This window comes from Antennarius striatus, chromosome 1 (genome assembly GCF_040054535.1).
Source record: "Antennarius striatus isolate MH-2024 chromosome 1, ASM4005453v1, whole genome shotgun sequence".
Lineage (NCBI taxonomy): Eukaryota > Metazoa > Chordata > Actinopteri > Lophiiformes > Antennariidae > Antennarius > Antennarius striatus.
Genome location: NC_090776.1, coordinates 25,159,912 through 25,232,000, shown reverse-complemented (window position 1 = coordinate 25,232,000; position 72,089 = coordinate 25,159,912). Strand labels below are relative to the sequence as shown.

The 72,089-nt window shown below is 39.8% G+C and overlaps 2 protein-coding genes across 2 annotated transcripts; both read left to right on the top strand.

Annotated features, from left to right (window-relative positions):
* The first annotated feature begins 11,955 nt into the window (after positions 1–11,955).
* cyp1a (cytochrome P450, family 1, subfamily A) lies at positions 11,956–15,608 on the top strand. The gene is made up of 7 exons (XM_068313386.1): positions 11,956–12,065; positions 12,364–13,238; positions 13,349–13,475; positions 13,559–13,648; positions 13,878–14,001; positions 14,176–14,262; positions 14,540–15,608. Exons 2-7 carry the CDS (start codon positions 12,399–12,401, stop codon positions 14,835–14,837), a joined length of 1,566 nt encoding a protein of 521 aa, XP_068169487.1. The 5' UTR covers positions 11,956–12,065; positions 12,364–12,398; the 3' UTR covers positions 14,838–15,608.
* A 20,450-nt stretch (positions 15,609–36,058) lies between these two features.
* On the top strand, positions 36,059–71,630 carry LOC137596790 (tyrosine-protein kinase CSK). The gene is made up of 13 exons (XM_068317538.1): positions 36,059–36,296; positions 57,651–57,737; positions 60,900–61,013; positions 61,535–61,647; positions 64,823–65,042; positions 67,506–67,599; positions 68,047–68,112; positions 68,221–68,320; positions 68,496–68,586; positions 68,928–69,001; positions 69,161–69,356; positions 69,743–69,829; positions 70,162–71,630. Exons 2-13 carry the CDS (start codon positions 57,723–57,725, stop codon positions 70,342–70,344), a joined length of 1,353 nt encoding a protein of 450 aa, XP_068173639.1. The 5' UTR covers positions 36,059–36,296; positions 57,651–57,722; the 3' UTR covers positions 70,345–71,630.
* Positions 71,631–72,089: the final 459 nt, after the last annotated feature.

The window sequence follows — 72,089 nt, the reverse complement described above, 5'->3', positions numbered from 1 at the left end:
GTGGAATCAAAAGTTAAGCAGGAATAAGGGGTTAAATATCAGTATCCGTTCAGTGATGCTGAAGATAGACAGCACATTATCTCCCATATTTACCATCAGGAACCAAAGGATTAGGCCAGTATGTTTACTTGTATGACAGTGTAACAGTTTATTGACGATTACATTCAACCTGATTTTTTTAAAGAGTATTTTACTAAACATCCATATCATTGAATATCTGAGATTTTCAATGAGATCGCAGATTTTTAGTAGTAATCAAATGAGACCGTACTCGCATGCTATTGGCTGACAGGATCCGTGTGCGCACTGTGTTCCGACTCATGGTTCTTCCTGCAAGTTTACTTTTTCTTAGTGAAGTGGAATTTTTTCTTTGTGAAACCATTGCAGTGGCTCCCAAACGTGCTGCAACTTCTAAGGTGGTTTAATATCAGTATGGGGAGGGTTCAAAAATGTTTAAATTATACATAAATAATAAAATAAGTATTTGCTCGCTAAATTGTGGATTTTTGTTTTTCGCAGGTGGTCCTGGAACACATTCACCGCGAGTAATGAGGGATTACTGTACTGCATTGAGAGATTATTACGCACCTGATTTAACCTTTATCCAAAACATGGCTGTTCCAGATTTCTGAAAGCAGAATAAATGGGATATCAGTGACTCAGTGAGTTAACACCACTGGGGCCCAGTTTGTGTTCTCAGGCTTTGAATGATGGTGAGCGAACAGACCGTCTCATCAATCTCAATGTACTGTAACAAAATATTCAGCCTTTGTCTGTCTGACAGATGATTTCCTTTTCCTTTTCTTTGTTTGTCATTATTATTTTTTACAATGGAACAGCCTCACAGAGAAGGACAGCCAGGCAGACATAATCCTCTTGAGACATTTCTTGCTTCTGTTAAAAACTGAGTTTTATTCCAAGTCCTCAATGTTGAGAGAGGATTTATGTCCTGTCACCTAAATAAACAATCGCTGTTATCGTTAGTGTCAGAACATGCTGACATGACTCATTTCAGATTAATGAAATTTCTCTGTCATTTTGTGAAACTGTTGTATTTTGAGAGGTTTTAATTTTCTTTATAGTATTATTTCATGTTAATTTTGTTTCTTAATGTTTTAATGGTATATTTTATATATATAATCAAAGCAACCTACAGTAAAAATAGAAAACCACTAGCCTGTCTGGGAAAAGATATTTTGAGTGGATATATATTTATGAACATTAAGTGTGAGCTACATGAGCAAGCTACAGGTTAAAATGGCACAAACATACTTTCGGCCTGCTGATGAATAACTGCCCACTTATTTCTTTGACCTCCTACTATTTTACACAACTTAGCGTGCTGTTAAAAAAAAAAAAAGGTCCCATGACTGTTTTGTTAGAAATGGGTGACCAATACCTCCCTCAGCTCTTTCTGTACACAACCTCCCGACCCTTGGCTCTGTCCAAGCAAACATAGTCTGCACGCAATGCACAATGATTAACCCGTAGATCGTCTATTCAGAGAGGAATCACTCCGTTGTTTCCCCTCTCTCACTCTCTCTCTCTCTCTCTCTCTCTCTCTCTCTCTCTCTCTCTCTCTCTCTCTCTCTCTCTCTCTCTCTCTCTCTCTCTCTCTCTGTCTCTCTCTCTCTCTCTCTCTGTCTGTCTCTCTGTCTCTCTGTATATATACAGTATATATAATTTTTTTTATTTTTAATATCACGTTTATTCTAGACAGTCAAATTACAAAATAATCACGTTGACACACATTCCAAAAGTGATTCACGTAAATAGCATTTTCAATAGTGCTGTGCGTTTGCTGAACAAAGAAACATCTAACCTTTTACCATTTATCAAAAAAAAGACAAAAAAACCCCAATTATCCGTTCTCCACAATCGTTTCCTCTACAATCATGTCATTGCTGATATATATTGCACATTGCTGCTCTGAGCTAATGAGATTATTTATATTTTACTTATACAGTGCGCCCTCGTTCTTTGAAGTTAATGCGTTCCAGGAACCACACACAATTAAAGAATTCCGTGATAGAGTGACTATTTATCTTATTATTAACGGTAATTTAAACATTTATGACCCTCCCCATACTGATATTAAACCACCTGCTATCTGTATTACCGTTTCCCACACTCTCATCGACAGTTTAAAGCACTTTTGTGTCTCACGTAAGTCTGAGACTCACAGAACCAAACGCACTTCTGGATGCCGTCAGCCAATAGAATTGCGCGTACGGTATCATGTGACTGCCTACCAAAACTCTGCCATGAGGTGATGTCACGGGCATTGATGCACAAATGCGCTGTACCTGACAAACTTTTCTCAAACAGTAAATAATTTAAATGTTTCTACATTTGCAGGTTAGTATTTTACTTAATCATATCAATGGGAATGTTTTTAATTGTATAGGCGCAAAGACTGCATATATATGAAAAGGATCCTTCAGGCACATAGAAATATATTTTATTTTTATGAAAAATGTACTGTCATAAAGAACGAAATTCTACCAATTCACATCAAGTAATTGACAAGAATTCCCTAGAGCGCCTCGTTTTGTGTTTCCCAGAAAAAGTGTCAGAGTGAGTCCTCTTTACTGAGATCGGTCTCTGTGGATTTACCCGTACATGATAGGCTAGTTGACGGCCCGTTGGTTTGCACAGAGAATAAAGGTTGCGGTGGGGGCAACGTATGCGCGTGGATGCGCGTGCACGCGTGCGTGTGTGGGGCAGAAGAGGTTAATTTCCGTCATGCATGACTTGTTTTGCGTGCCAAGCTCATCCATATCTTATTTCCCCATAGAAAAGGGCCGGCTACCAAAACAAATTCTAAAACGGTTGCACTTATCTTTGAGAGAATAAAATTTAATAAATTTACTAATAATGACGCAATCAAACCAATCACCAATCATTGATGACAGCAGCGAACACAGTGATTCACTGCACGCGAATATTGCAGAAACATTAGACCACTGGGGTATAAAACAATACATTCTCAGAATTATTCAATTATTTTATAGCTGTTAATTTATCATACGTAATAAATTATTTGAGATTATATATTTGAGATATGTGATCTCAAATAATATGATAACATAACATCGCATGTTGCAACCCCACTGTGGACAGAAGGGTCATTTACCTTAAAATAGCAGATTACATTTTTTTTCTTTTTTCTAATGAAAAACTGCTATTTTTATTTAAATCATATCTTTCAAGTTGTATTGATCAACAGTTGGCCACTAGAAGGCAGACATTAGAGTTAAATTGAACACTGTCCTCACAACTCTGTTTTGGAAAGACGAAAATTATTTTAATATTATCAAAAGTTATTTATTCATTCATTCATTCATTCATTCATTCATTCATTCATTCATTTATTTATTTATTTAGCTCATCGTCTAACTATCAGTCTCAGGATTGGTTTAGTGGGAGAACTGTGGATGAAAACAGCTGTATTATCTTAGAGCATCATACATGCATGTGGAACCATAACCATGGCAACTAAAAGAAAAGAGCGTCTGTCTTTCTGTCGATCTGTCTGTCTGTCTGTCTGTCTGTCTGTCTGTCTGTCTGTTGTGCTGTATAGCTCTGTGCGGGTCGTGACTTCTCAGACACGCACACATCTTAAGGCTTTCCTCTTTATGAGCTGCCTATTTACCCTCGGTTATGACACCTTCGTGATCCGCAGGAGTGGGAGAGGTGACAGAAAGATGGATGACCGAGATATTTCCGCACGCAACTATTGTTATTGCAGTAGAGCACACACAGGATTCTGGCTTGCATAAGGATGGAGGAGGGCTGTGGAGTTTGTGGGGGGGGGGGGCATTAGCTCAGTTACTAATCTGGTATTCACGCCTGGTCAGGAAGGGAAGGTGATCCGGTAACCCCGACTCACACAGACACGCACACGCACATGGTCACAGGACACACTCAGCTGAATTCGGCGACCCTTCTTGTCATTTGGTTTTTGTTTCTGTTTGGAATGATTTAAAATCCATTTGGATTATTGATTGTTTCATCTATTCCAGAAGTCATTTCTGCAGAAATCGGTAGAATACTAAAATCTTACTGCAGTAAGATAAGGAATACCACAGTGTCAACCCAGGTACCTATGTGAAGGTGTTCACTATGGTGAATGGCGTATTTTAATGTTTTATTGTGTTCAGTATTTTAATTTTGACAGTGGTAAAGTAATATGCTTCATGCAGTGTTTTTTTACCTCCATACAACAATAAAATTTCACCATCAACAATAATAACAACTTATAGCAATAAATTACTAGAAACTCAATGACAAAATGAATATGTTTATTCGTTACAGTGCTTTTGACATTTTTATTAAAATATGATGTTTTGCTTCAGGATTTAAGATTACCTTGACCTGACAGTAAACCAAGCAGATTTTTTATTTAAAAAAATTTAAACAATTTTTAAACAAGAAGGGAAAAAACCTGCAAGTTCATAAAAGCTGTCAATAACCTATGTAGTATATAATCAAGCTTAGTGTGTAGATGGCTCTCTCTCAGCAGACAGAGCTGTGTAGTGACAGTAAAATCTCATCCAATAGTGTGAGAGAAGTTATTTACTGTTTTGCCGTCAAATGAAGTACTTTTACTAAGGTTATAGGTTAAAAAAATAAATAAGCATATCCCAAACTATTAGAATATTTCATATAAATTACTATTTATGCAGGACAGATACCTCAGATCTGTTGGTTAGCTTCAATACACACTGCTGTAATCACGGGGAAGACTGCTGACTTGACTGTTGTCCAGAAAACTCTCATGGACCCAATGAGCGAAGCCACAGAGGCTCATTGCTGATGGTTCTCAAGGCTTGCAGTTCAGAGTGCTGGATCAACCAAATTCAATTCAATTTAAGGAAATTGTCAGGCAAGGCTGTTTCAAGTACCTCGTTCTATGTGTCCAGGAAATGGGCTACAAGTATTGCATTCTCAGACTCAAGCCACTCCTAAAACAGGGGCAGCATCAGAAGCATCTAATGAGAGGCTAACAGGATTAAGAACTGGACCACTACTTGGTGGTCCAAACACTTGTTTTCAGATGTAAAATTTGCATTTGATTTGAAAATCAAAGGTCTCAGAGTCTGAATAAATAGTGAAGGCTCAGAATCTAAGCTGTTCATCGTCCAGTGTGACATGTCCACCGTCAGTGTTGGTTGAGGTCCATGTCATCAGCTGGTGTAGGTCTACTGTGTTTTATCAAGTCCAAAATCAACACAGTCGTCTACCAGCAGATTTTAGAGCACTTTGTGTTTCCCTCTGGTGATGAGCTTTATGTTAATGCTAGTTTTCTTTTCCAGCAGGACTTGGTGTCTGCCCACAGGGCCAAAACACCTGGCAACTGGTTTGCAGTAACTGGAATTACTGCACTCGATTGGCTGGCCGACTCACCTTACCTGAACTCGGTAGAAAATCTGTGGGTTATTGAAAATTTAAATTTGTTTGTAATAAATCCAAAATTAATTAACATTTCAGATGCATTTGACAAAAAAATCCATCAAACTATGTTATGTAAAGTAAAGGTAAGGATATATCAGTTCACTGCAATATTAAATTCAGAAATTAGATTATAGTTACTAATTCTACTAACAATCCATAGCTATATTTTTTTGGAGTGCGTCTACTTATGCTATTATCAGAACTTACATAGTAATTGAAACTGTTTCCAAGTAACTTAACCTTTTAATTAATGGCAACATAAAGATTTGAATCAGAAATATTTGAAATAAAGAGATTGTCTTATTACACACAAACATTTACATGTTATTATTTCTTTACGAAGAACTGTTGATGTCACTCATTATTAAGAACACTATGCCAAAAAAGAGGGCATGAGAAATTACACTTGACAGAACAAAGTAGGGGAATTTTTGTTTTCCTACTTCCTCAAAGTTTGTAGCTCATCACCACAGATGCACTGGATCTGATAAATGGCTCATTGTCTTGTACAGGAGGGCAGATGTTTGCCAGAGCTCACAGACAGGTTGTAGGGGTTTTAATGATATATAACATCTCGGTTTAGAGGTTGAATGATATCATCTAATTTGGCAGGAGACAGACCTGACCTGCCAACATTACTGTAGAGGCTGCTACACCTTCAGTGCCATTCATAACAACCTTTGAAGATATCCTTGTGGTGAAACCAAATGTTTCACTTTGAGAATGGTGAAAGGACTTTTTTGAGACAAAGCCTGCACCCGGAAACAATTTTCCTACTGTTCAGTCTTTAGAGACAATGATGTGAAGGTAGGCACTCCTAGCTAGTTTTTCTGTCATGATTCTGCAATAATGTCTAAACAATACTTGCTTAATAGTTCATGTTGTATCAAGGACATGATTTTACCTCTCTGTTATCAAAAACTTGCCTGCTGCCAACATGAGCTTCAAATATATAGTTGAATAATCCTGAGTGAGATTATGAATATCACATGGAATATTATTGTTTTTCATTATACTGTGCCTATCTGTAAAGACAATGGAAAATGTGTTCCCGGCACGGTAGCACAGTGGGTAGCGCTGTCGTTGAGCAGCAAGGCGGTTGAGTTCGCATGTTCTCCCAGTGTCTACGGCGGTTGTCTCCAAGTTCTCCGGCTTCCTCCCACCTCCAAAAACATGCACTTCAGTAAAATTGTCCAGTTTCAAATTGCCTGTAGGTGTGAGTGTGCACTTGAGTCGTTGTGTGTCTACATGTGGCTCTGCGGTGCACTGGCGTCGTGCCTGGAGTGTACCCTGCCTCCACCCCAAGTCAGCTAGGATAGGCTTCAGCACCCTGTGACCCCCAACAACAGAAGAAGCGACATCGAAAATGGATGAATGGGTGAAACATATGTGCAACCTGAAAGCAGAATTAACTCTTCCGTATTCCAAGGTCAGATCCTACAAATATTTCATAAAATTTTTGACAGCTTTATGAGACCAACAAATATACAGTATGTGATCATATAATCTCCTTCAAGCCTTGTAAGAAGAAGTAAGTTAAAAAATAAACTTGACTTTTTTGTCAGAGTGAATGTGTTGAAGGATCTTTATAAATTCAAGATGTGTGTACGTACAGGTATATCTTTATCCAAAAAAACTTTTGGTTGTTGAATGTTACATGTTTTTATGTGGGTGCTGGCTGTATAAAATGTTGAACTATAAGCAATATGTTGTATTGGTCTGGCACTCAAGACCTATTTTCATCTACATGTTTTTACAGAGGTTTTATAGCCTCCTAACGACCGGTGGAGGTGCTTTCATTCATTCAGGTCATGTTAAATCATGAATACCTACACAGAGTACAAACAACCTCCTGACAGCGCCGGTATGCAAAGAGAAACTCTCGCACAGTGAAGTAGAGATACACACCTGTTCTGAAGGTAGATGCGTGACAGCCTTTGCGTGAGTAGTAACTAACAACCTTTCCAGTCATTACACCTGCTTTTATGTCCTGTTTAAGAGTTACTGCTGTGGGCAAGACATTTTTCCTCTTCTAGGTCCCCTAGTTCTTTGAGGTGGACACAGGCCTAGTAACCCAGTCTCAAACCCAGTGTCCACATCAGCATTCCAGCTCATCCTGTGCATCCTAACATGAACCATCAGTCTAAAGACTGTGGTCTCTGAACACAGCTTCAGGAGCATATAGTGAAGAATAAGAGGAAGAAAGAAAAAGAAATGTACTTTATTAATCCCCTTGGTTAAACTCTTTGTACAGTCATGGTTTCTATAAAGGCACTTGAAACAAACACACACACACACACACACACACACACACACACACACACACACACACACACACACACACACCCAAAGAACACGTAGGCATGCAATATATATTCAGTGAGTAGTGGAGTGATTGGCAGCTCCGTCCTGGTGCACCCCAATGATCAACTTGTAAAGGGATGGTGCCTTGGTCAAGGGCACCTCAGCAGTGCTCATTGTGTAGCTGTTTTTAGTCAATACGGGCATGGAACTGGCCACTCTCCATTCCCCAATCCAAGAGCAAGTGGACTGAGCGACTACCACCCTTTGTGGCTCTGCTTCTCAATTCCCATAGCACAGTGACGTGCGGTGAGGTTCATGGCTGGTGAAGCAGACTTCATCATAATCAGATGAAGATGTTTACACACATATGAACCTACAGTGTAGCTTATTCACCATTTAATAAGCAACAGTGAGTGGGTTATTTTTACAGTGTCATAGCATAACTATTTACACATACAAACTGTAACACACAAATGAGCACATTTGATTAAAAAAACTTGTTATGTTGTTAGCTACACGGGTTTATGTTATGTTTACTTATAAATGAAGTCCATGCGCAGCTTCCTCTGAACAAAACGAGAACTGCGTGCCTCACTTCGTGCCTTTTCCCAGTCGTGTCACGACCGTTCAACTCAAGAAAGGTGTTACACACATATAGTTGTTGACAAAAAAAACACTGTACGTCATATACATTAGCTAAATTATGGAAATGTAGTTCATACACCAAACGTGCTTGAATGTTTTAATAGCAGCGTATAGAGAGATAGCATTACGGTCTCACTGTATAGCATACCAGCACAGCTAGCCAAGCCATTGTGCAATCCATGGTGAGGCTCGGCTGGCTGGTGCCTCACCGCCGGTCTCTTGTCAGTATTTCAGCAGTAAATATGAAAATTCAGCAATTTTGAGTAAAAATAATGTAAAATTGGTGATGTTAAACAGAAAATAACTATATAATACACATCACTTGATAAATTTAACCCATTTTCCAGTTTTTTCTTTCATGATGGCAGATGAGGCCGTGCCTCACCTGCCTCCTCTGACCGCACGTCACTGCCATAGCAGCATGTAATCATTTTAAGACAGAACATACCTCTGAATCTTCTGGTGGGCTGAAATGCAATTCCTACCCCCTTTAACTCCCTTACTTTAAATAAAGAAGAGTTGTCCCCTTTTAACTTTTTTTAACTTTAACTTGTTCTTTTCAGGAGTAATGGTGTATCAAGCTTGACTTTAATAGAAGCTTGTCTGATGAGAGGACCAATCTCCTTTCGGCTTTTCCCTTCAGGGGTTGCCATAGTGAATCAGTTGCCTACATCTAACCATGGATTCTGCATCCTCTTCTCTCACACCAACTACACCAAGTACCATCTGTACCATCAAGTACCATCTGTCCTTCTGCATTCCTCTTCTGCATACCAAACCTGCCCATCACCTCCTTATCACCTGTTTCATGCACCAACATGTCCATTGAAGTCTGCACCAATGACAACTCTCTCACTTCTAGGTATGTTCTGCATCCCTTCATCAAAGTCCAACCAGGTCCCATGTCAAGGTAGACATAGAGACACATATTTTTCATAGAGATGATTTCATCAAGTAATGTAATCACGCGCACTTAAAAAGCAATGACGTGAAGAGCATAGACTGATAGAATTTAAATTTATGGTGGTTTATTGTATTGAAGTAAAATTAGTCTCACAACAAATGTGCCCATCATGCAGATCAACAAGGTGTCACCATATCGTTTGTCAGGAGACAATGTGCTAAACTGTTGCACCTTGAAATGATAAATGGTTTATATCTCTTAACTTGGTTATTTATTTCCTTTTGTTCCATTTCATTACTTTCTGTAGACTGTTATGTGCTGATTGGTCATCTCTCTTATTATAAGATCACCAAGTGCTCCTATAAAATTGCGTTGATCACCAACTGCAATATAATATATGATATAATATATGATGTAATATAATATCGTAAAATATAATGTAATATGATATAATACAAGATAAGATAAGACAAGATAAGACTCGACTTTTTATCATCCAGCAAGAGACAAAACGTGACTACCTCATGTGACTGGCTTCATAAGTTAAAGTTCTCAGAACTTATTTTGACGTTTGTTGGGTTCTCGCCTCTGTGAATGTCCCACCGTGGTGCATGACTCCAGTAAATGAAGCCTGAGTGGCAGATTGCATGACTCCAAAGCCTCAAGATCATTGTATTTACAGGAGCCATAGCACACAAAAATGTGTATTTTCGTGCACAAGCAGGGGGGGGGGGGGGCGAATCTCCTGCGCTTTGTTCCCCAAGTTTAAGACCCTTGTCTCTTTTCCAGAAGCTGCTGCCTTCGCGTGACTTGACCGAGCAGATTTAGGATTGTCCAGAAGGAGACCCTCCCCTCTGACTGGTTGCTCCGCTTCTCACGCAACCCGTAGCGCCAAAGGCGCAGTTCCGAGGCGCACGGCAAGAATCCCTGGAGAACTGACAGAGAGAGGCTCGAACCTGCACGGATTGGGCAAAATGAGTTAAATGAAGAAAAAAAAAACACACACACACACACACACACACAATCGTGTCTTACCTGACTTTTTTATGGGTTCATTTGCCCGACGGACTTCACCGCTTTTGTGCGTATTGTTCGCGGTAACGGATGTGTTTCCCGCTTGAGTGTATCGAACCTTTTTCATGTCACCCATGATTTCTATGTATAGCGCTGCTGCACACAACACATACACAGTGATAACCTGCAATGAATATAAATTGCCAGCGTAATTGAACTGGTCTTCGTGTTATTCTTAGTCGATCCTCATCAAGAACCATCATATATAAGAAACGGCATATAACATATTAATATATGTTATATACATATATATAAAATTATTTCTTTATCGTGAGTTTTGTGTTGTCTTTCCTTTTAGTATATTTAAATCTAATTTTAACTTGATGATTGTGTCTCCTCCTGCCACTACAAACAGTTACACAATGAGTATTCATTATTAAACAATGGCCAATTATAACCCAATGACGCAGTTTCATGGGGTTTATTTTTTTTTCGAAGACAGGATTCGATCTACACATTGTAACTGATTTTGAAATTTTTTTTTTAAAAATTTCTTTTTTATTAATGGACATTCCGACATACAGGTGTTCAGCTTCTTTCCCATGTAGTTTAAAACAATTTTGCGTTGTTTCATAACTTTATCTCTGTCAAGTACTGTATTTTTGTTTTGCGTTTGTGATCAATGATAGAGTATGTACCAATTGATCGGTCATCAATGGATACAGGGAGGTGTAGCTGGAAGAACTATTTCAAAATATGCTTTGAAGTCCTATTCGCGCACTGTGAGTGTGAAGATTATTTGGGATGTGTCAGATGATGCACTCCGAGTTTGAAGGGTTTATAAGAGGACAAAGGCAGATGAACTTATCTATCCTTACAGTCCAGCAGTGCTGCAAGATTGCCCTCCCAGCATCCTCTTCAGAGGGGAGGTGAGGACTGGCTCGCTCAGCTCTCACGCAACTAGTCAATGTTTAACTGCAGCGGATAACTCACAGGTACACGCACGGACTTCTGTCACGATCTGAACCCACGGGGATAGTTGCGTGATAGAACTCACAAATTCGTGCTCTCTCACACAAATCTGTGATTGTACCTAGAGTAGAGTATAACTTTATTTATCCCTTAAGGAGGTTCCGTCAGGGAAATTAATTTCTCCGTCGCACTCAGCAGTAAGTACACAAAGCACATGGGGGGGGGGGGGGAGCGATACGTTTGTGGAATAACAGAAATAAACTAAGAAAAACACTTGTGTTGTGCGTGACAGTCAATATTTTTAGAAAAGGAAAGTCCCCTGATGTTTCCCTTCAAAGTTTTCGTCTTGTCACGCAAGTGTAATCACTCTTTCGCGAGTTTGCCAAACCATCTGATTTATTTCACATTGCACAAGGATGTCTCCCACAATATCGCTTCAAAACAATTTGGAATCAAATCACTAACTAAGAAATAAATTAGAGCGAATGTGAGATCGAGAGCCAGCGAGAGAGAGAGAGGGAGAGAGTGTGTGTGTGTGTGTGTGTGTGTGTGTGAGAGAGAGAGAGAGAGAGGGAGAGAGAGAGAGATATTACGTCATGAACAGCAGCCAATGACGCTGTTCAGCGCTCTATAAAGCAAGTCTTCATTCTCTGTTTTAGGGACGACAGTGAACTGGACAATAACTCTCTAGACCAGATTTATACTACCTGGAGAAGCTCTACCAGGGCCAGGGAATTGTTCCATTGCTCAATTTTAAAACTTTACTGAGGTAAGACATGTATGGATTTGCATATCTGTTAATGAACATGAATTTGGTGTTTGTAGTCACAGCTTTAATAAGTGCTTTATCATTAGATTAAGTTGCTGGATAATAGCAATGACATTTATAGTAATCACTGCATTGCACAGCCTATCACTTGTAAATAGTGTTTTTGTGCAGAATTTGAGCCTGCGGAGTCTGAACTAATATCGTCTCCAGTTACTCTTAACTTTATGGTGCATATTGCACAACATCTCTCTTTCTCCCAGTCTTCACTACCTTAATGCCCCTCCTATCTAATTTCCAGGTGTAGTAAAGAAGCTGAAAAAAGGAGCTGTCATCATGGTGCTAATGATGCTGCCATTAATTGGAGCCATCTCCGTATCTGAGAGTTTGGTAGCTATGACAACACTCTGTCTGGTCTACCTGCTTCTCAAATTTTTCCGCACTGACATTCCAAAAGGCCTTCGTCGGCTGCCTGGACCAAAGCCCCTGCCGATCATTGGGAATGTGTTGGAAGTGGGCAGCAAACCCTACCTGAGTCTTACTGCCATGAGCAAGCGCTATGGAGATGTCTTCCAGATCCAGATTGGTATGCGTCCTATTGTGGTGCTCAGTGGCATTGAAACAGTGCGGCAGGCTCTCATCAAGCAAGGAGAAGAGTTTGCTAGTAGGCCTGACCTGTACAGCTTTAGGCATATCAATGATGGCAAGAGTCTGGCTTTCAGTACAGACCAGGTTGGAGTGTGGCGAGCCCGTAGGAAGCTGGCCTACAGCGTCCTGCGTTCCTTCGCCACGCTGGAGGGAACAACCCCAGAGTATTCCTGCATGCTGGAGGAGCACATCTCCAAAGAAGGAGAGTGTCTGATTAAAGAGCTCAACACTGTCATGGAAGCTGATGGTAGTTTCGACCCCTTCCGCTACATTGTTATCTCTGTTGCCAATGTGATCTGTGGAATGTGCTTTGGCCAGCGCTATGATCACAACAACCAGGAGCTGCTCAGTATTGTGAACCTCAGTGATGAGTTTGTACAGGTGGTGGGCAGTGGTAACCCAGCAGACTTCATCCCAATCCTTCAATTCCTGCCTAGTGCAACAATGAAGAAGTTTGTGAGCCTAAATGCCCGGTTCAATATTTTTGTGAAAAGGCTAGTCACCCAGCACTATGCCACTTATGACCAGGTATGCTACAGGATAAATCAATCATAAAAATATATTTCTTGTTCCATGTTTTTTCACCAAGGCGTAGCCTTCCTCCTTAGTTAATTAATTTTTCTATTGTGATCTTTCAGACCCGTATTCGTGACATCACAGATTCCCTCATTGATCACTCTGTGGACAGAAAGCTAGATGAGAACTCCAATATGAAGATGTCTGATGACAAGATTGTAGGAATTGTCTACGATCTGTTTGGAGCTGGTGGGTCGAATTTCTACGAATAAGAAATTATCTCATCAATGAATGAAAATCATGTCCTCACAGAGGTAATATTTGTCTTCTAGGTTTTGACACCATCTCCACTGCCCTGTCCTGGTCAGTGATGTACTTGGTGTCTTATCCTGAGATACAGGAAAGGCTTTTTGAAGAAATTAGTAAGTACAACTCTTGTACACTTCATAAGTTCTTAGATATTGCATTTGTCTTTCTGGATGGTAAAAATCTGTTAAATACATGAATGGTAAAACATTTTAAAGGACCACACATTACTTTGGTTACTCAATGATTGATTGTAATACTTTAAATCAGGTAAAAATGCCAGATAAGGTAGCAACCTTCATCTTCATCCTGAATTAATAGACAATGGTCTTTTCTCATTTCCAGAGGACAAAGTTGGTCTCGACCGCACACCTGCTCTATCTGACAAATCCAACTTACCCTTTCTGGAGGCATTCATCCTGGAGGTCTTTCGCCATTCTTCATTCCTTCCCTTCACTATCCCTCACTGGTGAGGTTTATGATTTTTAGATACATGAAAATACCACTGATGTCTATGAAAATTAGAAGTTCATGACATGCTGAGGTTTGACAAATAAAAATATAGCTGTTTGAAGGACAAGAATGTATGTAGGCTAAACATGTAAATACAAAATGGGCTTAAAAAGTTGTTCTTCTTTTTCAGCACATCCAAAGACACGTCTTTGAATGGATACTTTATTCCCAAAGACACCTGTGTATTCATCAATCAGTGGCAGATCAACCATGATTCGTAAGTTCTTTTAATATATTTTCTGTCAATATCAAAGTAATTCAATGTGGTTGATATGATATTACATGTCAGAGCTGTCCAGTACAACCAGAAGATAGAGTCAAGTTAAAGAAAAGAAAAGTTGTATGACTTGCTCAAGGGTACATCACTGACAACTATAAAGGCAGTCACAAGCAATCCACAGCTAATTCTACCCAAAAGAACACATTAAGTTTCTAACTGATTGTGAAGCCATGATTGTAATTTAATTTTTGTCTTCAAATTCTACATTATACAGAGAGCTGTGGAAAGATCCATCTTCCTTCAATCCTGATCGCTTCCTGAATGCTGACGGAACTGAGGTGAACAGGCTGGAAGGGGAGAAAGTGACTGTTTTTGGCCTGGGAAAACGCCGTTGCATTGGCGAGTTCATTGCACGAAATGAAGTTTACCTCTTTTTGGCGATCCTCATCCAGAGGCTGCAATTCTTCTCGATGCCGGGAGAGCCACTGGACTTGACACCAGAATATGGTCTCACAATGAAGCACAAGCGCTTGCCTTTGAGAGCCATAAAACGAACAAGGAACGGGCAGTGACTCTATTTAGAATGTACAATATATTACTCAGTAAATGGTCTGAGTTGACTGTAACACTGCATGGATCACAACAAAGTAAGGAGTCAGAGAGAGTAGAGTCTTACTCAGAATATAAGCATCGCATGCCGAATTTGATCAACAGCGCTAACAGCATTGAAGCAAATACATGAATATCACTTACAGCAGACTGTCACAGATGTTTAAGTTTGTATAAATATCTAATTACACGTGAATGGTGCTTCTCAGTGAAGTATAAGCAGATGCTTGATTCTCCTGCATTGTGTAGTAATCTGAACTGCTTTCATTTAGACGCTGTTCGAATGCATTTAGAAAGCTGTTTGGGACAAACAGTATGTTTTACATGACAGGCATCACTAATTAGACCACTGTATTGTGCATGATTTACTTCTGTGACATGGGACTCATCAGACAATACCTTTTGATACCATTTATAATTGTATGCAATTTTTATACTACATCATAAGACACGTGTATGACACTGAAGCTATATTTGTATCCCAAAATGTGATTTTTGTGTGTGTATATAACGTTTCTTGGATTTCATAGTTTAGTTTTCATAATTTTTTTGGTAAGTTTTATTGTGACTTTTAATGAAATTGATTGTCAGAATTCCAGGAAATTTCTGGAGTGTTGGAATATTGGAAGGCTACGCAATTTTTTTTATTCCTAATGTATCAGTGATTTTATACAATGTACATGGTTTGTATGGGACCAATATTGAATCAGACACACAAAAAATAAAGAAAAAATGTTTGCTTATTTCCTCGTTCACTATCATTTGCTTGATTAGAGAGAAAACATATACACACTCACAAGGCAAACGATAAATATGAAAATGTGTATGTCAGAATTATACATTCACACTTGAGCTGAAGTACTGTAAATGTAAAGAGAAAGATAAGTATTGCAACGAGCCCATGTGGGTGCCAACGGAAGTGACATTTGGGATTGAGCCAAAGCTAATACTGTCTAGCTACGCTGCACAGCTTGTCGGCTGTATAGCTATGTATTGATAGTTTTCATACATTTGTGTGTGCATGTGAAACTTTAAAATTGAATACACATTGCTACATTAAAGTCACTCGACAAATGAAAATAATTTTAAAGTTGCGAAAGTTAGTGCTATCAGTGGGACGTGTTAATCACGCCACCCAGACCAATTAAAAAAACCCCGATCCTATCACAATGGGATCAGATGTCCTATTCCAGAGGTCACTTTCTGATAAGAAAGAAAAATCCTGTCGACAGATTTCATCCCACACATAAAAATAAAAACAAAGAAATGCCGACGTAATAAATTATTCTGTGAAAGAAAAGCACAGCTTTAGAAGGGGATGTTATAAATATTAGAATACTGGCAAATTAAAACTATTTTTTAACTAAATAAAGAATATTATGCAGCTTTGCTGGTGGTATATAGATGAAATATTTAACCCCTATGTTTGAGTGTGGGCAGCACTGTGATGCAGTGGGTAATGACAGGGGTAATGACATGACATAAGCAGACAATTGTGATCGTCTCCTCTACAAGAACATGGATGAATGGATGTTTGAGTGTCTTTATTTAGGAATTGGGTCATATCAGATAGTTTTATATTTGTCCATGTTAGCCATTCCCAGAACATCATGGAGCTGAACTTCATGGATATCCAAAACACAGTGAAAAGTTCAGGTCTGATCATAGAGCTGAAACTAAACCCGATTCCATACATTTAGGATGCCATGGTCAGAGCTAGAGCATCTCTCACATGCATGTAATACCAGCAGTTCTCATATTAGTACTGCACCATCCTTCACAAGGAAAAGTAATATTGAAATTACTCCAAAACAACTCTTCAACTTTACTTAACAATAATATAAATTGTACGATCCGAGAAGGAGCTACAGTAGCTAAAATAAAGTATTGTACCAAAATAAAGCACAAAGTAAAAAAATTACTACATTATGTCTTTAGGAAATAATTTCTTTGAGTCAGCCCTGCAACTCTTACAACCAGATACCTTAACAAGTGATCTAAGAAATCTCCTTGAGTTGATATGTTTTTAAGATGAGGTTTGACATCAGTTTTTATTTGTAAGCACAGCATTGTTTTTTTTCTTTTTTCTTTTTCTTTTTTGCTTTGTCATCATGAGGCCACATGTAATAGTTTTCAAATCACATACACATTTTTGAACTTCATATTGCAACATAGCAGAATTTTACCATTGCAATAGTCATACGGTCTTCAAAAACACAATATTCAAAGACAAAATAGAGTAGGACACATAAGTCTGCAATACAATTTTCAGTTTATTTCATTATTCCCTCAAAAGTTAAGATGGGGGCGGCACGGGGGCAAAGTGGGAAGCACTGTCACAGCACAGCATGGTGGTTCCCGCTTTGAGTCCTGCTTTGTGCAGAGTTTGCACGTTCTCTCCATGTCTGCTTGGGTTCTCTCCGGGTTCTTCGGCTTCCTCCCACCTCCAAAAACATGCACTTCAGGCGAATTGGCCAGCTTCAAATTTTCCGTGGGAGTGAGTGTGCGCGTGAGTGTTTGTCTGTAGACATGGCTTTGCGGTGCACTGGCGTCGTGCCCAGAGTGTACACAGCCTCACACCCCCAGTCAGCTGGGATAGGCCCCAGCACCCCGCAACAGCGAAAGAAGTGAGTATGGAAAATGGATGAATGGAAGTTAAGATGAATTGACAATGCAAAAATCAATTAACTTTTTTTGATTTCATAAGTGACACTTGATGTGTTCTACCTGAAAATAACCCTACAGATCAATATCTCTTTAATATGTCAGATGATTACTGTATTGTCCTCTATAAAAGAAACTGTCTTCAGATGACTAAGATAACTTTTTTTTTTTTTTTTACTGGATAAGCCTGACAGTATTCCATTTATGTGATGGTTTTACAATTCCATGAGAAGACCTAAGTCATTAATTAATTCTTTTTCTAAAATTAGACTTTTTATGACTTTGTAGGGAATTTGTTTCAAAGGCTGATTGCGTGCATATATTATCTTGGTAAATCCAAGTCTGTTAAATAAAATGACAACACCCATGATCACGGTAATGAAGGAGCATGTTAGCCAATGCAACATTGTGTTATCTGATGCCTTTTTAATTTTTTTTAGATGGAAAACGGATGTCTAATACATTGAGAATGGTTTTAGTCATTTGACTGTATTTTTGGATGTAATATAAAAAACACAAAATATCACTGAACATGTATTTAAAGTTGACAAACCATGCCATTCAAAACTGAAATTTAGTATGGAAATTCAACTATTCAACATTTTAATCATTTTAATTATTTCAGTGAATTAATGCCTAGCCACGTTCTACATGACAACATTACTTCATAACAAAGGTCAAAGGTTGCATCTGCACTTGGGAGAGTTTTGTTAAGAAAAGAGGTGATGCAACACAGTGGTGTCCAAAGTCTTACTGACATTTTTTGTTGGATGCATCAAATATTAAATACTAAATATTGATGAGTACAGTAATACCTCTTTACTCGTGATTAATGCATTCCATGACCACCCATGAATAACAAATTCCGCAATATAGCAACAACCTATTTATTTTTTTATTTACGGCAATTTAAATGTTCATGAACCCTCCCCGTACTGATATTAAACCACCACCTTATATCTGTATTACCTTTTCCCAGGCTTTAAAACACTTTTGTATTAAAGAAAAGTGTTTCAGAGACTCACAGAGTGCATTGCATTCCGTGAGTCTCTGAACGCAGCGCACACACGGATGATGTCAGCCAATAGCATGTGCGTACGGTATTGTGACTACGTACTAAAAATCTACAAAGTAGTGAAACCGTCAATCTTGAAGCGTGAATAAACAAGGGAGTACTGTATATATTACTGTATATAACTTCTATATGCAGTTTTGCATATATTGCACAAGAAAATGTGCTACAAATATAGTAAGTAACTTGAGATATGAGTGACTCAACATACAGTTTTTTGAGATACGAGCTGTTGCTCAGACCATATTTTTGTTCGAGATACAAGTGGAAATCCGAGTCGTGCTTCAGGACACCGCCACTAGTTAGTGGACGCGTACCACATCAGCTGAGACTGTATCTCATTCATTTCTACGTGTTGTCTGCAAAGTAAAGATGTAGCTTGTGTGTCCTTGTGACATTTGTGCTTCTTTTCATACTTTATCGTTGTTTACATAACTTCTACAAAATGCGCAGTTTTTGTCAACATTCCTGATTATCTCTTGTCAACATCCACTCAGCAAGAAGTCTACTCTGGTAACTATGACCTCTGCCAGAATTTAAGTCAGTTCACTTTCACAGTCAGGATCGCTGAACAATAGAGAAGTCAAAGGTGAATAGAATTGGCTAATGGACAATGTGCAATACTTTTCAGCCAAGTTGTAAAAATGACCTCTACCTCAGAGTTTTTCCTGTGCACAGAACGTGATGTTTGCACGATAGGAACCCAAGGGGGGGTTCCTCTCGTATCTTGTTGAGCCAGTGTTACTTCTTGTGTCATTAGTTCCTATTAGGTGTTCATGTGTTCAAAATGTGTCTCGCTGTGACTTCCCTCAGGATTCCCATAGCGTGCTAAAGTCTCGTACCAAAGTTCCTCTTTACAATATGTGTGTGACTAAGATCAATAAACATTCCCCCTCCCTTTCTGTGTTTCTCTTAAAGAAAGCCTTGCTTTCGTGCCTCCTACTCTGCTGTTCACTCTCTCTCCCGCCCTCCCTCAGTGCTCAGTGCAGGAAATGCCCCCCCCCCCCCCCCCCGAACTACAGGAAGTCATGTTGTCTCAGAATGCTTGGAAGGCCAAAGCGGTATCAATTGTGGAAGTAGTGTTTACCCTTTGAGTTTTTATTTTAATCTCTAACTCTCAGGCTGATGGTTGGGCAACTAATGCCCAAATTGCATGGGGACAAAATGCTGAGTGGCTTGGGCTGGGCTGGTCTTTTCACACGCGATGCAATGCTCAGAAGAAACCCCCAGCCGCAAATCAAGGAAAGCAGGGTGGGCCATTGCTTGGATAAGATCACAGATTCCAGAAATGCTTTCTGAGTGTCTGCCATTGATCTTTTAGGAGAGTAGGATGAGAATTTAGAAATAGCCTTTGTGATAATGCATAGATCTGCAGAAGCTGAATTCCATTGGACTCAACAATTCCCATTAAAAAGGCATTTTGGGAGAGGACCTTCAGAATTTACATTTTTATAAAAGCTGTTCTCATGACCAGTACGTCATCTTTATGTCATTTATACTGAGCTGATGTGCCATACACATACATTTTCCACAAATGTTTTGAATATACTGTATATCGCTGCCTAGACTGCCTTTTATAAATTTGAATAAGAATATTGATGCAACACTCCCACCGTGAAAAGTGTGTAAAAGAGAATTTTGTCACAAGATCAAAAAAGGCATCAATGCACATACAATGACCGCAATACAGCCTCAGCCCTGCATTACGAGGGACAGTCAGATGACCAAGGATAATGTAACAATGTCCTGCTTCACCAAGCAATCAAAATCTAATAAACAACAGGGTAAATCAACCAAGATTTTCCCACTAAATCTCTGGAGTGTATTCATGACCAGTCACAGTCATGGATCAGTCTACTGGCAGCATACACTATTTTGTAAACACAGAGCAAAGTATGATGTCAACTATAGAGTGAAAACCCATAACCAAGGATACAACCTGCACAATTATAGTGTCCAATGGATGAATGACATCTGGCTTTGATAAGTGGATGGATTGATGATAGTTGAATGGGGAGTCATCCACCCAGACAGACACAAGCTTAAAAGACAGTGAGAGAATTAGCAGCAAACCATAAACAGGCTAACAAAAGCAACAGCGATATGAATAGAATAAACAATATCAACAAGGACTTGAGATTGCTGGAGTACCTCTATGATGAGGCAGAGCGTTAATCAGAGAAAATATGTATATAAAAAAATACTCAAAATCTGAATCTGATTAAAATTCTTACCTTTCCACTAAATTTAATAGATTGATCATTTTTTGCTGTGGTCTTGACTAACAAAGAGACAAACTAGAACCAAGGCAGGCACAGACTGCAACATCCCGGGGCACCCCTGAATTCAAAATCTGACGAGGTACACTCTAGTAAGTCACCAGTTTATTGCAGGGCCAGACAGAGACAAATACCCATTCATTTTAATAGTCATTCCTACATTCAGTTCATCGTGATCAATTCACCTAACTTGCATATTTTTGAAGGTGGAAGGTGCCTGGGAACCCAGAGAGAACCTATGCAGACAAGATAACCTGCAAACTTTGCAGAGAAAGGCCACAAGTGGAATCAAACCAAGGACTTTCTTGCTGTAAATAAACAAACTGTATTTAAATTTTAACTAATGAGTCATTTAGTTTCTTCAAATTAATATCAGTATTGATCAATACAGAAGAGACGATTGCAATTTTTTTTTTTGTGTTGACTCATGCTGTCCTGCTACATCACTACACGTTGGAGCCTTGCCCAGTTTGTTCTTATTCCTTCATAGCATGACTGAGCATTTCCTTCTAAATAATGATAATGTTGGTTTGCGTTTGTGTTGCTTTACATGCTGGTTAAAACACTCTTAACACCCCTTCATACCCAAAATGTTGCAACAATTTCAGTTAGGATTGACCTGCTACTCATAATTGATAAGGATTTGCAGATCACTTTGTTGGGCACCGTGTGTTTACAGGTAATCTAGTCACATTGATGTTACTTCATATTTTATGTGAGTGGTGGTGGAAACACTAATTACCTGTTGACATACCGCCTCACTAATGATCAGATGAGGGGAAAAAAAACCTTTGTTACTGAAGTGTTTCAGTGGTTTATTGTGATATTGAGGCAGTACTCAAATTAGCTCATAGTTTGCGAGTGGCTTTGCAACAATGCAAATGTATTATAGCAGAGCCTCCCAGCGTCTTGCGTGAGAGAGTCCAAAGTACCTTAGCTTACACACTGACAGTAGCGTGCGATTGTGCCTCCCTGTTTCTTGGTTAGCGTGAGAGCTCAACATGGTTAGGGTTGAAGGCCAGGTTTTTCCAGTTTTTCCTTTTTTTTTGTTCTCTGTTCATCTAGGCTTTTTTTTTGTTGTTCTTGCATGTATGTGAACTTTATTGAGCACTGCTCAGTCAACCAGTGTATGTTTTGCATGTCAGTGGAGTTTTGTACTTAATTGGTTATATTAACTAACCGTCAGAGGATGACAAGCCTGCCAATCACATACGATACAGTTTTGTTCATCAAGTCAGAATTTAACAGATACTAATTTTATTCTTTCCATCCAATGCAATGCACTATAATTTGATTTGATTATTGGTCAAGCATCTATTTAATTAAATGTAGTACCATTTATTGTTTGTTAATCAGAATTCCATTCTTCGTCTGCAAGATATCAATGTCATTTTGCTAATACATCTCATACTCAGTATTGTGATAAAGGTGTTTAGCATGTGTAAGCAGTTCAAAGCATCAATATAGTTGCACAGAGCTACACAATATAATGTATCCAGGATTGGTAAGAGAAGCTTTTCTTATGAAGATATGTTTTCTATTTTACTTTACTATATTGCAGTTTGGGATCTTTAGTACACCTGTTTTCACTGTGTGCCCACACATTTGTGTATGTATGTCAGTGGTGGGCTGTCAGGGCCAGCAAAGCCTTCTCTGCTGGCCTAACATAACCAGAAATCACGAAAATATTTATGATAAAAGTTAATTATATTTTAATGCATTTTCCGTAAATAAATATATTCAAATATATGTGTAAATATATAATTATACATTGCAATATAATATGACATAAGCCAAGACTGGGTCGATGTTCTATTTTTAGGTTAGATAGGTTTTATCCAATCAGAATTCAGCTAGCTTGTGTTGCCAGGTTGAATGAACCGTTTGAACAGCTGCTTTGGTGAGTACAAGCATTTATTTTATTTATTTATTTAATCTTTCATATTTAAAAGAAACTTATTTCATTATAATGCCGTGATTGCTGGAAAATAGCCGGTTTTATACATGATAGAGGTGATGCAACATCTGGTAGTGTATTTCTGTATTTCGTTTCTCTAGTAATAGAGGTGATACAACATCTAGTAGTGTATTTCTGTATTTCGTTTCTCTACCTGTGGTGTCATAAATGATGGTCATTTCAATCGGTTTTGTTCTGTGATGTAGTTGTGTGACGTCTATAAAAGGTGTGGCCGCAGGTTCTTCTGTGCGACAATAAAAAGAGTAGGTCTGACGCCTCTTCAGAAGTGATGGTTTTTGTCCCATTTGAGAGACGTTACAAATGTCTAAGTCCTGAACGCTACATTTGTGGGAGCGGTGGGAGCCACTTACAGTATTATGGGGTGTATTGCAAGTTTGATTAAGTAGGCCTATGTGTAAGATGCACGGCCTGCCACTGATGTATGTATGTATGCATTTGTATGCATTTGTATGCATTTGTATGCATTTGTATGCATTTGTATACATTTGTATAGGTGTACAGTATATGCTATATGTATGTATGTATATGGATTAATTAGTAAATAAGATCAAATCAATTTGATATCATCCCCTATTTGTTCAAAGTAATTCAAATGCTAACCCTAACTCGCCGACTTGTGCTCCCTGAAAACGCAACAAGTTATTTTTTGTTTCTTCATTATCATCATACTGTGTCTTATCGTTTTTCATCATCAATCAAAGACAGAACTTATATTTAATAATATTTAATCATGTATCAACTCTTTTTTCGTTCTTTAAACTTTGCTTCTAAAAGAACAGTTAAAAATGTCTGAAAATGCTACAATAACAAAGAATATAAACTGAAATGAAAACTCTCCCTGAATTAAAAAAAAAAAAGAAAAGCATCACAGACAACAGCTTTAAACAATATAGAGTGGGTACGGAGTGTATTTACAAACCTTTTGCCACTCTTTTTATAGTGCAGTCATTGATATGTATATATTTATTGACGGAAAATCACAGAATTGTTGACATTTCTGTGTGTTTGATTATATTGATTGGACTTGGTCAGGAAAGCCACACAAATGTTAACATCTAGCCTAAGTTACAAAAAATTTCTGCTGCACTGAAGGTTCCTGAGAGCATAGTTACCTCAGTAATCCTTAAATGATGGGAGCCTCTCCTCAGTGTAAGACACATGAAAACCAGAATGGAGTTTGTAAAAAATAAAAATCCTGAAGGACTCCAAGATGGTCAGGAATAAAATTCTCACAATCTGGATCTAATTGAAACTTTGATGAGACCAATGTCTTTCCCTGTAGCCTTTTTTCCACTTTGTGGGTGACAGGTGTGCTGTAGCCTATCCCAGCTAACCACAGGTGAGAGGCAGGCAATGATCCAGACAGTACCATCCAGTGCATCGCGGGACAGGGGCATAAGTTGTTGAATGCTGCCACTAACTTTCAACCTGACCTGAACTGTTTCAATGTTCCCGTTTCATCAACATACATGTAAATACATTGTGAGTTCATTCCTTGCTCAGGAGTTTACAGAGACGTGGGTACAAGAAGACAAAACGCTGCAGATGACGCCCCAACAGGAAAGCCGAAAAGGCCACATGAAGTCCAACATCATGTCAAAATGACTTTTCTTATTTTGACATGATGTGAAATCTTAATCCATGGGTGTTATATTACTTTTTACAGACTGTTTCATTTAGACTAAATCCTCTTGTCATTTTTGCATTATTGGCCCTTATCCATGATTGAAAGGTCTAATTAAATCCTCTTCGAAATCATGGTCTACACAAAAATAATAAATCTTTCACGTCTTTTTAAATTAGTGTTAAAAATGAATGTTAAACTGGTTGGAATTTAGTCTCATAAGACTTACCATTAACCTAAAAAGCAATTATCCCTGTTGATTGCTTACTTTTACTGGATTAAAAACACACACGCACACACACGCAGGTAGACCTCAGTTTACAAACATTCAGAGATACTAACAAACACGTGCCACCATATCCAACGCTGCCACCCCTCCAAGCAGCACCGTTGCGTTCACACATCTTCAACACTTGTCTCCCCCTCTTGTTGTTTGTTGTTGTCTCTGTGAACATCTCAGCGGGTCAGGCTTCATACTTTGGATACTTTACTGTTTATCATGGATGAGAAAGCAAAGGCTAGTGAAGGTAGTGGTAGTGGTGACAGTCTCACTGATGACAACTCTGCCTCTCACCAATAACTCCTCCCTCCTCCTCCTCTTCCTTCACTTTAAAGGTAGGCTATATGTTACATATTACAGTACCATAAAGAAGATCATCAACATCAACAGCTGACTCTGGCTAATTTTGTTGGATGTGCTTAAAAAAACTGGGAGACGCTTAGTCTCGAACTTTGCCGTCTCACCTTCAGCCACTTCTTTCGCATCACAGACAACGTGTTTAGAGTAGCAATGGCATGTAATTGACCTCAAATTATAGATAGACATTGAATAAATAACGACTCACAAAAAATTCAACTTACTAACAACCCCTCTGAATCAACTGTGTTTGTACTGTGTTTGTGTGTGTTTTATTCAAATGCATTGTACAGTAACATAATATTAAGTACTCTTAAGGGTTTTCTAGTGATTTTATATTTCTAATATTTGTGGCGGATAGCATAAATTCGAGGGAAATGACGTAAACCTGATATTTATTTTTCTGAATATTTTTTACATAATATACGTACAGAATATTATATACAAATATGCAATATATATATGTAAATATAAATATATATTTATATAATAAAATAGAAAATGACTTAACTTAAAATAACCTGTACCTGTTTTCAGCCAGAGCTAAAGGTGATTTAATTGAAGGATAGCTGGTGATTTTATGTCATTCCTATCCTAGACGCCATTCAAAGACCAAAATTTCCAAAAATAAAAGTAGCTTTAGTCTTTCAAGTCCCTGTTCATCCATACCGAGGGGGAGACGGTAGCCGATATGATTCAGCATGACAACCTAGTCAAGTGGAAACCCTTAGCAACGTGGAATAAGTAAGAATTCCCTCCTGTCAGCTCCAGCTATTAGCGATGGAAACCTCAGTCATTAAAAGATGTATTAAAAATACAGTTAAAATGGAAGACCATTGCTGGCTAGAAGTGAAGATATTCACTTCCAGCCAACAAAGTGAATTCTCCCAGGACGGGAGAATTCAGCATTTTAAATAGCAGTCTTGGCAGGGTCTGACCAATCAGCTCTCGGAACGGCCTACACTGGCAGAGTTAATTTTCCAAGCTCATCTGCAACCCACATCTCATGCTCATTCAGAGACAGCAGCAGCAGAGAAATATTAGAAGCATTGAAGATGTTTAAACTTTAAACTAAACTATTGAAGAATATCAATCATTCAATCGTTTTATTTATACAGCGCATAATATCGAAGAAAATACAAATTTATACACACAATTTCAGTTAGAACTGACTCCATAAATTAATTTGTTGAATCAATCATGTATGAAGTAGCTACTGTAAAATTATGTTATTTGATGACTTAAACAACCTTTTAGTATTGGCTTGAGGGCAATTGGCAACAAATTTTATTTGGAAGAGTAAAGTGTTTTTCCCTGTCTCGTGAGAAACCCGAGCGAGGTCACATTTAGCGTCAGTACATTGAAATCCTGCTCTAGTGGTTGCTGTTTTACATGGAAATGACTTCTGACTCACCAGTACTCTCTCCTCCAGGAGCCCCACACAGATGATGAGCCAGTTCTTTCTCGTGTTTTGGCTGACTACAGGTCCCTGAGTGTTACATAACTGCTCAGTGCAGACATAAGATAAGCATACAGCATGCCAACTCAGGCTCTAGAGTTCACAGGAGGAGAGAAACACCACATCTAGACCAATGTGAAGGTGTAGGATGGGAATGGTGGAATAACTGACTTGCGCTTAATGAGTAGGTGCTGCACTTGCACTAGAAGGATCAAACTTCACTTTTGCAAGGCACAAGATAAAGCAGTTAACAGATCTGGAAAATGTTCAGTATGCAAGCAGAGTATTGGACAAATCTGTTTCTGTGATGCTTAAAGAATGCAAAAATAACCTTTTTGGTGGAATCTAGTGAAGATGGTAGAATGCCATGATAGCCAATTCATTCATCTGGCTTCATAGGCAATAAGGTGGTTGTAGAATGGAGGTTTTTCCAGAATTTTTGTCTATAATCATACTTTCTATGGCTGAAAGTATGACACAGGGCAGTTTAACAGCAACAGCTGTCTACAATTAATCTAGCAGCTGCCAAGCAGAGCCTTCTTTTTTAGCTTTGCACATAGATCTGCTTCCCATGACTGTCATCATAATCCCCATCCACTGCACTCTGTAATTAGCATGCCGCCGTACAGCCTTACATAAACAGCACCTCTGAAACAGGAACAAACCACAGAGCTCTTGACCTGGAATCTGGCAGTAAACAGATAAATCAACAATACAGAAGTAGAAAGAAGAAAAAAGTGTGCCATAGAAGTTAGTCAGGCCTACTATTACAGAGTGCTCTTTGGTTCAGTTAATGTCTTGCTTTTCCTGTGGTGTGATTGATTGAGTGTACAATGAGTCAATAATGCAAACATGCCAGGGCACTTCCTATTTGTTCATCTATTTGTTGAGATCTTCTCTTGTTGCTCCGTGGTTTCAGGTAAAGAGGAAAATCACTTAGCAAAACATGTAAAACTTGACACATGTTAAGCATGGGGAGGTGACACATTTTAAATTTTGCAGTACAGGAACCAAAACCAACAGAAACAACATCACGGAATTCAGTATTATGTTATGTGGTTTTATCATACGCAATTTGTGTAAACGCAGTCCAAAACACCAACATTGTGCTGTTGATTCTTAATATATTTTCCCAGTCTGGTTTAAAATGAATCCTACAACTTACTGCATGATTCTTTTCTGGTGCACTGATGAGACAACACCATATCATTGCCTTTCGCAGTACAGTGGAGAGGAACTGAACAGGTTTGCCAAACCTTCTCTATCCCACTGAGCCTTGCTCTCACATGGCCCATATCCAACCAGTGTGTATTGATTTCAGTCTTGTCGGTTTCCTTGTCATGGCTGAAAGATTGCTTCCAGCTCAGTTTATTTTAATGCTGCTGCATGCTTATGACTGCCTGGTTTAGCTAGTTGCCGTTTGAGTTTGTTTGGACACCACACATTTATGTGTGTGTGTGTGTGTGTGTGTGTGTGTGTGTGTGTGTGTGTGTGTGTGTGTGTGTGTGTGTGTGTGTGTGTGTGTGTGTGTGTGTGTGTGTGTGTGTGTGTACGTGTGTGCGAGTGCGTGCATGTGTGTGGGTGTGCGTGCATGTTAAAGTGTGTTTGTTAGCGTGTGTATCGTGAGAGATAGTATGAGAGATAGTGTGAAAGAGGAGGTGTCGGCTTATGGGTGAGGCAGGGTGGGTGAGGGTGGTGTTGCAGTTGCAGCACGTTCAGCAGGAGGCAGGAGGTCTGTGTAGGTTCTCAGTTATCCAGGTCATAGTTATCCAAAGCTGTTTAAATCAATCCACTGGACTTTAAGAAAGTTTGTTGAAGACGTTCCGCCTCTCATCCAAGAGGCTTCTTCAGTTCTGAACTGTAAGAAGCGAAACGTCTTCAAGAAACCTCCTTAAAGTCCAGTGGATAGATTTAAACAGCTGTTCAGCAGGAGAGTTCTTCACAGGCACACCTGGTGGAAAAGTTGAAAAGCAATTAGCACATGCTAGTGCAACTCCCACTTGCCCTGAGCTTGGCATTCATTGCAGCAGTTTGCATGACAAGAGGCAGTTGACTCCCTTGTGCTCGCATGAGGATTGGCATATTCCAGATTTCTGTTGTCCACGCAGTCTTTTATGCGATATCAATAAAATAATAATGGGAAACAAACACCTCCCAAAAGATAACTGAGGATACCAGTCAAGCACGGCATGAACCTGTGTTTATATGTAATTATCTTGTGTACAAGGCTGTTCGTGAGTGTGTTGCGTGTTATCATTCTGTCTGTGTTGCATGCAAGGCTAAAAAGTCAGTGATTTATGTGTGTTCCTTCCGAAGCTGCCATGTGGTTTGAGGTGTGTGCTAGCATGCATGCATGTGTACTTATGAATTTGAGCAAATCAGTGCCACCAAGTTCTCAGCTAGGCCAATCCAGATCTGTAAGAGACCATTAAAGACTTACCAGTATCTTAGCAGCTTTATTTATCAAAGGGAGACTAAATAGTGCAGTCTCCCTTTAATTGTGCCACAGGCAATAGACAGCAAGGGATTAGCACAGGCTCTGATTTCTATACATTTCAATTTCACTATTGAAGGAAGAGGTCTATTTGAAGTACTCTAACAGACTAATTTAAAAATTCATAGGATAGTTATGGCATGGATTGCTGACTTCACATGAAAATATTTATAAAGGCATTGAAGTCAGTATTGCCAGTATTGAAGAACTATTTGTCATGACAAAGATTGAATCCAAAGAGAAGTTGAATTTGATAACAGGATAGTCTTTTGAAAAAGAAGGTTGATGTCTTAGTGGAAGTACTGTATGTTGAAATGTAAGTTAAACATGTTTACAGTCTAGCTCTGATATATCATTACATTTAGAAAGGTGGTTGGAAAAAAAAATCCATACAAACGATTATCATATGAAACCAGTCTGCAGACTTGTTTGTTACATCTGAATTAGTCTTGCTTGAGATCAGTGTTCTCCAATTTTTTTTCCCACCACAGACCTGTTTAACTTCAGACAATAGTTTCACTGATTGGCCTCTGTGGTGTGGCAGATACATACAACAATTTACAATGATACGATCGGCATAAAAATGGGTATATTGCAGCTTTTTTTCCTTCAGAGTTGTAGGTTGTTCTTCTGTCCCTTCACTTTCACTCTGCGCAAAGAAACTTTCCGAAGACATTTATTTTTTGTTTGTTTTGCTAGCTTTGGAGTTTTAATTTAGCGGTAATGTATTATGTGTTACCAGCCGGAGCAGCCCCTTTAAGAAGCTAGTCTAGTGACCGAGGCAAGTATCTTCACAAGTTTAACGGACATGGTTGAGAGAATCCAGTAACTTTCCAAAAGAAAACATCATTCTGAATCAGATGATAAATAAAATGTAAACCATCTAAGTTGTGTATTCTCTGCGTGGCCCGGTACCAGTTGATCCATGACCAGTAATGGCTCGTGGGGGTTGGGGACCACTGATTTAGACAGTTCTTGTGTTCAGATTCATCACTTGAGAAGGCAGATCCCCATTTCCCCCCATTATTATAAATACATCTATGTATATAATACTTAATGTAACACATACACAGTATATGTGTCTATCTGTCTGTCTATCTCTCTAACTCTCTCACTCACTCTTTCATTGTATTGACACAGGTTCTCACGTGTTACCAAAGCGACACCCACCTCCAACATTTAAGATCGTTTTTGATTTGTTGAGAGTGTGCATTATTCTTAAAACTTTCTGTTCTTGGGGTATAGTGGTGTAGCTTTTGACAGAAAACAATTCATTTAAAGGAACTGAAGTACCTGCACTGTAATGTCTCCCCCATGTTTTGTCCTCCCCAATCTCTCACCATGAGCTGCTGGGATACAGGTGCAGGTGTTCATTCATATATAATGTCTATCCCTTTTTGTCATGCCAACCTGCCCTGTGTTTTGACTGATAGAGCAGCCAATGTGGGGGGTCCAGCTCAGTGCAGGTCTATCCAGATCTAAGGGTTTGGGATTGGTCAGCATCATGTGATGGTGCGTGTGAACTCATCGTCTATGGGGAATAGGTGTCTCACTTTGGCTGCCTCATGTTTGTCATGTTTTGTAAAGGCTGCCAATCTTCTCTTTGTTGCTGCAGACAGCATTGACAAATAGGAGGGGAAATGAATCTCCTGTGATAGGAACAAGATCAGAAGGAGGAAGGGCTTTTCCCAGGGGGATGGGTCCCTCACATGGGTGTCTGTGTTGCTTAAACATACCTATTACCCCTTGGGAACCTAAGAGCCTGTTCATCTGCAGATCCATGTTTGTTTTTATCTCAAAGTGCATGTTATCTGAGTTTTACTTGTACTCCAGCTATTTTAATTGCACTTGTGAAGATATGTTGAAATTCAGATCTAATGGAAATTGTAAGAACGCAAAATTTCAAGTATTTGAGTGAATATTCATCCTTTTATCGGTAGCTCAAATATGTTTCAAATAATATAGCCTTTTTTTGCAACCTTTCTCTATTTTGCATAAAATAGATGGTTGTAGTATCTGTCTCATCCAAACAATTCTTAATAGTTACTTCTATTTACCATTGTGGTATAAGTTCAGCTACGTTAATATGATGGAAGAATTACTGTGGATTTCATGTACCATGAGCAATACCAGGATCATTTGTTTGGTTCTCACATAATGCCCAAAATGAAATTTGATAACAAGGGAGAAATGTTCATCATAGTGCTGTTACCTCAGCAAAGGTCATGTTTTCCATATGGAACTTTTAATGGTTGCACTTGCAAATCAGAGAAGAGTAGACTACATATGTGCTCTTCGAGTGCCCTCATTGATTATCAATAGTCATGCTCTGTTAAATTACAAAGGATTACGGCTAGACTAGCTTTTATAATCTGTCAATGTCACCTCATGTTTTTACCCACAGATTCCCAAAGTGTCGTATGAGCGTCACAAACATCCGTTAGCAGCTGCAGTTCGCTGGGGGCTGTCTTGAGTGCAGGCTAGATGCTACAGGTGTTTGATCGAGTCAGATGGCACTGGCCCAGCTAGGTGGACTGCACAGGTGAGGACTGCTATCACTTACGTCTATGCTCTAACTGGTTCAACTACAATGTCTGTAACTGCGCAAAAGAATAAAGTTTATCAGATCCTGGCTTACATTAGTGCTTATCTGTTGCACAGTGCAATGCAGGACTGACCTTTGTAAAATAATCAGAGGAATGCAGAAAAATGCTCTGAACATCTCTCCATTGTAGTAGTACTATTATAAAATCTGCTCTGTGTTGATATGTTTTCAAGTTTCCATGGTTGTCATTTTACTGCAATGTTTCTTCATTAGTTAGATGTGTTAACTTTGACCTCCTTCAAGGTTTATCTTTTTAGAAAATCACTATGGATGACTGTCACAATGCAGGTCAAGAACATGAAACAGCCCTGTTTTTTGTTCTTTATTCACACCTATATGAGAGATGTAGTTTTATTTTTAATCAAAAACCTTAGTAAAGAGGCTCATATATCAAACAGGTTTGCGGTCTCAGATACTTTTTTCAGGTTAGCACTGTAATGCTTATGTGTCTCAAATTTACAATGGAGCTCCTGTGAGGTCAGATCAAATTTAAAGCACTGGGATACAGGATTTTAAGATTTTGGTAGCAACCTCTTCCTGTTTTAACTTTTTTAGCCCTTGAATTTGAATCATATTTCTTATGGAAAAATAGGAGGACTACCAACTGTGGAAATTTCAAGGAGTCAAACAGTACCTCTTACCCCTTGTACAAAAAACATAATGAAGGAAAATAATTTGACAGTTAAATAAAAAGTACATGTATTGTAATCACCAAATGCACCACATTGCGAAGACCTTGCTAAATATAGTAGATGCTTTTCTTTTGACCTTGAGTGGCCCTGTTGTTGTTTTTAATGTGTCCTGAAAGAAATTTGTTTAGTTACATCACTGTCCCATCTTCAAATATGCTGGTGTTTTTTAACTTCTGTGTAGGTTTCTCTTGCTCATTCAAGTGATTTAATTAATGAATAAATTTATATTGTTCAGAATAGAACACGTATGTGATAGGGGGGCTTCCTGGTATCTTTAGAAACAATCAGTCTCATTTGTGAGGCTGGGCAAAATTTTGACCCCAGTCACTTAGCTCAGTCATCTACTTTTGATGTTGCAGATATGATGCTGTTTAATAGAATGCCATAGTTTCTGGTTACCATGTGATTACTACATTGGTTGCCTTTCCTGGTGGAGTGATTGTCCTTGATTTCATTTCCCCAGACTCACCTTAAAAGATACACACCAGAGGACTGGGCTCCCTGGGCTACATACCCATATAGCCCGGGGCCTTAGCTTTGGCAAGCACCAGTATAACCACAAAGTTGAGGTCATCGTGTTCCTCCCTAACTTTCTCAGAATGCAAGACTCGGTCAACACTGAGATGATCCTCTACAGCAGGACCAGCTGCAAGCAGGTAACTAATGCCACCGGTGGGGCATTTGAAGTGACTGTCTGTATTTTACTAAGTTCATTTTGACTTAGATTTCACTGACTGATACTTCAGTGATGAAATGAAAAACACATAATTTCACGATGTCCTGCTCAAACAGGCCTGTACAGATAAATGTTGCCCTCTAGTGGAACAGCACCTTTTAAGTCAGTCGAGACTTGTCTTTAATTGGTAAGTCTACACATTTTGGAAACCTGTGGACATTTAGATTGATTGTGAAATGCCACACAGATCCAGCTGCTTAATCTCTGTTTCTTCTTTTCCTGTGTTCCAGATTTGCCAGTAAAATTTAGTCATCAACTGTGTCATGGACTGTCATGAAAGCCAGCTGTTTAATGAACAGTCCTGGTGAAAATCAGCTGCTGTTTGGGCCAATTATATCCAAGCCCCAGTCCTGAGGATTGATCTTGTGATCAGAAAGCATCATCACATTGTTAAGGCAAAGTGGACACTCTCTTCCACTACCATTAGTTGATGCAGACAGAATGGTATAGCTCTGTAAAATTGGGATCCCTAAGCTAATTTTCAAGGATGTTGGAATCTGCTATCACTCGACTTTCTGATATAAATTTGTCATACCTTTTTACCCTGCACAAAAGCCTTTCCAGTGACATTGCACTTAAGTTACAAACGGACATTAAAAGACAAGTGTTCTGCTTTTTTCTCAGTGGTTTGTTCTGTTATGTATGTACTGACGACTGAAGACTCGCTATATGATCAAACAAATACTTCGTCATATACTTGAGGACAAGTCTTTATGCATATGGCGGAGCATTTTCCCCTTACCTACTGGAAACTCACATGGGCATTTCCAGGTTGCGTGTGACAACCCTTGTTATTTGAAAGGGAAAGGTTTCCTGCTCGTTGGTGTGTTTTGATAAGGACCATGTGGCAATGTGAGTATGTTTACAAAATGCTGACCGCTGTGAGTCTGTCTGTAACCTCCGACCCTCTGACCAGTTAGAGCACCGGAGACACAGTTCCTGTTTCCTTGTTGAGTCTAATCCTGCTCCTGTGGCCCAGAACACAGCACAGATTAAAGCTGCCTGCCAAACCAAACTTGCCAGTCATCTGCCCCACTGTTAATATCCATGATCACTTTATTAAAGATTAAAGATCCCTTTATTAGTCCTCCATAAAATTGTTTTTCCACTCTTGTTGTTATTCATTACACACGTGCGTACGTGTGTGTGTGTGTGTGTGTGTGTGTGTGTGTGTGTGTGTGTGTGTGTGTGTGTGTGTGTGTGTGTGTGTGTGTATGTGTGTGTGTGTGTGTGTGTGTGTTTTACAGGCCCGAAATGCACACACAAACACAAGGGGCCGACCGGAGGAGTGTGAACTCACAGTGGGAGGTGTCAGTTCACCTCCCGAGCACTGCCAAGGCGCCGTCCGCTTTATAAGTTGCTCATTGGAGGTGCACCATGAAGGGCCTGTTACAGGTTATCATTTCAGTATGTGAATAACTTGATTATTAGTGTTCTATATATTTTCTTTAATGCACTTTCAAGTACAAAAACACGTTAGATGTTCTAATGTTATGTTGCAATAGATGTGCTGCTATGTTGAAGTAATGTAAAATAGTAAATAACCTCATTTTATTGATTAAAAACATTTGTGTTTGTAAAATTCAAATTGAAAGGCAGGTTATGAGTTAATGTTAAACACTATGGTTGAGGGGATACAGTACAACTTTGCAAACATAATCATGTGGTCACGACCAAGCAGCACAGTCACTACGGTAACACTGCAGTCACTACCGTAACATGGAGTGTTTGTTTTTTTAAATAAAATAAGAACAAAGTCATTAAATTAAATTATATGATGACTATTGGTTAAATTTATGTATGGACAAGGTTTTTGGAAAAAATAACTTTTAAAAATGTGTCTTCAACTCTGAAATATGCACAAATTCGGTAGAATGGCCAATGTGTGTGTGTGTGTGTGTGTGTATATTTATACACACACAACACACTAGGGGCCTGTAGACATGGAAATTAGTACAGGGGGAGCAGAGTCGCTCAAGGGTGCCTTAGCAGTCTGGAGGTGAGCTGACCCATGAAGTCCATGAAAGTCTCTGAAAGAATCTGAAGAGTCAGGAACTTTGAAAGAAGTTGGTGTCTGGCTATACACCACATTTGCAGCAGGTGATAGTAGCACAAGGGTCTCTAAAAAGCACTAGAAATGGCTTGAATCTTTTTGAGACTATTCAGTAAATAGTAAATTGGGGCGGCAGTGGCTCAGTGGTAGAGCAGACGTGTTATGACCAGACATCGCCCAGACATCTCCCGGACATCGGGGGTTAGATTCCCACTTGACATTCATCCAACAATCTCTCAGTGTGAGCTGACTCTGGGGGGTGTCAGCTCACCTCCCGGCCACTGCCGAGGCGCCGTTGAGCAAGGCGCCGCCCCCTTACAAGCTTCTCAAGTGGGGCGCCACCTGAAGTCCCTGCCCATCACTCTGCTTCCCCATGTACTGTTGTGTTTACTAACTGCATGCTAGCAGGCCCCTTGTGTGTTACAGGGGTCTGCACAAAATTCTATATCTAACACAAAAAAGACGTGTATAGTGTAAGTAATTTCCCCATTAGGGGATTAATAAAGTGGTTCTTTTTCTACACTACTAAAAGAAGTACTATGTATTATACTTGGGGAAAACATATCTTATGTTAAACCATTAAACTTCTGTTTAATTCAATATTGCAAACAGCTGATAAAAAGTACATTTTCCCTAAAACCCAATATAAGTTGGGGCTTGATTGTGTTTTGCATCCCCCTGTACGACAATGACATAATTATTCATTGTTATTGATTCATAAATATCCATGTAGCATTTCAACACTGAACAGGAAGTATCCCCACAGTTCTACCTGTAAACACAGCAGTAACAGGTCCGCCGTGAGTCGCACCTGTTGGCCACACGGTTGTGCTCACATGACGCTCAATTCGTGCTTGTGGCGTTCCACTGCGCATGCGCGTTGGGCGGACGGCGCGGACGGAGACCATTTCCTCCAGCAGCAGGCCTCGGAGAGCTTCGCCACACACGCATTAACAGACAGTCATATGTGGGTAGGATACAGACAACCCTTAAAGCAACGCCACGTTTCGGATTGACTAGTCCTAATACAGCTATACCTGGATGCCCGCCGACATCAGGAGTTACCCCAATGGGCCTTCATCGCTAATTTGGAGAACCATCCGGGCGACACTTGAGCGGCATCTTTTTGGTGAGTTACCCACAGCGCAGTCACTGTTTTTGTCTTGTGGTGTTCCTGCAACGCTTTAGCTGGGGGGGGGGGGGTTCAGATATCTCACAGAGGCATGTCATTGTTGGGCAATAAATTCTCTATTGAGTTGACTTTAGTTGAGTTGACTGCAATAACAACTGTGCAATAACAACTAGTCGTCATTACACATCCATAACGTTGGACTCGTAGCGTTAGCATTAGCTGCTAGTCTGCTTGAGATCCATCATCGGACACAATTTGGGCTGTCTCTTCAGATTTCGTTACAGTCCAATGCGTCGATAAATTCATTTATGTTATTACAACGGTAAACAAAACAAACAAAGAGTTAAAACATTGGCGTTAACGACTCTTTTGTTTCCGGTCGACGTTACCCCAGTCATTCTTTTGGGAGGGAGAATTTTGTTTCCAAACATGCTCGTCACCCACCTCCCTCTCCCGTCTTTACAGCGGGACTCTGGTCGGGACTGATGGCGAATTGATTTTGCCCATAATGTCAATTCTAATCTTTTATCCACTTGTATTCGTTGTCATGCTCCGCTTCATTACTATTTGGAGAAGTCTAAATGTGAAGCTAGTCAGTAAGTGAGCCCATGCAGCATTGTGTTGGAGGCGGATGTACCGTTTTGGGTTAATGTGGAAGGTGGAAACTGACTGGACATGGGTTTTTTTCCTTATACATATCGTTGAAATGACAATTTTCTAGCACCCTAGTCAGGCCATCTGTGATTACTGAGTTATTAGGAAAGCATGGCTCTGTCCGAAAATGGACGTAGTTATATTAGCCACCTCCGTGCTGCACTAAAACACACTGATGGAGCTGAGGTTCAGCCCCCTGCGTGGAGGAAACACTGATCCCCTAATATTGTTTTAATTAAATGACTCTTCCTCTGTTACACACACACACACACACGTCTGCCATGTTTTGCAGAGTGTGTGTGTGTGTGTGTGTGTGTGTGTGTGTGTGTGTGTGTGTGTGTGTGTGTGTGTGTGTGTGTGTGTGTGTGTAAAAAAAGAGTGTAGAGACATTGTTAGACAAGGACAGAAGATAATTGGTGTGAAATAAATATGATGACACGGTTCATCCCAAAAGGAAACAGCGTTCCTCTGGTCTTTTACAGGATAATGGAAGTGCTAAGCTATAGGATATTATACAGGAATTGGTAAACCACTAGTGTCTTGCTCAAGGTCACCTGGACAGTTAAAAATCTAGTTGGTATTGCATACCCGAGAGTAATCTGTAATTTTTGGATTTTTATTTGATGGTTCCTCACCCAATAATTCAAGGGAACTCTGTTTTGGCACATACATACCTTTGCAAGCTGTGGCTTGACTGAAATAAGCAATGCAGTGTCTGTAGCACATTGTTGTTTTACATAGCATTCCCATGTACTTGTACCATGCAGGCGAAGACTTCCAGGCTTTGTAACACTCTTAATCACAATCTCTTTCCTGGGTTGTTTTTAGAAGACAGATCATACAATTGCATTGTTACTGCTATTTTAGTAACATGTTCACTGATCAAAATTTGAACTATCACCCATTCAGACCTTGTCACTAATTTTATTAAATTAGTGCTATACCCGGTGGAGGCTGACCAGGAACAGGGTTTTTTTTTTTTTCCAGAAAGATCATGATGTCTCCTGTAAGGGTCTTTTTACAATGATTGAGGTCATTTTTTTTCTGACAAGCATTGAAGCACAGATTGTTTTAGTTGAACACTGTAATGCATCAACCATCTAAACACAGTGTGACTCATCCTTGGTCTCAGTAGTGATACTGTATAGCCTCCATCTGACACTTGACTGATGTGGTAAGGTGGCATAGGATTCACAGATTAAGCTGTTCTCTTTTAGTTCTCAATAGCTTCAAACCCACAAACTGAAGACAAAGTTAGACTAGTTCATTTAGGTTTAATTTGTCAACTACTGGAGGTGGCAGGAGATGCATGTGAGCCCCTCTTAGGTGATGGCTGTCGACGTTTTAGCAATGATTCAGTAGGAGGTGGATAAAATTGTCTGTCTGGTCAGTCCTTAAATCTACAAGGAATGGATCTGTTGTACAGTTAGCTCTGAGCCCGGCTTATGCACTCAGCAGGGGAGTAATGGCTCCTCTGTCTGTACAATGACCATTTCATTGTCCATTTGAAACCTGTCCAAAAATCTGCTGACCTCAGTACAATAACCCTGTTTAGTTTGTTCTTCCACTGCAGCCTCTTCTCTGCAATTTCTCTTTTATCATCAAGTGCAATAACAAAAGGAGGGATTTTTCATTGCAACATATAAATGCCAAACTGTAAACTGACACTCACAAACAACAGGGCGTCACAGATGGTGCATGTGTACTGCACAGGAGGCTGCATCTCTGTTCTTAGAAGCATTCAACAGAAAATAATATACAGCTTTTTGTTCAGCCGCCTGTTGTAATGTGTTAGCTGTAAGATGATGGACAGACTGGTAGTGCATGAATCCTTATATCCAAACACTGCATATCATACTGTGTTTTGTTATTTCTGATTAGATCTATGCCATTTTGAGTAATGCAAGTATATAGTAGGCCTTGGTAGATGCAAAGTAGTAAGCAGTGCAATGGTACACTTATTTAAGAAGATAGACATAAGTGGACCCGGCAGGAAATGTACACTGAGCCTGCAGACCTTCCTATTTTAAACCTGTGTGATAGTTTATGATTCAGTATTTGTGTTGCTGTTTAGTTTGTGTACTGCAGGATATTTAATGCTCTCCTCATGAGGGTTCAAGATTATATTGTGTTTTGTGAATTACAGCTCTAAATGCCAATTCAAAACAGATTAATATATATCTGTTTTTTATAGTATTTAGTCTCTTGCAATATAAGAAAGTTGTCCCATGATGTATGGTGGCTTGAGACAATTATAAGGTAATACAAATTTATATAATAGCATTGTGTGTAAGAGCCATCTAAATTGTACCTGGCTGCTTAAAATAAAGACTAAGGAAAGAAAGCACACCATTACCCCCCCCCCCATTTAAAAAAAAAAATCCATGTAGAATAGTGACATTGTGACTGCCATCTTCTGCTCCAGCTGTGAGGACTGTATATCTGGGCAGTGGCAGGTCTGTCAAGCTATTGCTTGAGGGCTGTGAGGTTTCTGCGTCCATGCTTGTTGGCTGCTGCACAAATGAAGGCAGAGGGTTCAGCTGCAGGCCTAACATTTGACTGGTGTTTCAGTACAGCCTGCACTACACCATTACTCACTACTTTGTGCATTAAATAAATACTTAATGCACACATTTAACTCAATGTGGTACTGAATACTTGTTGTGTGTGACTGTTAGTCAATACAACCTAGTTTAGATATGGCCAACCAGATTCCTGCTCACCCCTCATGAGCCACACACTCCTTTACCCGGAGATTCCTCACAATGCAAACCCACAGTGGCCAATTTTGTGTTTTTGTTTTGCTTTTGTTTGGGTTTTTTTGTTTGCTGTTTGTTTGTTTTTTTACTTTGGAAATCAGATGAATGATATTTTTTGGTGTGTATATAAGATGATTGAAATTATTAAGCAGCAGGAAAACAGCTGAGGAAAACAGTCTGACATGTTGTTTCTTGAAATCCATACAGTAGGATGCAGATCTAATTAACTTCCATTCAGTCTACATTTCACATGCAGTAACAGCCTTAGGGATCTAGTTTCTCTTTCTGAGCTCTTCTTGGGCTAGCGGGATATTATAAAATATGCTGTACCATAAGCAAAATGGAGTAATTATGTTTTTGAATTCTGATTTTGAATATTCAATCTTTCAATAAAACAAATCATTTGTCTGATGTCAGTGGGTTTGGAGTGGGGTGAGACACACAGTGCGCACTCGTTCCACGCGGATAATGCATCACAGGAACCACACGCGAAACACATATTCCGTGATATAGCGACAAACTATTTCTTAATATTTACGGTGATTAGACGTTTATGAACTCTCCCCGTACACTTACCTTCTATCTGTATTACCCGTTTCCCACACTCTTATCGACTGTTTAAAGCACTATTGTGTCTCATGGAAATGCGTTGTGTTCTGAGACTCAAGGAACGTAGCGCACTACCGGATGCCGTCAGTCAATAGAATGCGCGTAGGGTATCATGTGACTACCTACTAAAATATTTTTCATATGAGCTCGCAAGTTGAACAACTTGTAAGTCAGACATTTCCCATTTAAATAACTAAAATCGTTTTAATGTGTTCCAGCTTTGTAAAAAAGCCCCAACCCCTCTATGAAAAAGCAATTTTTTTATCAAAGTCAAAAGACATGCATATAAATTATGTAAACAATGATAAAGTACAAAAATAAACGCAAAAGTTTGGTCTCAGTTGATATTGTATCCATCTGCCAACTAATGGTGGTGTCCTGAACGGTGGTGTCTGGCAAAAGAAAGACAGATTTTTGTGCACTGTTTACTGTGGTTTCTCACCTTTGCTTAGCTTGAAGCAGCTATCCAGCCTGTGAGGAAGGTCCAAACCACCGCTGCGGACAATAAAACTTCACTTGAGTGGAAAATAATTTTGTTTTGTATCATAACCAATATACTAATACTAGTATCTTTTTCTTTTATAACTGGTTCTTGATGTCCAACCGTTGACATCACTGTCCAAAAATGTTGAGAGAGAGAGCGGTGGGTATAGATTATTTGTGATCTATTCATTTATTTTGCTCTTCTGCAATAGTCCATAATGCTTATTTGATGGCAAATTAGCAAGCTCAAAAGACAAAGAGACCATTCTTGGAGGTCCTGGAATGTGATGATTGTAATGGGCAGTGTGATGTCAACGCTGAATCCATTTATTGTGTAGTTCTAGTCAATAGGACACTGCTTAAATTTGGGATTTTCAAAATGTTGTTCTCTAGCTTATGGTAGTTTGTCACACCTTTCCAAGTAGCTCGCCAAAGGGTCAGAAAATACGTATATACACCTAAATACACAAATTGAGCAGTCGTTGGGAAAATACTTTTTGTCACACAGAAATCCAGCAAAATTCCAAGGAACATTGTCAGCACTTCAGTGCATGCGGTATGTGGAGTGGTGTGTTGTGGGTGAATCCAGAGTTAGTATTACTTTTTTTGTTTTTCTTTTCTGGTACTTTAAGAGCTGTTGCTGTATGCTTTGGTTTTTAACTAAAATGCCATAAATGGTCAGAGTGTTTGCTCAGGTGAAGAATTTGATAAAATAGGAAACACTATCAGCGGACAGAAGTCTAAGTGAGGACTGACTGACTTCAGTTAAATTTTGCTTAAGATGCCAGTCACAAGCATAAATGTGGTACTGTACTTCAGCAGCACTGCTTGTAATGTTTTCCATCTGCCATGAATTACACGTTTCATGTTTCTTGTTGATTTTGAGTGAATAAGCTGTTTGTCTCCGTTTCCTCTTTTCCCGGTTTTTGCACTGTTGGCCACCACATGCAGATTTGCTGATCTGATCAGTTAAGTTATAAACAGTGATCATCGCAGATAGCTTGTTATTGTCTTGTGATATTATAGCCATGTTGCCGGTGTGCAGTGCAAATATTGTGTATTTAAAATTAATATCAGGACAGTGAAATTGAAATTCCTTACTAGATAGCTGTTATTAGTGATACATTTGTGGCATTTATCATAATTAGCCAATTGAAATGTGGTTATGGTTTACATGGAATGCAAACCTATGTATTATATGTTACTTTGATGATATTGGTGGATTTTTTTGTTTGTTGGAGAAGTGCGGTACACTCCGTATCTCATACACACACACAGTCACCCAATGTCAGCCTGCTGAAAAGTCTAAATTGGTCTATTAAAGGGTTTATTTTTTATTAAGGGAATTTTTCAACTGCCCTTGTCTGCGTACTATTCTTTTTAGGCTTTCTCTGTATTAAAGCAATGTTTTTTGCCTGACATTTTTATTGTGAGATTAAACCAGAGGGTCGATGTGGTGGTGAGTTTCTGTTGTGAGCTGTGGTCTGTATATCTAAACATTTTTCTGACGCCTGAGCTGATGAGCTCCATGGCTTACTGAAGCGGGTGGATGAATGAATGGCAGTACATTAATCCCTTGCTCATTCGCGCTTCAAGATGCGTGGCTTCACCACGTCGTGGATTTTTAGTTGGTAGTCATGTGATACCGTACGCACATACTATTGGCTGACAGCATCTGTGTGTGCTGCGTTCCATGACTTACGGTTCCTCCTGCAACTTTTCTTCAGTTCAAAAGTATTTTAAACAATCTATAGGAGTGTGGGAAAAGACAATACCAGGTGGTTTAATATCAGTATGGGGAAGATTCATAAATTGAAATTACTAAAAAACAATGAATATTTGGTCGCTATATCGTGGAATTTTGTTTTTCGCAGCTGGTCCTGGAATGTTTTAACCGCGAGTAACGATGGATTACTGTCTAGCACAAGGAAGCTCAAAATCCATCATTGTGCACATAGAAAGAAATACCAACACCATTCAAGATGTAAAATATAAAATATACCAAGTGGACACACCATAAAATATAAAAATAAAAAAGGCATAAATAAGCTTAAGTGAAGTTAAGTGTTAATAGTGGGTGTATGTGTGTGTACGTGCTTTTATTTATTTATTTCTTTTCAGTTATGGATGTCTACAACAGCTGTAAGGATAATGCTTCATGTCATAGAACTTATGACTGACTTCTGTCACGCTGACTTCTGTGGGTGATCGTTGCATCACTACATTCTTCCTATTGTGAGAGACATTGTCTACATGGTAATTCTATATCACATTATTGCCATCACCTGGAAGCCCAAAGTCATCTTCCACAGGTGAAAACTCACTCATGTGTTGCTTTAATGCAACCTGTCAGCATAGTGTAATACAATTAAACAGTGGTAGGTTCATTTAAACAATATGGTAATTCTCATTGATTGCTTTACACTGTGTTTTAAGCTTGTTTACTTCTTGTTTCAGCTGATGCTGTGTTTAGTTCTCTTTTCTGAGAGAGGTTGGCAGGCTGTGACATTTAGCTCTGTGTTTTCTGCTGTCAGGTGTAGGAGAGGCTGTCCTCTAGATGAAATATTTTCTACTGTCAATGTCACTGAGTCAGAGTTGAGTGCTCAGAATTGTTCTAGCGTGGATATTGTATTAGATTTGCTGTGATTTTAATCAGGTTTCTTTAAGGTGTTTTATGTAAAGATAGAATTGACGTGCCATACTTCTGTTTATGTACATCTGACAAACACAATCTGCACTCTGACTTTCGTGTGTGGCGTATATATGTAACGCTTGATATACTTGAGAAGAAGAATACACCAATCATCTGTCTGGCAGTTCTCCTTTCATCTAATTAGGCTACATTTCTTAAATTAGTCTATGAAAGAATCTAATGACCTAGTTAGTGTCTCTAGGGTTAGACTGTTGTAGCTGAAGAATTACGTCATGCTTTTGCTCAATATTGTGAGGGAAGTTTATTTCACCACTTAAAATAAAATTCTTGTCAGTAGGGCTGGCAGAAACAATTGTTTATAAGGCACTTGTATAAATAACACAAAAATAAATACTTCAAGTTTTTTGTTTTATAGTTTTTTTCTTTCCTTAAGTTGTCTTTGGCTTCAAAAATAGCAACAATGAGGTAGGTACCTGTGACTAAGGAATTATTATAGTGTTACAGAATGTTTGCTAAGGATGGCTAATGAATCAAATTGTCGTCACCAATGGTAACGTTTACAGCTATATGTGTTAGTACTGTACTAAGTTAGTTCTCTGTATAACTTTAGTTGACATTACAGCTGACCCTGACACTACTACACACATGTGTGTCAAGGACAGAAAGGCAGAAGCCTCAGTGGAAGGTGAAGCACCAGCAGTTTTGAGAGAAAAATTCAAATTAAAAAAACAGTTGTCGGGAATTTTAATAGTCAACATAATTGTGACTAATTGTGGTATCCCTACTTGTCAGTGTATTAACATATTTGACACCAGACTTAGTGAATGTAAATTCCTTTTTTTCATAAGTTGATTGAATAACCACAGGTCCAGAATTAGTAATAATTAACTTAGCAATATCACATGCTTTTGGGAATGTTTGTTCTAAATAAACCTTTGCTCAAAATGAGAAGCTTATCAGCAGTGTAGTTCTGTGCCGGAGGAATTGTCAGAGGAAGAACCTGCCAGATGCTTTATACAGTGCTATCATTTCACTTCCTGCCAGTGAGAAGATGCATGCACATCTACTGAATTTGCACATGCACACATTTTCACTTCCCGTGACGTGCATATGATTCAGTCCAAGCAGGGAAGTGTACCTGTACTCCGCTGTTGAGAATGCCCCACACTGTGTACTAATGTAAGTCTGTGGTTGTGAATTAATATTTCAGAGTCCTAGCATAGCTGGAATGGAGCCTCTATTATTCATTGTTGGCATTGAAACCAACAGATGACTGTTGTTAATATTAAGGACCAGCTAAGTCTTTCTGCAAGAGACCACAAAGTCTGTCCTCCCTCTCATCAGCCATCCACTCCTTTAATTCTTTCAGCTCGCTGTTAGCTGTGTCTAGAGCTGCCACGACTGCTGCTGCTTACGGGGCAGAAAATGTTATTGTGTAGAACCTTATTCTTTTGTATTGATTTTGAAAAGTTACACCATTGGCTATCAGCATGTGGTGCATGCAACAAAATTTTCAATGTATACAAGGGTCTTTTCCACAATATTTTAGGAACTCAGGCCTTCTTAAAGCTCAAAGGGAAAAAAAACAACAACAACCCATTTGTAGTAAAACTCTTGGCCCAGCTCGTGCTGTTCAAAGTCAGAAATAATGTATGCATCTAGTATGATTTAGAACCATTTTACTTTCTCCCATAAAATATTCCCAATAATTTCCTTACATACCTTATATACTTTTCTACTTTAAATGTTTTTTGTTTCTTATAAATTAATTCATTCATTCATCTTCCAACCCACTTAATCCGCTAATGCAGGTCGCGGGGCAGCCAGTGCCCATCCTAGCAGTCTCAGGGCGTGAGGCGGGGGACACTCCAGGCACGACGCCAGTGTACCGCGGAGCCACATAGAAACAAACGTTTCTTATAAATTAATTCCCATATTAAATTTTAAGTATTGGCAGCTAATAGAACAGAGTACTGACTGAAAACAGCCAAAATTAATAAGGTTCATGTTTTTAACGTTGGCATGATTTAACAACCTTAGCACCGGAGCACGTCTGCGTCAGGCTTATTTTCTAAGAAGCTGAATCTGCACTTATTGTATTTCTTTCACAGTCTGGCATTACTTCATGCATAGTTAATCTATATAATCTCTGTTTGGGCCAAATAGAATGCTAGTGTTCTTTTACAGTTTGGATTTTGCCTGGAGCTTCTCCCTCTCAGCACCCATTTTCTCCCTGCATCTCTCTCCTCCCTCCCTTCTTTGCAGTCCACAGTGTGAGTTTCCTCCATGGTGTCTGTGCTACTGCCACCGAATGCTGCTTTTATTTAAGAGATTTGGAGCTCCAGTCCCACTAATGCCCTTGCCATATTGTACCAGCTCCCTGCTGCGGCTGCTGCTAATGACATTCTTTGTGTCTCCATCCTCGTGCTTTGCTCCTCATTCCCCCCTCTCTTGTCTGAAAAGAGGACTTTTCTCATATGTTGCCATCAAAGGGAGGCGAAGAAGCAGTTAAAAACAGGGCAAGCAGCTCTCCCTCTTCCTCATTCCTTTTTCAGTTACTAGTGTATGTGTGCATGTCTGAAAGACGGCATACATTAAGCTACGGCTGAAGAATGGAGATGCATATTTATGCAACTGGCAGAGGATGGGGGGAATTTTGTTATGTTGTCAGTGAAGTTGAAGTAACATTGACAGGATAAGGCTGAAGGTTGTGCATTAATGTGTATGCAGCTTCCAAGAAGATATCTTGCCACAAAGTCAGTGAGGCTCACAGTATCCCACAACCCTCTGACTCAGTCAGCACTCTCTCCATCTCTCGTCCTTCTCATCACCACTTTAGGAGCTTGTCAGTTTGCACACAAGCCAGGGTGTTTACCTGTCACTCTGTCCTTCTGTTCCAGTCTGCATTTCAACACAGACTCATGCAACCCTCTTACTCCATAATTGTCTCTCAGTTCAAAGTCGAATACTTCAAGTTGCTCATTGCAGAGAATATTTGGCTCTTGGCGCTTTGAAAATGTGACTCAAAAGATTAATTGATTACCATTATAGAAGCAAGTAGTTTATATGAGCTTATTGGATGATTAAAACAGTTAAACTATGCTAATGAAAATGAGCTGTCTGTTTCTGTAAAATATACGTATTACAGAATAACACTTGCAAAAAATTTTTTGTTATTGTTGCCGTGACCCAACAATGGATTAATTGAACTTGATTCTGGGTAGACAGCCTGATGTAACATTTTACGAATGAATGAGTCCTGTTGTTGCTTTCAGAAACATTTTATTGTCCCAAGTGAATTGTGCATGAAACTCCACATCCCCAGTGTCGTACTGCATTGCTAGTTTGACAGTATTTTGTGGCTCTTGAGATAAATCTGAAAAAAAATTTCATGTCATGAACGTATGAGATTGTTATGGATATAGGTGTAAGTAGGTTCCGGTGTCTTTGGAGAACCACCGCAACCGTGGTTGCTGATCCGATTTGACTCTGACAAGCCACACCACATTTCATAAAACTAGTACTATATTACAGGAAAAATTGGGATTATTGCTAGCCTTGTCTTTTGTTGTAGCAGATTGAGTGGTACTTTATTTTGTACCTATGCTTTTAATAGTGATACTATCCCAGCAGCCAACATCACCAAAATATAACTGGGAAATTCTGAAAGCACAGTAAAGCAAGCACGGTTCACCCACCGCAGACAGACTCTTTAAGGCAGCGCTGCCATAATGTATACTATGACGAAAACGACTGCAGCTTGCCGTTGCCTGCATGGATATTTAGAGGATATAAATAGCCAAGACTGGATGAGTGTGCTCTGGAGCTGCAGCACACAAAGCTCAAACAATAAACTGTCACCATGACCCCTCCTCCCCTCTGCTTTCTCCAGTCCAGCAGCCTCCCAGAGATCAAGAGGAGGAGAGTGGGTGTTCTCTTTCCCTCTTCCTTTCTTTCTTCCACTTCCTGCCTCTCTGCTTTTGTAATCTGTCATCTGTTGTGAGTCCTGTCACAGAGAGGAGGGCTGCCTGTCTGTCCGTTGCTCCGTCATGCTGCTCTTTTTTGTTACTATTTATATATATTTTTCCTTTTTTTATAGATTGAAAAAAGGAGCAACGGCTGTGGATTCGACACACATATTACTCCTGCTGTATTACAAAAAAGGATGTGATTGTCTCACTGGTGCTTTTGTCAAGGTTCCTGGATGCATCTAGGAGTTGTCGACAAATGTGTAACACATTCAGACTGATTCCAGACATCATGCCTCATCGACTGTTATAGCAGGATGAATGGATGTTTCATTAAAGCTAGTAAAGAGATTCACATTCAACAAAAATATGAGCACAAAAAGGCCTTAAAAAGCAAGCCAGTTCTTAGGTTTTATTACAGTTTCTGTTTCAGTTATTCACTATTTTTGTGTAGTTTAGACTCAGATGTGTGGACTGAAGGATGTCCGTTCACATCTCTTGGCCATCTGGTAAATCTGTGTCAGGGCAAAGTCTCTAATCTGACATTCGCCTCCTCCTTCAGCGATTAAGAACGTGATACCCTTGAGCAAGGCACTTATTTTTAATCCCTACAGTGCAGCTGTTGAGTGAAGCTGAAGTCAGTTGTTGTGATGAGCAGCATTTTAAAGTTCAATAAATGTTTAAAAGACCACCAAAATCCACAATCCTTCTTTCTGTTGCTTTCTTTGGTAATATCAGAGTGAGTCTCAATCTCCCTTAACTTTCTTTTGCTCCGTGATCCTCCCCTGTATTATTTATCATCCCCTTCAGCACTTTCCCATCTTGAGATTGCAGTATCCCTTTCATGCACCCGTTTGTACCATAACACTCGACTTTTATCTCCACCCTGGAATAATCTCAGGAACAGGACTCGTCATACTATGCCTCATGCTAATACTCAAGTATACAAGTACCTGAGCTGTTTAATGTCTACATATCCAAGGGGCTCCCATTCCATTTCATCTCTCCTCTAAGAGATCTCTTCAGTTCTTGCTGACTGATAGAGGTTTCAGGTATTGAACTTCCTGTGAGGTTGTTACCTGACTCATTATTCTATTCATCAGTAGCCGGAAAGTCTGTCTGTTGCTGACATTGACAAGTATTGTATGACTGATTCTTTTGTGCTTTTTAAATCAAGACATTTAACCCTCTAAGAAATTAACAAGATGAAATTCTTCATTGTGTTTACTTGTGTTGCAGAGTTTCTCCCTGTGGCTGTCAACCAATGGCATCAAATTGTTGAAAAAGCTTAATTGTAGATGGTGTACACATATTTCCTGGGCCACTCTGCCCTTTTTGAAATATTAATTTTTAGGGAATGAGAATGATGTTTGCTTCACAAATCCATTATTTTTTGCTGTTGTTAGAAAATAGTACTGTTTTGTTAGGGGTGATGAAGAAATTGATCAATGGTGATTTTGCTCATCCCTGAACTGAACATGATATTTGCTTGAGTCTTATAGATAGATAGATAGATAGATAGATACTTTATTAATCCCGGAGGAAATTGCATATATCCACTGCTCAGGCATTACTTAACAAATAATACTGGATAAACACCAGGAGAAAAGGAAACACTGACATCACAGGACATACCACAAGACATACATTACACTAACAGACAGGCACATGCAGCACTAACAGGACTTATATACTAAACTATAACTAAAAATATAAACAGTATAAAATTTAAAAATATTATGACCACTGAAGCATGTTGAGGCACAGCATACACCACCTGCTGTGATGAGAAAGGGCTCATAGAGATGAGAAGGACAGAAGGGCACTGAGGCTTGTTACATCTTCGGATCCATCATCCATCGTCCTTCTCTGTGTTTGCATTAATTAAAGCCAACCTCCTGGTTTCTTTTAGGTGTGCTCACACTAGAATGGACAATCTTGTGTAGCTGTATAATTTAAATCGATGAACTGATGGAAGTCAAACTTTACAGTTTGAACAGCAAAGTAATGAAAAACATTAAGCATTTTACCTGCATTTATTCTATTGGAATTTAATGTCAGGTCTCTTACACACTCATTTTTTGCAAGCATCATTCATGCTCTGCTGAATGTAAATGTGACACAGTGACAGAGGTAAAATGGAAATTTTGTTGGATATCAGTCATGGCACTCTCTCTTTGCACACATTTATATTTGCATATTTCCCAAGCGAGGGGATGATATTCACCCCGTGTGCCATGAACACTGCCTTATTTGCCTCATGCTCATGCTGGGATCAGGCCTGATGTCACATTCTTACCCAGCAAATAATGTTTCCATTTTTTTTTTCCTGTACTTATTTTTTCTAAACCTGAGACTGCATGGTGGCGCAGTTGATAACTCTGTTGCATCACAGCGAGAAGGTTCTGGATTCCATATCTTGTTGTGTAGTTGTTATGTTCTCCCCATGTCTGCGTGGGTTATCTCAAGTTTCTCTGGCATCTTCCCATCTCCAGAAAAATACAGTTAATGTAAACTGATCCCTCCAAATTGTCCTTAGTTGTGTGAGTGTGTCTGTTACTTTGTCATTCTTTTGGCCCTGCAATGACCTGGCATCTTATCCAGAGTATAATCTGCCTTTCGCCTGTGGTAGGCTGGGATAGGCTCCAGCAGAACTATGCCCCGTAAGGCAGATAGTTTTGATCGCTTCCACATGGAGATGGATGGATGGACGGATGAACCTGAGGCAGGACCTGATATGAAACTCTAGACCACATATGTCAAAGTCAAGGCCCGCGGGCCAGAACTGGCCCGTTATGAATTATTTATGGCCCAATGGATGATTTTTAATTACCATTAGAACCGGTTCGCAGGTCACATCGGCCTGCTGGTGTTTTGCACATACCAACACTTACATTCCCCACAATGCAATGGTAGTGGAAATCACTGCAGCACAGCAAGTGGGCTTTGGTTTCCTTGTTTATCAGCAATCAGAGCGTAGGTTGAATTTATCTACACCCCTCCTCAAAAATGGCTAAAAGGAAAGTGGACGCTGAGAGCAGGGGGTTCCAAGCCAGGTGTGAGTCAGAGTGTGCAGTATGTTCAGAGAGGTAAAAGGTAAACCTGTGCGTCTTCTACTTGTACGAAAGATGAGACACAATCAAATATCACGGTCAGCCTCAGACAAGTGAGGATCATTGAGCAGTAATGTATTTTCAGTTTTAAATTCAGTTACATCTTTGCCTTTTTTTCTACAAGATGCGATGTCTCTTTGAAGGAAGTATTGCTATAGAAAATTTGCGGATAAGAGCCATGAGAAAGAATACAACAGATTTTTTTTAAATTTTACTATTTGAAAGCAGTGATTGGTAGGATCATAGAGCAGCACAATAATGCAATGTCAGTTTATAATGCATGCAATTTAACTTATGCATTTATCTTGATATTAAAGAAGATATTTTGTTTTTGAAGGACATGTACTTTTTCGCTGTTTGCCTGTTGAAAATATTTCCCCGTTAAGTTACTGACAGAGCCATAACTAAATATTGCTTTATTCATTTAATCATTAGATAATATACGCTGTGTTAGCTCTTGGTTCAATCGGCTATGTTAATTTTTTTATTAACTGTGTTAATCCCCAAGGGGAAATAAGGACTCTACTTTACACACAGGTTAGTTGTTACATGCATCTATATAGTGTGTACAGGCCCGTAACACACACACAAGGGGCCTATGGGTAAGCAGGTGAGGGGGAGGTAGAGTGGCAGCCAACTCCTTCATGGTGCGCCTCCAATGAGCAACTTGGAAAGGAGACCGCGTCTTGCTCAAGGGTGCCTCAGTAGTGCTCTGGAGGTGAGCTGACACCTCCCACTGTCAGCTCACACTCCAGGTGTTTGTTTGTTTTTGCGGGAGTGGGAATCGAACCGCCAATCTTGGTGCTTTGGACGACCCACTATACCGCTGAGCCACTGCTGCCCCATGAAAGTTCCATGAAGTTCCATAAAAACTGTCAATATGTTTTAATAAACATTGAACCAGTCCAGCCCATGGCTTGTAGCGAATTTGTTTTTTTGGCCTTCCATGTGTTTGACTTTGACACCCCTGCTCTAGGCAAAGTGATTAGCAGCATTGTAGTTAAAGTTATACTGAACATAGCGTGTGGTATAGCTGCTTGTCCTGACGGACTTAGTGCAGGCCGCAGCAGGCAGGACCTATGTTACAGATATACCTAAAAAAGGCAGCTGTGTACTTCCCTGACTTCACCTCAATATGACAAATATTCGAGCAATGCCATTATGAGATACAGTATTGTACTCAAAAATATGACAAACCTAACTGGGAATCTACCTTGGCTGTCTGCTAACGTGCCTGCTGGCTGATATTCGATGATGGTGCTCTCTCAGGAGATTTAATGACTTAAGTCTGAGTAAGTAACATATAAACAATATTTAAATTTTGTGTAGCTGGCATGGAAAATGTCACTAAGCTGTTAGGCTAATTTAACGAGGTCATGATATTCTTTCATAGCAATTGCAGGTGCTGGAATTAAATCCAAATTGTGGAGAGATGAACTTTTTGATTCTTCAGTCAGGATAACACTGCATGTTGATGAAACACCTGATGAATCAGGCATAGGCAAACTATGGCCCAAGGGCCATGTGCAGCCTGTTAATCTTTGTAATCCGGTCCACCAAACTTGTTTAAATTGTATAACTAATTTTATGAAATAGATTGTAGTTGTAAAATAATTTATACAATAAGCCTTGTATATATATGAATGCTTTGTTGCCTGTTACATCACTGGCTGCGTAAAGATGTCATTGGCTACACACCATTATTTGTTTATTTTTTGTTATTTTTATTAATCAATAAATAAATAGGTAGACTGACTTTGCTGGGTTAGTGCCCCAAAACTTATTACACTGCTGTAATAATTTATGAAGTCACCATTACCTTACTGGCTACCAATGACGTCTATCGACGTAAATTGTGTTTTTCAATAAGAATTTCTGTGGGACAGTCTGACGGAGCTTGTCAGTGATGATCAGTCTTCTAATCATGGTGTTCGGACGTTGGATAAAGTCCGCTGAAGGAGATCAGTTGCTACAAAGCACTGGGAGCCAATGAGTTAAAGGCCAAAATCTTTTCTATCAGGGGTTTTAAATGTCATTGAATTAGTAAAAACCAGATAAGGTTAGTGGTGAAATGTTGGGAATGTTGTTTACTGGTTATGTATATAAGGCAATCTTTTGTTAAGTGTGATGGGATTTGCTGATTAATCATTGCTCAGTAAATTGAGTTTCCCTCAGGAGAATTACTGGCATCTTGATTTAAATAGCACTTTGTGTTTGGGCCAAACATAATACCTTCTGGTAGACACTATGTAAATATGACTGTAATCTGTGAATGCCCTTAGGCCTGCTTGGTTGGGCTCTGTTTACATTATTTTAAGCTTTGGCACAGTAGAATTTTACAGCAGCAGTGTCTGATTTCTGCTCAAGCTTCCAATAATTCAGGATAAGCTAACGGTGCAACAATCAACACAGTGAAACATATATTTTAACTTGTATCTCACTAGTAAAGAGAAAATGGATATGAAGGGCACTTCAATCCATATGAACTACCTCCTTTATCAAGCAAGCTAGACGCAGATTTTGCTGTTATAACATGGTGTTATAATGACAGTCATTAACATCAGCTTAGTGTAACGCCACTATCAACAAATGGTATGGTATGACCATTATTACTCTTTATAGTGTCAGTGGATGAAGTCAGTCCCTTTACACAGTAAAAAGAAAAAAAATGTAGCAAATGTTGATATAAAGTGGAGACAAAAAGCAAAAAGTATTTTCAGAACTTTCAAAGGAAGAACGTGTCATTTCAATATTACTGAATAATATTCTATCACTTGAAGCCACTACAATGTTCTATCTCCCTGCCCCCCTACACTGACGTTCTGCCCAATAAAGAAAGTGTAGGAGCTGTCTCATTCAGAGCTATCTCAGTGGTAGCGGAAGAGACACCTTTGACTGTCTTGGCAGAGAAGATTTTCTTTGAGAAGGTATTATGGTTTTTTGTATACTGTGTATTATTCATGTAACACACAAACAACAATTAACATTGCTTCGTCACTGACATTCAACACTCAGAGAACCCAACTCTCTTCTAATTCTGCTTAGTTTCTTCAGTATGCTGTTAGACCTAAAAGCAATAGTTTCTCGTGTTAGTTTTACCCTGATAATACAACTCATTAACTGTGGAACCACTAGAATTGGAATGCCATTTGAGTCATGATTAGTTTGGCAGATAGATGAATGGATGAAGAATATCTCACTAATAAAGGTCTTTTTCAAGATCCAACTCAGAACTTTGGAAGATGTCAAATGAGACAACATGCTGAATCCGTGTTCTTTATTTTTTCAGTTGCAACTCTGTAGGGGTCTGTGAATTTTCTATGAACACCCATAGATTTTTAACATTCTGGGTCATCTGATCTGAATTAATACTTGAATACATTTCAGACTTTAATGTGCGGTGAATATTAGAGATGTCATCACGTAATTTTGTCCAAACATTGTGGGTACTAACCATTAATCTTTATAGCACAAATGTTTAATGCCATCCATTCTGTAGTGGCATTGAATCTTTTAGAAATTTCTGAGACCAAATCCACTAAATTTGAACCTCTCTGATATTTTTAATCAAACTCCAATTCCAATAAGCAACAAAACAGCATGTTATGAATGAATAGATGTCTTTGATACACAGTACGATAAAATACTAAAAACGATCTCAGACATGACATGGTAAAACAACAGGATCTCACATTCACCTTACCTCCTCCTTCTCCGCAGTCTCCTTCTTCTTCACCACTACTATCCCAAGGCAGCACAAACACATGTACAGGCAGTTTAATTGGGAAAAAAATACTACAGTTGTTATATAGCAATGGTAGTAATATTACCATCATGTAGAACTCCAAAACAAAAGGCAATTCTGCAGCCTGAGTGATGCCACAGCAGCCTTTGAAGTATTTACTTCCCATGGTGTTGCCATGACATCGACAGCAACTGCTGTTGCACAGAAGGAAATTATGAGGGGAAAGGTGAAGGAGGAGAATCTCTCTTGGGTTTTTTACATCTCGAAGCTGAAGTTAACTAGAATCGTTAATGTGTAATTTGGTCTTTGCATATCAGAAGCCATATTAATAAACGCAACTGTACTAATAAAAGGTAAGTATTTTTGTACCATTCTGCTATCTAGTCCACTGTGATGTCAATATGAAATTTAAGGCTGTGTCTGTAGTTCAATATCAGGTGTACAAAACTGTGGTGAGACCAGTGATGTTGTTTGGTCTAGAGACAGTGTCATTGAGGAAAAGACAGGAGACAGAGCTGGAGGTAGCAGAGATGAATATGCTGAGGTTGTCTTTGGGAGTGACCAAGATGGATAGGATCAGGAATGAGTACATCTGGAGACAGCACATTTTAGAGATTTTAGAGCTTAAGTCAAGAGAGCAAGACTGAGATGGTTTGGACATATCCAGAGGAGAGATAGTGAATATATTGGTCATCATAGGATGCTGAGTTTTGAACTGTCAGGCAAGATGCCTAGAGGAAGACCAAAGAGGAGGTTTATGGATGTAGTGAAAGAGGATATGGAGGTAGCTGGTGTGAGAGAAGAGGATGCAGAAGACAGGTTTAGAAGGAGGCAATTGATTCGCTGTGGTGACCCCTGAAGGGAAAAGCCGAAAGGAGAAGAAGATGTAGTTCAATATCAAGAAAACCAAAAAGAAAATAAAAAACAATTGATTTTAACTTAATGAACTGTCCCTGCACCATTTAGCACTGATAATCAGTGGATTGTCTGGTGGTTCAACCAGCATGTGAGTGAACCATGTATTTTTATTTTTTTTTACTATTGACAGTGGCACACACACTTTTTTAAGCAAGGATCCACTGCCATCGGTTGTATTTACATTTTTTTTAGAAGCAGGACTCATTGAGGTTCGCTCTTAGTGATAGTTGAATGTCTGATCTGTTCCGTTCTGAAGTTTGGCCAAAATGCAGTTGGCTATCACCATTGTATATCGCATTGGCGTTTGCCATAAGAACTGACAATGTGCACTATAATAAAGCTACAATATGTAAAACTGAAGGATTTTAATGTGGTTTACTTCTGGTGCTTATTTAGTAAAGTAACACTTGGGTATTGGAAACTAAAGGTAGTACCAGTGTTGTATGCACATTTCTTCCCTGCATTTTAATTGCTTGAAACTTCTCTCTGTTGTATCTTAAGTTGTTGAGAAAACGTTTACAGTCTGCTGTAAGGACCGTTTCTATTTCAAGTGATCCCTTTAACTTATTGCAATGGCAGCTTTAGAAGTTTGATCTCAATAATTACTTTCTTTTATCAAAAATCACAAACGACTGTAGTTCTAACACTACAGGTGCCTTCTTGAAGATTAATGTCTCCATTAACAGCTGTCGGATTTTATTTCTTTTAATACGGATGACAAGATTCCCTCTCTTATCTCGATAAAATCACCAATTTTGCAGACATGGCTCAGCCTCTTGTATGTGCCTACCTTTTTTAACAGAAATGCAGTTCATCTGTAAAATAGGTGAAATTAGGTGAAATTTGCTCCATAGATGAGTCTTCTAACTGGGATTCCAGGCTCATACTTGTCTTATAACCAGCACGACACATAAACACAGCCCTTTGCTTTATTTAATTTACTGGCATTGCCACAAAAGTTCTACATATATATTCAACAATGCTGAGGTTGGTCAAAATGGTAGCACGACCCCCTTATTAGCAAATCAATCAAGTGGTATTGCAAAGCATTCATTTTCATAATGGGTCTGGAACCAAATACTTGGTACCAAAATTCACACGGTCACACTGCTAAAAGTCAGCTATAGAAAACTGAATGCAAGGGGAAATTTTCATTCACAACCCTTACAGACCCCACTTGAAGCCCATAAGGAGAGCAGGGTAAATAGTGTGATGCTGTTGAATAGCTCAGCGGCGTTGCTGATCACTGGAGAGATAAGAATAGAAGTCTCCATTACTGGTCTAGTGTGGCTGTGGGTTGGTGAGCCGCATGGCTCTGTTCCCGTAGCACTGCTCTCAACGTAAAGAATGGTGGAGGGAAAGAAGTGGGTGCCCTCTGGGCGCGGTAGATCAGCCTAGCTTGGGATATATTTGTCTTAGTCGGTTTACGTAGTGATCTACAGCAGTCTGCAATTAAGCTGTTTCCTCTCTTAGTAGAGGATAAGCCAGCGCTGCTCGTATGGAGCATACTAGATAGCAGCCAGGCCCACTGAAGGAGAGGCATTTTTGTACTGCTTTAAAATTAATCAGGATGTGTTGTGGAAATGACCAACCTGTGCTCAGTGGACACAAGGGTAGTTGTCCGTGAAATTAACTCCATCACATTGAATGCTATTGATGATTATTAATTGTATTACTCAGTACTTTTGGAATAATTGAGCTGTGATTAGATTCAAGCTTTGTCTTCTGCTGTGTTTTCTGTTTGTTGAAATAACTAGCGTAGGAAAGCTCGCCCTGTACTGTCTGTAGTCCCTCCCACCGTCCCTCATACAAAGGACTGGAAAATATGCATCGGCTACTTCCTCCTTCTCGATCTGCATCTCGACTTCCTGTTCTCTACGCTGGTCGGAAGTGAGATCCTTTGAATGGAGGCTACTGTTGGATGCATTATTGAGTCGATATTAAACATTCAAAATGTATAGTTATATAATATTTAGCATATTATTGCTGTTTATATTGATGCAGAGTTTAGGGATATTAAATGTAGTCACACCAGTTTCTTTTTATAAATTGAAGGATGCAGCATTGTTGAAAGAGCACATTTTTAACAAATGACATACTCAGAGGCATATTTCCTCATCTTGATGTCATAGCTCTGTTGTACGGTCACCACCCACTTTTACATTGTGCGTCTGTTTTGATATGAAAGGAAGACATAAGCTCACTGGTCAACATGCAGTCAAGAGAACAAATAATCCTGACCGAAATATCAAGAAAATTTATTGGGTGTTAGCATTATGTATGTCAAGATTTTAAAATATGGACTAAACTATCGTCGGTTATGTTTCATATAAATATTGCAGACAAATGGTAAATGTTCTGGTAACAGTAACCCAAAAATATTATTAGTCCTTTGAAGTAATCATATCAGTGATTATTCAATGTATTTTTTGCTTTGTCTTGGTAACAGCTCTGATGGTACTAGCTGAACAGTGACCGCTACCTGAGGCCTGAGGACACCTGCTGCCCAGTTCCCTTCATCATGTCTGGGATGCATGTGAGTGGCACACACACACAAACTTTTTTTTAAACATCAGTTTTATTTACATTTTTGTAGCACTAGGCCTCATTGAGGTTCACTCAATAAGTCCTCGTGCATGCATTTACTCAATCAATCAATCAAACAGTACAGGGTCTCTGTTGTAATCCTGTGCAACATAGTGTGTGACACATTTGCAACAGGAGACAGGTCTGGACTACAAACAGGTCAGTCTAGTTCCCACGCTTCTAAAATTGAACTCATTCACTGCCAGCGCCTTGTAGCAATCGATCTCCTTCGGCAGACTTTCTCCGATGCTCAGGACATTTATCGGTGTTTTCTTTCTGTTCTTGATCTAATGTAGCCGCAAGGGGGCACAAGACGGTGTCTTATTGTGCTCGTTCTTTCTGTTTCTGATCTATCTCAAGATGCTTCGTTCAGAGTAGTTGTCGCTCACCTTGTTCACACGCAGGTCCGCACTGACATATATAAACTTTGTTGCATCATGAGCTGCTAGAACTTCTCTGTCTCCCTCTAATTTGCCATCCTCTGTTCCGTAAATGGATCAATCATCATTGCGCTAAATTCTATGATTAGAAGCCTGATTTTCACTGATAAGCCCCACCAGACTGTTCTGCAGCCCTCCCTGTTGAAAGACATAATTGATGTTTATAGACATCATTGACAGCCAGTGAGTTAATGGTGGTTTTACAGACATGCAGTGTAATAAGTTAGGTACATTAACCCTGCAAAGTCAGTTTAACTATTTATTTTTTGATTAATTAATCAAAATAACAAACGATAAACCAATAATGCATGTAGCATCAGTAGTGAAAGCGGATGAACAAATGAATTAGCTTGTGTTTGTACTGTTGTGTGGTGCAGCAGAACCAACGCAGTCCAACCCAGTGCTGTTGATGAACTTCACCGACGACCTGCTGACACGCCCACCTCCAGTGCAGCAGATGCTGCCCAGGAATGGGCCGGCAGGGCAGAGGTGGTTGTCACAATGCCTATTGATCAATAATCCAAATGATTTATCAGACCTCTCAGTTCATCAGGAAACTGATTTGACACAATGCCGCAGACGCTACCTCCACAGATGCTGAGAAGATAACCACGGACCTTATAGTGTTTTTAGGGACCGATATTCAAAAGATATGGTGATATAACATAATGCTAAACCATCCATTCATCCATCAACTTTCTACCACTTTGTCTGCTGTCGCAGGTCGCGGGGAGCTGGAGCCTATCCCAGCCGATTGACGACGTTAGGCGGGGAAACTCTGGGCTTGACGCCAGTGCATCGCAGAGCCACACATAGACAAACACACACGCACACACTCACTCCTATGGTCAAATTGGGACCGGCCAATTCACCTGAATCTTATGATTTTGGAGGTAGCTGGAAGCCAGAGAACCCAGGTAGACAGGGGTAGAACATGCAAACTCCGCACAGAGCAGGACGCAAATCCGGAATCGCTTTGCTCTTCGGCAACAGCGCTACCCACTGAGCCACCGTGTCGCCCTTATGCTAAACCACTCATCCTAAATACTGTCCTTTTAATACATGTGTGTTCGTTTCTCTGAGGCTGGCTGAAGGTTATCTAACACTCACACTCACACACAGACACCATGGTGCTGACATAAGCCTATATCTGTAGTTATTTCTTAATGCGCAAAGCTTCTGCACTCAAGAGTGAGTGGACTATTTTAGTGGTTTCTTATTACCTGGCTGTCTCATAGGCTTAACTAATGTTTCTTAAGTGCTAGCTTCAGAGGAGGATCACTTTCTCTCCTGCACTTCTGCCTTTACATGTTCTGATTGATCCGTGTTGGTTTTAATCTGCCAGACCACAGCGCTTCACTGTGATTAGGATGAACATCACCTTTTCTGCTGTACTGCAAACAGTGAACAGTTTGTCCTCGGTCACAGTTGTCACAAGCAGTTCCCTTGTGTTGACGAGAGATAGCATCAGATAAGCTGCAGTCTACTCTGGTTCGCTCAAGTAATTACTCTTACTACTGTACTGCTTAAACAGTGCAAATTGAACACACTAAGAATCCTTGTTTTTGTATGTATTTACATTTTTATTTGAGTCTGGCGCAGCTACTCAGTAAAGGATTATTTGGAGCTGCAGCTAAAATAGTGTGTTGTTCTTTGTCATGTATTACATTTCTTGTCTTATTTTTCTGTAGAAGTTGCACATATGTATTTAGATTGTTCCCTCCTGTGTTAAAGAAACTATATTTTCAGTTTTTCAGGGTTCTTATAGCAGCTCAAAACCTTAAGATGATGCAAAGGCAGAAAGCAGTATCTGTATTTGTCATGTATTAACTTATTTTGTGTCATGATAAAAAACCTGGAAAGAAATCATTAATGTACTGTTTTTGGTTTAGTTGTTGCTGTCCAGCCTGCTTGTGTAGTTACAGTTACGTTAGCCCACTTCAGGTCAAGATCCATGTACCTGGGGATGTATGGGTTGCTGACTTTATAGTGAGTTGTGTTCCATGCACACATACAGATGTACATAACAAACAGATATCTATACCACACCACAGTGTGTGTATACTGCTGAGATATCCTGACACATTTTGGAAATTGTGGCCAAAGTGTTTGTTAATTTTTTTGTCATATTACCATAAAAACAGGCCTCTAATGACATTGCTTTGTCATTTTGAAAGTCTTACACAATTGTGGTGGAATATGTATAAAAAAAAACAATCACCTTTTAGCATTTATTCCTCGGGTTTGTTTTTGAACACCTGCTATGAAAGTCACTTTTGTTCATTTTTGACTTAACCGGTTTCATTACTTTCACAGCAGAAAATACATTGTTTTTTTTGAATATGGGAGCAAAGCCATAAACATAGGCCATTGATACAAATTCTACAAATAAGATTCAAATGTCAGACATGGCTGCTGTAAATTTGTGTTGTTGGTGACAGCAACACACTGCTAAAACTCTGAGAAGGACAAAGCAATATATATTTAACTTAATTTATGCCCTTCCCCCTCAGTACCTGGTAAACCACTGTGACTGATGCTGTTGCTGCAGGTCGAAGCTTGATTTTCACAAAACGCCTCAGTTCAGCTCCATATGATTAGGTTACATGACTTCTATTATCATCATTGTGATTGACAATGATCTTTGCTCTGTCCTATCCTGTGTGGCGTAGGCACCGTGGTCGACTGGCACTGAATGTGTAGCCAAGTACAACTTCCAGACAGCCAACGAACAGGACCTACCTTTCTGTAAAGGAGATGTACTAACCATTATCGGCGTCACCAGGGTGAGTAGACGGGTGGTTTAATACCTCACAAATGCTGTTGAATACGCTACAGCAGCCCTTAAAGAAACTATCCTGGCCAAATCATTTATATTCCAGGAATAAATGGTGGGTTAAATATTGAACACGCTTCTTAATGTATTGTAAAATATGATGGTGCACGACTTCACCATCTTAGACCAGGACTGTCTCATGAACCATTTTCAACCTACTTAATCTAAATGGATTAATGCAGTGACACCCTACAGTGGCTCATTATGTGTTACCTCCTTTCCACAGGAAACCTCTCCACCAGCACACCAGCTAAATAATTTCCCAATTATCCCTATTATAATACATAATATATCAACAGTCTGGTTGCTCAGGACAGCCAGGCAATCAGCAAAATATGCTCCATTCGCCCTCGACTGTCTATAGAGTAGTGTGGATTATAACCCCACTGCTTCTGCTGCCGCCTCAGTGTATTTAGAGGGACAGGGAAGCTCTAATTAGGACAAAAATGACTATGTATTCTGTGATTTCAGGATCCAAACTGGTACAGAGCGAGGAACACGGTGGGCAGAGAGGGGACCATCCCAGCAAACTATGTGCAGAAAAGAGAAGGAGTCAAGTCAGGGGGGAAACTCAGTCTTATGCCGTAAGTACTTTTGAGGTAATGACAGAGAAACCCAACATTAAATATGTGTGTCATATGTATTTGGAAACACACATCCAACTGCTATCCTTAACACTGTTATTGTGTGACATTTACTGTAAATTAAATCTGTATAAACCACAGGGATGCCAATCTTGTATCTATACATGATGGGTTCACTCAGAGATGTCAACAATGTTCAGTAATTGTTTCATAGAATATTCCACTCAGTTATGAATGCTGATGAATTCATTATAATCAACCTATAATTCGATGTGCCAACATGAAGTTTACCTAATATATTATTGGTGATTTTTATGTTCACAAGTTTTTTGTTACATAATTAAATTACAGTAATAAAAGAAAACCCTAACATATGATTCTCTCAGAAAAGAACATCTCTTAATGAGAATTTCAATGTACTGTAGTGGAATGAACGGTGGTCAAGTCCTTTTATTAGAAAGAAAATATGCACCCAGGAACAAGACAATATTCAGCAAAATCATACAGAAAGAATTTGTCTATGTTTGTATGTCTTCTGTGCCTTCACCAGGTATTCTGTTTAAAGGATTTGAACCAGTTGTTTTACATCCTTCTATTTCTGTTACCAGCAGTCAGAAAATGGAAGTTTTGATTTGAAAAGTCAGGCAAACCATGGAAAATGTAATTTCCACCTTTTTCATCTCTTATGACTTGTGTTACATCTTTTAATGTGTGTGACTACCTGCTGCTGAGGTATGTACAGAACCAGCTGCACGCTGCCGTATTTTAATCAGCCTCTTTGAAACAGTTGCAATTTCACAGAAAGGAGGACGCAGCAAGGTGTATGCAAATGAAATGAGACTGCAGAGCAAGAGCACGCAGGCTGCTACAGTGTCACTGTTGTCATCTGAAATCCAAAGCTTTAGTTTGTACTCTACAATTGAAAGCAAACAAGAACTAAAACTCCTGTTCCAACTTAACACTTAGATAGAAAATGTTTTTCGGTATGATGTAAAGACATCTAAGAAGAAGATAGTCACTGCTGAATGAAGGAATGCACTGAGACCCCATCAACCTTTGTTACAACTGTTTCCAGTGTTAGGTTTTTGTCGTATTTTTCGGTTGATTGTCTACCACGCCTCATTCTCTGGTAAGCCATGATGAAGACAGTTATAGAATCACTCAGTTCTAAATGGTCATACTTTAGATGTAGCTCCAATTATATTTTACTTCAATTTCCCTCCTTAGAAGCTTTTAATGGTAAATTGTATACTCAATCCAGCTGTACTCCCTAATATTTTGCATGGTTACACTTGCTGACCACATGTTTGTACTGTTGCCTTTGAGATCACTGCATAAGTACGTGTTTTTTGAAAAACTCAAGAACACACTCATCAGACGGCATGCCTCTGTTGCCATTAGCTGGAACCACAGAGACTTGTTCATATTTTTTTGTACGTATGATCACTAACAGATGCTAGAGACCTCTCCCTTTCCTGTGGGTTACATAAGGGCTCAGCTGAGGTCTTCTGTCCCCTTGCTCACCCTCTTTCAAGCGTTTGTAGTCCCAGCCTTCTCTCTTTGCTACCCCCATGTGGCAAATATCTGCTATACACAATGCCGTCATCTCTGACAAAAGCTAGTGTTTCCCCCTTCTACATTGCGCTTGCACATTGCTAACTGCACTTCAGTTGTTTATTTATTTTATTTATTTCACAATGATGTAATGTATTAAAACAAGTGTTAACTACCATGGACAAAACCGCTATCCTGTGCCTACCATATGGCTATGTGAGTCCCTGAGGAAACCACGCTTGGCGTCTGCTCTTGGATTAGGGGGAGTTAGGGAGCTGCTGTTCATCGGAGAAGCTGCCTACACTGATCTAATCAACTCAACCCACATTAAGCTCCTTTGCCACAAGAGCCTCTGCTGTCTGAGGCAGAGTATGAAGAGGAGGAGAAGGGAGTGACGGGGCGGCCACGTAAAAGCAGCTAAATCAATTATGGTTGTTGATTACCACCCGTTCACCAGCCAGGACTGATAGAGAGATGCTGTGAGGTGCTTCTGTTTGTGTCGAATTAGACGCTTCACACGAGGAGTGACGCGTTAACAAGATCTGGATTTGGAACATCAGTATATTTGAGTTGAAGTTCATAGCAGCAACAGAAGTGATGCTAAAAACAATGAAGCTGTTTTTTTAATTTGGAAATTTAAGATACACAACACTTTTGCATATAAAAAATAATAATGTGATGTCTAAGAAATGTTTGTAGCCTCTTGTGTTCCCCAGGTAGGGGTGAAATAGTGCTATACAGTTAGCTTTTAAATACTGTTTGTTCTTGTGAATATGTTAAAAGCAGTAGGTCTGTAGCAGCTTGTTTAAATCAGATGCCTGAGTTGGTTTTCTTTTCTTTTTTCTTTTTTTTTTTAACTCTACTGTGTTGTATCAGACTCCCTGACCTCCTTCGGAAGTAGGTGACTGCTGGTTCTGTCCCACCCACCAAGTCGCCTGCTTGGTTTTTGCACTTTTCCTGTTATTGCAGTCCCTGCTAGTCAGTTTCCGACCCTGCCTCTGGCTTCTTTTGTGTGTGTGTGTGTGTGCGCACGTGTACATTCATACATGTAAGCATGTGTGTTTATGAATGTGACATTTCCTGTTTGGGTTTAAGTTCTGTCTCAGTCAGTGGAGGCCCTGCCCCCTGCAGTACTAGAGCTCTGCTCAGTGGACAAGCTGCTGCTGGACTCCAACTGCTGCCTCTTCTCATTTCACAGGGAGGCTGTGATAAGTGGAAGTGAATCATTGTGTGTGGTTGTAGCTGGAAATGAGTGAACATGAAAGCCTGTGTTATCAGATGTAGAAACAGTGGAAGGATTTGGGCCTGTCTATTGCTTTCAGCACTGACACATTCGATAAGAGTTCAGTCATGTCCAAAGAAAGAAGGCGTGACAGAGATGTTTCTGTTAATGGATCATACTTGTCTGTAATTGATTACACTTGTGGTGTTACCATGTGCACTTCCTGTATTTGCTGGTTCATAAACAGGACAAGTCAGTTGGTAAATCTTTGTGCCCTCACCGTTTTCCCTTTTTCTCATTTACTCCTTATATTCCATCTATCATTTTCCTTTTCCTCCATGCTCACCCCATTCTTTTTCTTTCTTTGACTTTAAATCTGTCCTATGTTTTCCCCTGCAGCTGGTTTCATGGTAAGATAACCCGGGAGCAGGCTGAGCGACTCCTCTACCCTCCGGAGACGGGCTTGTTCTTGGTGAGGGAGAGCACCAACTACCCCGGTGACTACACCCTATGTGTGAGCTGCGACGGCAAGGTTGAGCACTACCGCATCATCTACCACAACGGCAAGCTCACCATCGACGAAGAGGAGTACTTTGAAAACCTCATGCAGCTGGTTGAGGTGAGGGGCAGTAGCATCTAACTATCTACTTATTTTCTGGACTCTTAGTTTGATGCATGAGAAGTTACTTTTTTGCTCACCTCCAAAATGAAAAAAATGAATGTTCTTCCGTCATTAGTGTTTAAAAAATGATCATTAGAGAGGCTGTATTGAAATTCCTTGACTCTTGTCGTGTGAGATGTTTTTAATCTTTGTCTCTTTGATCGCCTGTGACAGTTTAGCAAAGTGATCAATGCATCTTAGTGTACACCTGTAGGCTTTCCTGAGCATTTTTAAGAAAGAAAGAATAGAACTGGAAATCACATCATTAAATTTCTTCTCTTTTTTTGTACATATTCATGATGCTGATAATTCAAATCCATTGTCTGTTGTTAATGGGGCAGGGTTTTCGTGATTGGTAAAACTAAGTTTTGCTGTCACCATGCAGCAAATGAGTACACAAGGCAACCTACAGACACACACCCTTACAGTGACCACAGAGTTTCTTCAAAAATCCAGCGGGTCTATCGTTGCATCTCTTCCTTCTTATTATCTGAGCAGTTCAAACAAAGGACAAGGTGTAATGGTGGGAAGATAGGAGCTGTGATTGCAGAGGGAAGCAGAGAAAGTACAGCTGTATTGGCATCCATCATTTTTTAATTGGACTTCATCTCTCTGCCTTGTGGGACATTGAAACTAGATGGCATGAATACACCAGCTGGCATAGAGACCATTGACATCACCAGTGCAATCTTGTTATCAGCCATCCGCAATCTCTCTTTCTCCTTCTCTATCTCCCTCTGTCTTATTCACACCCTCCAGGCTCAGCTCTGCCTCCCCGTCCTCTCTCCACCTCTGTGCCACCTCCTCTTTCTCTCTTTGCGTTCCCTTGTGTGTACCTGTCAACCTGCTTTGTTTCCTCCTCTTTACCATTTTTACATCCTACTTAGCGACATTTCTCCTTCTGAACTCTGTATCTTTATGTGCTCCTCTATCCCCCCCTGCGGTATCTATTTCACTTTATAATAGCCTTGAAAAGATTGCTTTCATTGTGTATTTTTGACAGCTTGCACACAGTTGACTGCTTTTATTGGCCTGTCACAGCAAGCACTGCATATAAGTACCTAGTGTATATTTATGCATATAGTGTGTATTTGCTGACAGACTCAGGTTTCCAGTCTTTATATCCACAGTGATGTCAGACAGCCATATTTCAGCATTATGGGTGAGGTGAAACAGCCAGGGTGTAGCAGCATGGTGGAAGAACTTTGACCAATCATATTTTATGGTTTTACTATATATTTATTAGTGTTGATTAATCCACACTTGAATGAATTCACACATTAAAAGCTCATTTGGTTGCATGTCATGTGTTTCAAAACGCTAACTATGCAACATGCAGTGGTGCATTTTTTTAAAAACATGGTAAATCTTAATCTTAATGCAGTCAAAGGAGTAAATGAGAGTTGATCCCTTCTTCACCGTGCTGCCCCCTGGTGGTTGTTTTGGTAACATACACTGTGTGCTGTGCTGCGGTTGTGTAACATTGGATTCACACTCAGTGATGCAGCTCCTTGTCCCACATTTAGTACTTCTTTGTTTCTTGAAGATAAATTCTCATAAACTGAATATGTACCACAAAAATGATGCATTCGTATTTGTCATGCTAATATTTAGGCATATTTAATGAGCAGATATACAGTATTTTCCACGCTATGAGGCGCATTTAAAAGCCTTTAATTTTCTCAAAATACAGTGTGCAAAATACTGTACATATTCTTGTAATATGTGTTTGATTTATTTCTGGGTCGGAATGTCAATTGCAGTGACCCCTCAACCCACAAATGGCCCACCTGCAAATGATCCAAACCGTGTTGCTTCCCCACTGCAGCTCCCATCAACCTAGCAGAGGTTGATTTACTTCAAATAGTTGTTCCTCAGTAAATGCATGATTTATTTTCCGATGATCCTATAGCTGTGGTATTGATGTGTTTTTGTGAGTTGTGACATAAAGTATCCCAAAATTTCGATCATATTTTAAAGTCGAAAACTATTCTGTACGATGAAATATAGGGCAGTGATTTTTCACTCAAAGTCCTCATTAATACAGATGCATCTTGATAAAAGTTCTCTCTTGTCTTTCTTTTGGTGAGTGCAAACGCAGCTGATATTCTGCATACATTAAACAGACAAGTGCTTCCCTCACATCAACAGTTTCCTCTTTTCATCGCCGCCTTCATGTTCCTCTGTGAGGTGGTGCTGGGAGCATCATCCTCATTTTTGTTTTGCATATCAAAAGCTTGTATACAGACTCAGCCTCCTGATTTAGTCTGTGAATAACTTAGTCCCAGATGATTCAGTCAGGCCTTAGGTGGCAATGATGCATCATATTTAATATGACAGCTCTTTAAAATGAAAGTTAACACACGTGGAGTTTTGTCGTCATGTCTTGAAAATGTATTTTCTCCCTCTAATTCTCCCCAGCATTACACCAAAGATGCGGATGGCCTCTGCACCAGGCTGATTAAGCCCAAGTTGATGGAGGGAACGGTGGCAGCACAAGACGAGTTCTCCAGGAGTAAGGGCACACTGAGCTCACTGATCTGCTCCGCTGGGACACAGGCTCTTAATTGTGCTTGTGTTTATTTAAAGTCACAGTCGAGGCCTTCCTCTCCTACAGGAATCCTCTATCATCCTCTTCATGATAGCATTAGTCATTAGCTGGGCTTCACCAATTCTCAAGGTCATTCCGCTTCTCCATCCTGTTGATGCACCCGACTTGGAAAACTGTGAAAAACTAATTCAACACCTTTTCTTTCATATGATTGATTCATCTCTCAGACACTGATCAGAAGATAGAAATTAAACTCACTAGTTTTTTTTAAACATTTAAAGTATTTCCAATACATCCATACATCATCATACTAATAATACTAATGATACCTACGGCAGATTTTCTTTGTATTAAACAAGGATGATAGATGACTCGACAGTCTGCTTAGTGTTATCTGTACTCTCTTGGCAGGTGGTTGGGCCTTGAACAGAAAGGAACTGAAACTCCTGCAGACCATTGGCAAAGGAGAGTTTGGAGGTGAGGAATTGATTTTGCGTCATCACTGCGTTATTTAATTTTGTATAAATGGAGACAAAAATTGCCGAATATTGTACTAAAACTTTTCCATGTCTGTGTTCTTGACAGATGTGATGGTAGGCGACTACAGAGGGACCAAAGTGGCGGTCAAGTGTATCAAAAACGACGCCACGGCGCAGGCTTTCATTGCTGAGGCTTCTGTCATGACGTGAGATCCTCAGACTGTTTTTCTCTTTCCTTCGCTCTACATTTACAACATTGTCTGCTTTTCTTCTGACACACTGTTCTCTTTCAAAATGTTCTGTCAGGTCTTTTCTCAAATAAAAAAACAGAGCAGACACCATTCACTTGACTTTTTCTGCTTCCTTCGTGTTTTTGTACAGACAACTGAGGCACAACAACCTGGTGCAGTTGCTAGGGGTAATAGTTGAGGAGAGGGGCAGCCTCTATATCGTCACAGAGTACATGGCGAAGGTAGGCACATAACTGGTCATGCACATAACTGCATACAATGTAATAACCAGCTAGTTGGATTGCAAGTTGGAGTTTCCTGCTGTGTTTTTTAAGCCAAGCTAATGAGCAGCTGGTGCTAGACATTTCCCAAAAATGTGGAAAGAGTAATTGGACCTTTAAGAATTAAAACCTAGAAATAAAAGCAATAACACTAATATTAAAGATCACCAATAAGAGGTATCCACCTTAGTAGACTGTCCTGCAGCCCTGAAAAACGTAATTGATGTGTATAGACATCACTATCAGCAGTGAGTTAAATACACTCTGTGTTTAGGTGTTTAAATGATCTGCACTCTTTATAGGGAAGCCTCGTGGACTACCTGCGTTCTCGAGGACGGACTGTGCTCGGCGGAGATTGCTTACTCAAGTTTTCCCTGTGAGTCATCTTCATCTCTTTCAAATAATGATTGCATTTGTGGAAAAAGACAAATATTTAGAAGTACAAACGTCTGCAGATAATCTTGCTGTTCTTAAGCTGCCAAAATTTCATCCCCGAGTCATCACTCATCGTCTCTCCTGTCTCGTTGTCACCTAGTGATGTGTGTGAAGCCATGGAATACCTGGAGGCCAACAACTTTGTCCACAGAGACCTGGCAGCTCGTAACGTGCTGGTTTCCGATGACAACATCGCCAAGGTCAGCGACTTTGGCCTCACCAAAGAGGCCTCCTCCATACAGGACACTGCCAAACTGCCCGTCAAATGGACCTCCCCTGAAGCACTAAGGGAGAAGGTGAGGAAAGATCATGTGAATGAATGGGTAGCACCTCTTTCACCCAGTGAGTGCTAACATGCCGAACATTCAAGTAGGTGTGTTGAGTGTTAATCGTGTGGAAAGGCAAACTGGTACCGCAGGTGAAAGAGCAAATTCCTAATACAGAAAGTCTGTTTGTGAATGGACTGACTGACTGATGGATGGACTCGTCACTGGCAGCTACATCTTATTTACATCTTTTTGTATCTGTAAGTCACTACATCCACCATTTCTGTAAGGAACAACTATCAGAATTATGGTTAAATCCAAATCAACTGAGTCACTCTTGATGTAGTTTTTTTTTTTTTTAAGTTATCATCTGTTTTTCATTCATTCTTTGCTATTCTTCTTTTTTTGCATAACAGAGGTTTTCCACCAAGTCTGACGTCTGGAGTTACGGAATCCTCCTTTGGGAGATCTACTCCTTTGGCCGTGTGCCCTACCCCAGAATTGTAAGTGCCTGAGCAGCAGATCTCAGCGGCTCACCAGCAGATGGCAGACTTACTTTTCTGGGTTTTGTGCTTATTTATGTTTTTATTAGTGTGCTGGATTAGTGAAATGGTTTGACCTCAGAATAATTAGATTTGTGCCAGTAAACTACTGGAGCAGATGATAAAAATGTCATGCAAATACGTAGAATAAATTCTGAATTTAATTACTTTGGCATGCTTGACCACTTGCGACATATTTGTTATTTGTAAGAATGATCTTTGCCTTGAATATTGTGGTGCACGTGCGTCATCAGACGAATGTTAGCCAATGACGTTGTGTCTGCATCTCTCAGCCGTTGAAAGAGGTGGTGCCCCGGGTGGAGAAGGGATACAAGATGGATGCCCCAGACGGCTGCCCGGCGGTGGTCTACGACCTGATGAAGCAGTGCTGGACTCTGGATTCGGTGATCCGGCCCTCCTTCCGCATGCTGAGGGAGAAACTGCAGCATATCAGAGCCAAAGAGCTCTACCTGTGAAGAGGAGGCCTGGGGCGTGGGGGGTTAAAGAGGGGAGTGGGGGGGGGTGCGAGATGCAGCCCAGAAGAGCTGCAAAGTGATAGGAGGAAGAGAAGCAGGCCACAGCACCTTCTTTCTACCTGTCCACCCTGTTGCCCTGTGGGACTGCCACACCACGCCCCCCTCCCCTGACCTCAGACGTCCAAGCAGCCGCCCTCTGCTTCCAAACGAGGACTGTTTTCCTGTTTGTGTTGTATAGCTTTTTCCAGACAGTTTCCTCTTCTCTCGATGGACCGCTGTTCTTTCCTCCTTCTGAACCTGCTGCTGCTCACCTGCTCTCTCTGTTTTCTCTCAGTCCAAGTTTCCCTTACTCTTCCACATTAAACATCCCTTATCATCCTTATTTTCCCTCTCCTCCTCCTCCTCCTCCTCCTCCTCCTCCTCCTCCTCCTCCTCCTCCTCCTCCTCTCCTGAACATGGCATTAACTGGAGGGGAGGCTGGCCTTTTCCCTCCATGTTTGTCAGGTGCTCTTTCTTCTTCCCGCCATCTGTCCATCATTCCTGATGTTTTCTGCATCACCATGTTGCTCTGCATGAATTCAGCTCTACTGTCATTCCATCCTTTTTTTATGATTTCTCCCTCCCGTTGGCCTGGTGTTAGGTGTGGGCCTTCGCTCTGTGCCAAAGTGCCTCCAGTCTACAGAGCTCCAGACGTCCCTCCAGCACTGCTTTCAACTGGACAGTTGTGGTTTGATTTTACTTTTTTTTTAAATAAATCTTTTTTATGCTTTCTTTGTTTTTTCAGGGAGGTTATCAAACCATTTTAAGTGCTGTCTCCCCCACCTCTACCATCACTCCATCATTCTAGGGGTTTTTTTTTTTGTTTTTTTTGTCTGGGAAGAGAGCGTGAACAGGAACAGAGAGACAGTTTGGGGACCAGTATTGTGTTTGTGTGCAGCCCATAGGAGTGGTGTTGTGTGTAGAGAAGGGGGGAGAAGCAGGTCGCAGACATGGTTGATTCATCATACGTGGGCTTGTTTTTATATCAAAATATATTTAAAGGATTAAAAAAAAAAAAAAAAGAATAAGGAGAAAAACTGACGGGTTGAAAAATAAACAAGAACTTTGAGCAGCCGGAGTCTCTTAGAAATGTTAAGTGTCTCTGTGAACGCTGGGGTAGGGGTTGGTGCATGCTGTGTGTGAGAGGCCTTGGGTTTAACTGTCAGTGCTTTCAGTGTTCATTGTTTTATTATGCTATCATGATTATGAATAAATCATTCCATCTGAAGAGTATGGGATCACCTGCATCTTTATGTCAGAGTGTCTATTAATGTGTCCGGCTCAGGTTAGTGCTCATGTGTTTCCCTTTGGCGCCATGTGTCTGAAAGCATTTTGGAGTTTAACAAATCTCCATATGGAGTCGATAGTTTAAATATCCACCAGCAGTGGGACAATAAATATTTCCTGATGTGTTGCGGTCTAATCACACCACTGAGGGATTTCACTGCGGCCTTTCAACAAATGTTGAGATATCTGGCATCGTCTGAATGTCTGGCCACAGAAACATCGGTTGGCAGTGACTGAGGATGGAGCCTCTGGTTTCATAATAGAGGCTAAGCAAGCAGCTTGAGCCACAACATGCTGGGGGGAGGTTTGCAAAATATATATCGTTTCAGCATTGCAACATGCACATGTGTAACCGTCACAGTACAGGAAGTCCATTATCAAGCCTAAAGTAATAAAGTCAAACACAAGAAACTGCAATT

Bases quoted from the DNA above. Each gene is read 5' to 3' on its own strand.
- LOC137596790 (XM_068317538.1), top strand. The intron at 69,002-69,160 runs GTGAGTCATCTT...GTTGTCACCTAG, and splicing joins TGCTTACTCAAGTTTTCCCT to TGATGTGTGTGAAGCCATGG. The intron at 69,830-70,161 runs GTAAGTGCCTGA...TGCATCTCTCAG, and splicing joins GTGTGCCCTACCCCAGAATT to CCGTTGAAAGAGGTGGTGCC.
- cyp1a (XM_068313386.1), top strand. From the start codon at position 12,399: ATGGTGCTAATGATGCTGCCATTAATTGGAGCCATCTCCGTATCTGAG. The intron at 13,476-13,558 runs GTGGGTCGAATT...TTTGTCTTCTAG, and splicing joins CTACGATCTGTTTGGAGCTG to GTTTTGACACCATCTCCACT. The intron at 14,002-14,175 runs GTGAGGTTTATG...CTTCTTTTTCAG, and splicing joins CCCTTCACTATCCCTCACTG to CACATCCAAAGACACGTCTT.